At 41.8% G+C, this 72089-nt stretch overlaps 1 protein-coding gene and 1 pseudogene across 1 annotated transcript; both read left to right on the top strand.

The window, feature by feature from the left end:
* The first annotated feature begins 12034 nt into the window (after window positions 1-12034).
* Window positions 12035-19022, top strand: LOC120060697 (uncharacterized protein At5g50100, chloroplastic-like). Its single transcript, XM_039010097.1, has 4 exons — window positions 12035-12369; window positions 12768-12928; window positions 13114-13302; window positions 18426-19022. Exons 2-4 carry the CDS (start codon window positions 12803-12805, stop codon window positions 18615-18617), a joined length of 507 nt encoding a protein of 168 aa, XP_038866025.1. The 5' UTR covers window positions 12035-12369; window positions 12768-12802; the 3' UTR covers window positions 18618-19022.
* A 12893-nt stretch (window positions 19023-31915) lies between these two features.
* LOC120061561 lies at window positions 31916-66042 on the top strand (annotated as a pseudogene).
* The last annotated feature ends 6047 nt before the right edge of the window (window positions 66043-72089 follow it).

Here is a 72089-nt window from a genome sequence, read left to right as displayed (position 1 = left end):
TGGAAATGTATTTTTGGGATTCAGTTAATTTGCATGGCAAAGAGGGACTTTGCAATTAATTGCAATTCATCGTATCACTCTTCATAACATTCTGGAGTATATGCGAATTGCCATCATACAAACTGAGACAGCAGACTTTGTGAAAATTAATATTTGTGTCATTCTCAAAACTTTTGGTCACGACTGTATATTTAAAACCAAATACTTTTAGACTTTTACTCAAGTAAAATTTTACTGGGTGACTTTTACTTGAGTCATTTTCTATGAAGGTGTCTTTACTTTTAATGCCGATTGGGTACTTTTTCCACCACTGCTCTTCACATCTGTGTACTTTTGGGGGGACTTTCAGGCTAGTAGTCCACAGCATCAGTTTTACGTTAAGGATAATTGGTTAATCTTTAGTGGGCCTCAACTCATAGGCCTAGCATCAGCATGTCGCACACTAGGCAAATCAAATTAGTCAGGCATCTACGTCTAGTTGCTTCGTCTCGTGCCATCTTTTCCCATTTATATCCAATCAGCGCGGCTGTTCATCACAGTTTTAATCTCTGCCCTAAGCTACTTGCTACTTCCTATTTTCCAACATATACTCTCAGCCTCAAAGCCGGTTCCCTCTGACGCCTCCGCGACATCGTCTTCTTTCTCCATGGTTCCGTCAATGGCGAGTTCACAACTCCTATCACTATTTCCTTCACGTGATTTAGGGTTTCTGATCTGGTCTTTTCATCTTAATCATTATTCTCACACCTAAGCATTCTAAATCGGGTTCCTGCGGTATTATCATGATAGCTCGCACTTACACTTAATCCTTTCTCTTGCTTTGTGTTTATTTATTCACTGTCGACCCTGCTCTGCACATCATTCTCTTTTCATCCCTCCTATTCAACCCTCCTCTGTTTCACTTCTCTCCTTTCTCAAGTAATATAAAAAGGTGCTATCTTCCCCTCTATGGTACGTACACTGGTATTTTGTTCAAAACTGGAGCCGTAACCACCGCAGCTACATTAGGTATAATTCCACCATCCCTCTCCAGCAGCTAGGTGGATGGTTATGCTCTGCTGCGTCTCGCATGTTAGGTCCAATCTACTTGACATTTTCTCAGCAATGGCTCCTTACCATCGCTATCAATAGCTACTTTAGTTGGGGAGTTTCCAATGGCTTTTGGGTCAGACACCCCCTATCGCTCGTTTATCGCATGCACAACTGGGTTAGAAGCAGCAAACGCCTCATATTTTATAAATCGCATTACATCATTTGTGGTAGGGTTCTACGTACCGTCATGCATAGCATTTCTTCTAAACAAATCAGTGTGACAATGCGAGGCACTCAGCAGGTCAGCATTGGGCTTAGACTTGGGAAGCTGCCCATATCTTTCTGCATTTTTGTGTGCACTGTTGGGCCTGATGCTCGGTTAGTGTTTCATGTTAATCATGCATATCTCTTACGGCATGCATGGCTGGGTAGACGCACATGCAAACGTCTCGTTCCTACCAAACACATTACACGATTTTCATCTTGCGCTAAGCGAACTTGCATTAATAAACATTCCATATGATGCTTTCCATTACAGCACAATTTAACTTTTGTTCTGTTCTTCGCATGCATCTCTTTACATCTATTTATCTTTAGATGCAACCATTGCTCCACCATGTCCCTTCTCCCTGGTGAGTAACTGATAATTTAAAAAAATGGGGGGGGGGGGGGGGGGGGGGGGGGGTTTAATGCCAGCTGCCCAGCATAGGGCAACCTGTCATAAGCATATGGCTCTGAAAAGCATTCCTCGGAGACGAGGCCTACCACCAAGCTATTCAATAAAATTCCATATTGTATTCTGTCTGTCATTCAGTTAAACATGTATTTGATTGAATAGCCATAACTATGAAATACACACATACACAGTATACATTTACCTCCTGTGTACATGGCAGCCAGCATGATTGAGGACACCCATGCAATCTCACTGTAGAAGATGTTGAAGTACTTCTGAATTTCCTTGAATTAGATGGTGAGCGATTTGGGGAAGGCATATGAGAACCTGATGGCGTATAAGGAACCACAGCCCAGCCTCAATCTGGTGGGGTGAACCCCAGGTTAGTGCTGGCCGCATGGTTAATTAGTGACTGGGCTGTGGAAACAGGATATCGTTGTCTAAAATTACCAGTTGTGACTTGGCTCAAAAGAACATTGCAAGTGACTGGAATAATAGATTGCTGTCACAGGGATTTATACATTCAACAAAAACAGAGAAAATATACACTCCTCCCTTCTTTTATATTATTATGCATTCGTCACTATCATCATGCAACAATCTAATTCATATATACACTATAAATACAAAAGTATATGGACAATCCTTCAAATTAGTGGATTCTGTTATTTCAGCCACATCTGTTGCTGACCGTATGTAGTGGTCTCGGTGTAGCTGGTGCAGAGGAGTCAGGCGCAGGACAGCAGAGATGAGTAACACAAGTAACTTTACTCAAATATTCCAATAACATGTCGTAATACCGAGCCAACAATAACGGACCGAACATACATAAAACAATCACGCACAAAAACCATGGGGAAAACAGAGGGTTAAATAATGAACATGTAATTGGGGAATTGAAACCAGGTGTGTAAAACAAAGACAAAACAAATGGAAAATGAAAAGTGGATCGGCGATGGCTAGAAGGCCGGTGACGTCGACTGCCGAATGCCGCCCGAACAAGGAGAGGGACCGACTTCGGCGGAAGTCGTGACACCGTATATAAAATCAGGCACACAGCCATGCAATGTCTAGGAGTAACAATGAGTGTTGCAACTGTTTGCCCTCGATTGCAACAACAAACTGCCTCTGGAAGCAACGTCAGCAAAATAACTGTTCGTCTGGAGCTTGGCAATCAGGCCAAAGAGTTCAATCTTGGTTTCATCAGACCAGAGAATCTTGATTTTTATGATCTGAGAGTCTTTAGGTGCCTTTGGCAAACTCCAAGCGGGCTGTCATGTGCCTTTTACTGAGGAGTGGCTTCCGTCTGCTCACTCTATCATAAAGGCCTGATTGGTGGAGTGCTGCAGAAATGGTTGTCCTTCTGGAAGGTTCTCCGATCTCCACAGAGGAACTCTAGCGCTCTGTCAGAGTGACCATCGGATTCTTGGTCACCTCCCTGACCAAGGCACTTCTTTCCCGATTGCTCAGTTTGGCCAGGCGGCCACCTCGAAGAAGGGTCTTGGTGGTTCCAAATTTCTTTCATTTAAGAATGATGGAGGCCACTGTTTTCTTGGGGACCTCCAATGCTGCTCTGACATGCACTGTCAACTATGGGACCTTATATAGACAGGTGTGTGCCTTTCCAAATCATGTCCAATCAATTGAATTTACCACAGTTGGACTCCAATTAAAAAGTAGAATCATCTCAAGGATGATCCGATGGAAACAGGATGCACCTGAGCTCAATTTCGAGTCTCATAGCATAGGGTCTTAATACTTATGCAAATAAGGTATTTCTGTTTTTTATTTATTATTATTTTATTTATTTTTTAATACATTTGCAAACATTTCTTTATGGGATATTGTGTGTAGATTGATGAAGATTTGTTTTTATTTCATACATTTTTTAATAAGGCTGTAACGTAACAAAATGTGTAAAAAGTGAAGGGGTATGAATACTTTCCGAATGCGCTATAAGGAGGACCAAACCTGCCATAATTATAAATAAATGCAAACATAAATAGATAAATGAATAAATACATCCACACTTAAACAAATAAATGAGAAAGGACATACTAAAATGCTGACCAGAAGTATATTTTTAATTTCTGTATTTATTCCTCAAATAGGATAATGAGGGGTGTCAATCAAACGTCTGTGGATAGTAACACACCATTGCTTGATCAATGTCACAGTGCGTTGCTCGATTGCACTTGCCTGTCACTGATGGTCCAAAAACAAAACAATCAAACTACACACACTTGAGAGACTTAGCTACAGTAGCCCAGTTCTCCTGGCAAGTCTGCATTAACACTGAACAAAAATATAAAATGTAACATGCCATAAATTCAAAGATTTTACCTAGTTGCAGGTGGAAACTGGAACACGCTGTTATACATGTCAATCCAGAGCATCCCAAACATACTCAAAGGGTGACATGTCTGGTGAGTAAGCAGGCCGTGGAAGAACTGGGACATTTTCAGCTTCCAGGAACTGTGAACAGATCCTTGTGACATGGGGCTGTGCATTATCATCTTGAAACATGAAGTGATGCCAGTGGATGAATGGCACGAAAATGGGCCTCAGGATCTTTACATTTACATTTAAGTCATTTAGCAGACGCTCTTATCCAGAGCGACTTACAAATTGGTGCATTCACCTTATGATATCCAAATCCATATCTTTCACGGTATCTCTGGGCATTCAAATTGCTATCCATAAAATGCAACTGCGTTCATTGTCCGTAGCTTATGCCTGCCTATACCACAACCCCACCCCCACCATGGGGCACACTGTTCACAATGTTGACATCAGCAAACCGCTCTCCCACACGACGCCATACACATTGTCTGCTATCTCCCCGCTATAGTTGAAACCGATATTAATCCGTGAAGAGTACACTTCTCCAGCGTGCCAGTGGCCATCAAAGGTGAGCATTTGCCCACTAAGTCAGTTACCACACCAAACTGCAGTCAGGTGAAGACTCTGTTGAAAACGACAAGCACGCAAATGAGTTTCCCTGAGATGGTTTATGAAAGTTTGTGCAGAAATTCTTCAGTTGTGTAAACCCACAGTTTCATCAGCTGTCCAGGTGGCTGGTCTCAGATGATCCCACAGGCGAAGAAGCCAGATGTGGAGGTACTGGGCTGGTGTGGTCTGCGGTTCTGTGGCCAGATGGACTGCCAAATTCTCTAAAACAACGTTTGAGTATGCTTATGGTAGAGAAATTAACATTCACTTCTCTGGCAACAGCTCTGGTGGACATTCCTGCAGTCAGCATGCCAATTGCATCCTCCCTCTACTTGAGAAATCTGTGGTATTGTAGTGTGTGGCCTTTTATTGTCCCCAGTACAAGGTGCACCTTTGTAATGATCATGCGGTTTAATCAGCTTCTTGATATGTCTCACCTGTCAGGTGGAAGAATTATGTTGGCAAAGGAGAAATGCTCAATAACAGGGAAGTAAACAAATTTGTGCACAAAATTTGAGAAATAAGCTTTTTGTGCGTATGGAAAATGTTGAGTATCTTTTATTTCAGCTCATGAAACATGGGACCAACACTTTACATGTTGCGTTTATATTTTTGGTCAGTATACTTATTTATCTAATTACATGTGAATTTATTCTTGTACTGTATGTATATTTATGTGTGCATTTATTTATTCATTTATTTCTAATTATGGCAGGTTTGATCCTCCATAGTCACTAGTTACCACAGCCACAACGTCAAAATTGGCTATAAGGTAAAAGTTAATATTTAAGGTTATCAGTGTGGTTAGGCTTAAGGTTAGGTTTAAAATTAGATGTTAAGAACATTTATTCTGGCTGTGGTAACTAGTAATGACCCTACTTTTGAGCGTTTGTTGTTGTCTGAATGAGGGAATGCTGTAAAACGAGAGGAGTCTAGACATTGTTCTGATGAGATGTTAATGATGCTGCCAAACATACCCTCGTAAAACTGACCATCCTACCGATCCTCGACTTCGGTGATGTCATCTATAAAATAGCTTCCAACTCTCTACTCAACAAACTGGATGCAGTCTATCACAGTGCCATCTGTTTTGTCACCAAAGCCCCATACACTACCCACCATTGCGACCTGTACGCTCTCGTTGGTTGGCCCTCGCTTCATACTCGTCGCCAAACCCACTGGCTACAGGTTATCTACAAGTCTCTGCTAGGTAAAGCCCCGCCTTATCTCAGCTCACTGGTCACCATAGCAGCACCCACTCGTGGCACGCGCTCCAGCAGGTATATCTCACTGGTCACCCCCAAAGCCAATTCCTTCTTTGGTCGTCTTTCCTTCAGTTCTCTGCTGCCAATGACTGGAACGAACTGCAAAAATCTCTGAAGCTGGAAACACTTATCTCCCTCACTAGCTTTAAGCACCAGCTGTCAGAGCAGCTCACAGATTACTGCACCTGTACATAGCCTATCTATAATTTAGCCCAAACAACTACCTCTTCCCCTACTGTATTTATTTATTTTGCTCCTTAGCACCCCATTATTTCTATTTCTACTTTGCACATTCTTCCACTGCAAATCTACCATTCCAGTGTTTTACTTGCTATATTGTATTTACCTCGCCACCATGGCCTTTCTTTTGCCCTTACCTCCCTTATCTCACATCATTTGCTCACATTGTATATAGACTTATTTTTCTACTGTATTATTGACTGTATGTTTTGTTTATGTCACGTTCCTGACCTGTTTTCTGTTGTTTTGTATGTGTTTAGTTGGTCAGGGCGTGAGTTGGGGTGGGTATTCTATGTTGTGTGTCTAGTTCGTCTGTTTCTGTGTTCAGCCTAATATGGTTCTCAATCAGAGACAGCTGTCAATCGTTGTCCCTGATTGAGAATCATATAAAGGTGGCTTGTTTTGTGTTGGGGATTGTGGGTGGTTGTTTCCTGTCTCTGTGTTTATGTTCTGCACCAGATAGGACTGTCTCGGCTTTCACGTTTGTTGTTTTGTAATGTTTGTTAATGTTCATCGTTTATTGTTTAATTAAACATGTTGAACACTAACTGCGCTGCATTTTGGTCCTCTCCTTCATCCCAGGAAGAAAGCCGTAACAGAACCACCCACCAAACCCGGATCAAGCAGCGGGTTAACGGGCAACAGCGACAGCAGCAGTGGGTCAAGGAGGAATGGACATGGGAGGAGATTCTGGACGGAGAAGGACCCTGGGCAGAGCCAGAGGAGTGTCGCCGCCCCAAAGCGGAGCTGGAGGCATCTAAAGCGGAGAGGCGGCATTATGAGGCGCTAGCAAGGCAGAGCGGCTGGAAGCCCGAGAGGCTCACCCAAAAATTTCTTGGGGGGGGGGCTAAAGGGTAGTGTGGCGAAGTCAGGTAGGAGACCTGCGCCAACTTCCCGGGCTTACCGTGGAGAGCGAGAGTACGGGCAGACACCGTGTTACGCAGTAGAGCGCATGGTGTCTCCTGTACGTGTTCATAGCCCGGTGCGGGTTATTCCACCTCCCCGCACTAGCCGGGCTAGATTGAGCATTGAGCCAAGTGCCATGAAGCCGGCTCTACATATCTGGCCTCCAGTACGTCTCCTCGGGCCGGTGTACATGGCACCAGCCTTACGAATGGTGTCCCCGGTTCGCCTACACAGCCCAGTGCGGGTTATTCCACCTCCCCGCATTGGACGGGCTACGGGGAGCATTCAACCAGGTAAGGTTGGGCAGGCTCGGTGCTCAAGGGAGCCAGTACGCCTGCACGGTCCGGTATATCCGGCGCCACCTTCCCGCCCCAGCCCAGTACCTCCAGTTCCAGCACCCCGCACTCGCCTTATGGTGCGTGGCCCCAGCCCAGTACCACCAGTGCCTACACCACGCACCAGGCTTCCAGTGCGTCTCCAGAGCCCTGTTCCTCCTCCACGCACTCTCCCTGTGGTGCGTGTCTCCAGCCCAGTACCTCCAGTTCCGGTACCACGCAACAGGCCTATAGTGCGCATCGAGAGTCCAGTGTGCCCTGTTCCTGCTCCCCGCACTAGCCTTGAGGTGCGTGTCTCCAGTCCGGTACCATCAGTTCCGGCACCACGCACCAGGCCTACTGTGCGCCTCAGCAGGTCAGAGTCGGCCGTCTGCCCAACGCCGCCTGCACTGCTCGTTTGTCCAGCGCCGTCTGAGCTGCCTGCCTGCCCAGCGCCGTATGAACTGCCTGCACTGCTCGTCTGCTCAACGCCGCCTGCACTGCTCGTCTGTCCAGCGCCGTCTGAGCTGCCTGCCTGCCCAGCGCCGTCTGAACTGCCTGCGCTGCTCGTCTGCTCAACGCCGCCTGCACTGCTCGTCTGTCCAGCGCCGTCTGAGCTGCCTGCCTGCCCAGCGCCGTCTGAGCCACCCGTCTGCCCAGCGCCGTCTGAGCCACCCGTCTGCCCAGCGCCGTCTGAGCCATCCGTCTGCCCAGCGCCGTCTGAGCCATCCGTCTGCCCAGCGCCGTCTGAGCCATCCGTCTGCCCAGCGCCGTCTGAGCCATCTGTCTGCCACGAGCCATTAGAGTCGCCCGTCTGCCACGAGCCATTAGAGTCGCCCGTCTGCCACGAGCCATTAGAGCCGCCCGTCTGCCACGAGCCATTAGAGCCGCCCGTCTGCCACGAGCCATTAGAGCCGCCCGTCTGTCCCGAGCCATTAGAGCCGTCCGTCAGTCAGGAGCCGCTAGAGCCGTCCGTCAGTCAGGAGCCGCCAGAGCCGCCAGCCAGTCAGGAGCCGCCAGAGCCGCCAGCCAGTCAGGAGCCGCCAGAGCCGCCAGCCAGTCAGGAGCCGCCAGAGACGCCAGCCAGTCAGGAGCCGCCAGAGACGCCAGCCAGTCAGGAGCCGCCAGAGACGCCAGCCAGTCAGGAGCCGCCAGAGACGCCAGCCAGTCAGGAGCCGCCAGAGACGCCAGCCAGTCAGGAGCCGCCAGAGACGCCAGCCAGTCAGGAGCCGCCAGAGACGCCAGCCAGTCAGGAGCCGCCAGAGACGCCAGCCAGTCAGGAGCTGCCAGAGACGCCAGCCAGTCAGGAGCTGCCAGAGCCGCCAGACAGTCATGAGCCGCCAGACAGTCATGAGCCGCCAGACAGTCATGAGCTGCCCTACAGTCATGAGCTGCCCTCCAGTCATGAGCTGCCCTCCAGTCATGAGCTGCCCTCCAGTCATGAGCTGCCCTCCAGTCATGAGCTGCCCTCCAGTCATGAGCTGCCCTCCAGTCATGAGCTGCCACCCAGTCATGAGCTGCCACCCAGTCCGGAGCTGCCACTCTCAGTCCGGAGCTGCCACTCTCAGTCCGGAGCTGCCACTCAGTCCGGAGCTGCCACTCAGTCCGGAGCTGCCACTCAGTCCGGAGCTGCCACTCAGTCCGGAGCTGCCACTCAGTCCGGAGCTGCCATTCAGTCCGGAGCTGCCATTTGTCCGGAGCGATTTCTCTGTCCTGAGCTACCTCTCTGTCCTGAGCTACCTCTCTGTCCTGAGCTACCTCTCTGTCCTGAGTTGTCTCCTCTATTTAGGAGGGGCCTTGGTGAAGGTTCCTGGACCATGGTCGGGGGCGAGGGTCGCCACTCAAAGGACGCTAAGGAGGGGGACAAAGACAGTGGTGGAGTGGTGTCCTCGTCCACCGCCGGAGCCGCCACCGCGGACAGATGCCCACCCAGACCCTCCCCTTGAGTTTTAGGGGTGCGCCCGGAGTTCGCACCTTGAGGGGGGGGTTCTGTCACGTTCCTGACCTGTTTTCTGTTGTTTTGTATGTGTTTAGTTGGTCAGGGCGTGAGTTGGGGTGGGTATTCTATGTTGTGTGTCTAGTTCGTCTGTTTCTGTGTTCAGCCTAATATGGTTCTCAATCAGAGACAGCTGTCAATCGTTGTCCCTGATTGAGAATCATATAAAGGTGGCTTGTTTTGTGTTGGGGATTGTGGGTGGTTGTTTCCTGTCTCTGTGTTTATGTTCTGCACCAGATAGGACTGTCTCGGCTTTCACGTTTGTTGTTTTGTAATGTTTGTTAATGTTCATCGTTTATTGTTTAATTAAACATGTTGAACACTAACTGCGCTGCATTTTGGTCCTCTCCTTCATCCCAGGAAGAAAGCCGTAACAGTTTATTCCATGTGTAACTCTGTGTTGTTGTATGTGTCGAATTGCTATGCTTTATCTTGGCCAGGTCACAGTTGCAAATGAGAACTTGTTCTCAACTAACCTGGTTAAATAAAGGTGAAATTTAAAAAAATGAGACGTTGAGTTTTATAATAAATACCGCTTTGATGTCATACAAGCAAACCACACACCTGAGTCCAAATGTGCACTTCACATTTCCATATTTGAAAACTCAGGTAATTTACAGTATCAACGTTCATGATCACTATGTTTGATGCACAGTTAGAAGGATGACATGCGTTATACCCTGGGTTGTCCTGAACCGAATTAGCCTGTTTGTCCTATAGTGAAGAACATTAGCTGACAAACACGCAATCGAAAGCACTCATGATTCCATTATATGGACAACAAAATTACAATCTGTTTTTCTGAAGTGTAAGATCATATTTTATCATTTAGATAGCCATGTTGGCAACAGTATAAGCTTTCAAATGATACCACCTGACCCAGATTGTGATTTATAATGGAACGTTTTTGGATTACTTAATTAAGTGATAATGCCAGAGAAGCCGGTGTTTCGAGGATATATTGGAATGGGTGTTGCAAACCGTGTCAATATATCCTGCAAACACCGGCTTCGGAGAAATTATCACTTTTATACAACAAGTTACCAACATATTCAAATAATGATTGAAATATTTTCATTAACGTTATGTTGATGAATTTATTCATACTATTTCATCCTTCCACAAGTCTAGGGTTGCTACCCAAGCCATCTGGTTGTTCGTTCTATCGGTTTGGTTGCCAGAGACGCGACCCAGTTGCTAAGTCTTTTTGTTCTGTATCTATGGACCAGTCCTTTGTTCTAAATGTTCCTATCCCTTGCTTGCTAGAATAACCACGCCAGAATAACAGCAAAGTATCTGCATTTGCATTTGTTTTAAGCTGTTTTCTAGTGACATTTATTTAGATACATCCATAACAATGAGCTAAAAATGCGCGACTTCGCCTGGCATAGAAAATGTGCTCACTCGTCAGGACACTGTTGTTTAGAGGAGCTAGCCAACAACACAGCTAACACAATCACTTCAAATTGAAGCTGGAAAGACCGCAAACTAGCTGCACTTCGTTTCGTTATTTCTTTGTATATATCCATTTCGACTGGCTGAGAAACGCTGCCTGCCTGTCTGTCTGTCTCGTCCCGACTCCCGACACGTTCATTACTATGGGACAGCTGGAGATCATTTTAATATTGAAACAATGTTGCAAATGTCGGCGAGACAGACATCAAGGTTTATATAAATCTCCGCTGTTGAAAACTAAATGTTGGTCTAAAAGAAATGTGAGATAATGTCTAGATGCTTTTTATAGTGGAGATCAAGTTTATAAATTGCCTGGCTGGGCTAATGAGACAGTGGATTGCGAAGTCAGATGGAACAGTGTAAATAGGCATTTTAATGTCATAGATTTAGCCAGTGGTACTTGTGGAATAGACACCGACTTGAATGCAGTTTTAACCAGTCAGCATTCAGGATTAGACCCACCCGTTGTATAAACAACAACAATGCTTATTGTGTGATAGTGGGGACGCAGGGCTGTGTTCCAAACAAAAAACTACAAGTGTGCTTGCTTCAGTTCCTCAACCGCAAAGCTAGGTGAGCTATAAAAAAAAACACCTGATTGTTGAAGGCTTTTTCCTTGTCAGAAAAGTGCATGGAAATTACTTAGGAACTGTGCACAGTTTTGAGATGTGTGTGGCCACTTGGAGACAACAGACCTCTCACTCAAACCCTTGTTATCGTTTTTCTTATGTTGCACCTATCCCAAAATGTCAATGAATATTCTTATTATGTTACTGATTGTACAACGTAGACTTGGTTATTGACAAATGCTGTGAAAGTTACAGTAAATGTAAAATGCATATTTTATCAATAGTGTAATGTTTGATTTCAGTCTTGTGTCAAGTGAACTGTCACACATTTGGTTAGATAATTTCCCCATAATGTCAGAAATGTTCCCTTTCAATATCCCATTACGACTGTAGCTACCAGCAGATTGGCTCGATGGCGAAAAAAGCAGATTTGTTGAATAACACAACTAGCCGGCAGACGTTTCAGGGGGTGTATCACCAGAGAGGAAGAGCATAGTTACTATTTGGTGTCACCGTTTTCTGTGTACATTGCTCGGGTATAAGACATTCCGTTAGCTGAGGTCAGGCCAATGACTATAGTAGACAATTGGCGTTCACTCAAGTCACGTCATTGGCCAACATCGGGACTACAGATCCCAGAATGACCTGCGACCACGTTTGTTATCGAACATGCTAAAATGTTGTTGTTAGCTAGTCGTTAGCTAGCAGCGGTCCAAATATACTTCCTTCGTTGTTATTTTATCTTAATTAGCTAAGAAACAATTACATGAGCCTACTCTTACCTGCCATGAAAAACGTTAGCTTCCCTATAGCAATGTGGAAACTAAGTACCATTAGCTAAACTATCAACAATGCTATCATTTTGAACTAGCTACAATGCAGTTGTGTAACGTTTGGATTTTAGTGTCTGCCAGTGTTATTGAGAATCACAGCTTGCCTGAATTGGACCATCTTCTGCCGTTTGGTAAGACCTGATCGCATACTTTGTGTAGTTAAGGTTTATTGTCTATTGACTTTGCTAGAATGACTAGCTAACCTGGTAGCCAGTCTAATTAAATCTCTACAGTTTGTTGTTAAGTGACATACTGTAGCTAGCTACGGTATCTATCTAGCAAAAGCAAATAACGTTAGCTAGCTAAACCACTCATATATTCTTTTTTTCACCTAGCCAGTAATCCAGTAATTACAAATATTTGTTTTTGTACATTTAGGGATAGGTTTTGGTCAATGTATTTGTTCTACAAACTCACTATGTTTGGAAACAGAAGTTGAAAAGTATGGTTTTAATTTAATTAAGCACAAGCAATAATCACAGCTATCATTAATACTTTATATTTCCTGATTTTATATTCCGGGGTCCAGACTGTTGCTTCAGTTAGTGCGGTGGCTGCCACAGAATGCTGTCTACTGTGAGGACATTGTTGGCTAGAATATCCAGTAGTGTGAGTTCAAGGTCTGTGATTGGTTTGACACGACCTCTCTGCAGCCATCGGACCTATTCAACGGACCCTGCTGCTGTCAGGGTAAGATAACTCATGTTGCATATCCTGGGCTCCAAAACAAGATTAATGTCGACAATATATTCAATGCATATGCTACAATAAGACAGCCAACAAGACTTTAGAAACATTTTGAGCTAATAGGTAGCTGGAGATCAACTGTCAATGAAATACAGAAACTGTTTTTCCTCCGTTCCACTCAATCACAGGTGCTATATGATGGAGAATGCCCCATATGTGTTAAAGAGATCCAATTCCTGCAGTATCTGCAGAGAAACCGACCAGGGAAAGTCGACTTTGTGGACATCTCCCTGCAATGCTTCAATGAAGAGAAGTATGGGGGAATCAGCTATGAGATGGCCATGGACGAGATGCACGTGATTGATGAGAATAACAAGGTAAACCGCTTGAGTTGGAACGACACTTCAAATATGCATGGCAAGAATAGCTATGTTGTCGGTCTTTTGTTTGCTGAACAAAAATATAAATGAAAGATACCTCAACAACAAAAAAAGGTAGGGACGTGGATCAGAAAACCAGGCAGTATCTGGTGTGACCACCATTTGTCTCATGCAGCACAACACATCTCCTTCACATAGAGTTGATCAGGCTGTTGATTGTGGCCTGTGGAATGTTGTTCCACTCCTCTTCAATAGCTGTGCAAAGTTGCTGGATATATTGGCGGGAACTGGAACACACTGTCAAACATGTCGATCCAGAGCATCTCAAACATGCTCAATGGGTGACATGTCTGGTGAGTATGCAGGCCATGGAAGAACTGGGACATTTTCAGCTTCCAGGAATTGTGTACAGATCCTTGTGACACGGGATCGTGCATTATCATGCTGAAACATGAGGTGATGGCAGTGAATGAATGGCACGACAATGGGCCTCAGGATCTTGTCACGGAAGCTCACTGCATTCAAATTGCCATCAATAAAATGCGATTGTGCTCGTTGTACTTAGCTTATACCTGCCCATATCAGAACCCCACCACCACCATGGGGCACTCTGTTCACAATGTTGACATTAGCAAACCGCTCGACCACACGACGCCATACACACTGTCTGCCATCTGCCGGATACAGTTGAAACTGGGATTCATCCATGAAGAGGACATTTCTCCAGAGTGCCAGTGGTCATCGAAGGTGATCATTTGTCCACTGAAGTCTGTTACGACGCCGAACTGCAGTCAGGTCAAAACCCTGGTGAGGACGACGAGTGCGCATATGAGCTTCCCTGAGACGGTTTCTGACAGTTTGTTCAGAAATTCTTTGGTTGAGCATAGGGCTGTTACAGTGACCGTGTTACAGTGACTGTATTACCGGCGGTCATGAGGGCAGTCAAATTCCACGTGACTGTTTAGTCACCGTTATTAGGCTTCTCCAAGCTCTGATGCTGCTGATGGTCATTAGTAGCATACCAAACTTGCTAACTGCCTGGTACTCAGCACTCTATTGTCCCTCTAATCACTCTGACATCAATGCATATATTATTTTGTATATGTGAAGACAAGATTAAATCAAAAATAGTCTGATGGGTGACAATATTAGCCTATCACTTGTGAATGATAACCAGCTTGTGTGTGACTTTTTCAAAGCATAGTCGCACACCTTATGTAGCTTAGCCTATAGGCCTATATGTTTTGATAAGGTTTGTATCACAACTAAAGTGGCCAAATAACTTCTTAAAATGAAGCACATTAATCCGCTTTGCAACAGGTGTAGCGCCTAGCTGGCATACATAGCTGGCGTTGCAAGTTTGGGGAAGATCATTTTCACCATAAAAAATGCACCTTTATAATAAAATCATTACGTACATAATCGCATTTGAGGTCACTTGAGATTGTTTTCTTGCTAATTGATTGCATTTAGGAACATTTGCTTGTATAGCCTACTGCCGTGTGCGGATTGCTGTGATTTATAATGTGAAGAAATAAACCATTAGGCTATCAACATTTTAGCTAAACTTTGCATAACTTTTAAAATATAATTTGTACACATTTTTATCCATTTTTATTACGTTTTTAAAAAATATATATTTTTAAACATTTTATTTAATACCTTTTAACATTTTTTATTAATATTTTTTGTTTGTTTACCTTTATTTAACCAGGCAAGTCAGTTAAGAACAAATTCTTATTTACAATGACGCACAAACCCGGACGATGCTGGGCCAATTGTGTGCCGCCCTATGGGACTCCCAATCACGGCCGGATGTGATACAGCCTGATCATTGCTCATTGCTTTTAAAAAGTTTTTTGATTCTAGTGGTTGTATTATTATTATTTTTTTTAATCTCTTCCCACAACTGTCCCAGACTATGCTTGGAATATTTATTTCTTGCACAGAATGGAATAGGCCAACTTTTGTATTATGGGGGATACTATGGGGGATATTCAGCCCAAGGGCACAACGGACACTGGCCGCAAAGACATGGATTATTTTAGGGTGCATTACGGTCACACAAAGGGGATGCCGCCAAGAAATTAAAGTGCTTGTTTAATTGTGAATGAGAGACTGATTAAGTGTGTGCAACCTGCGCAAAAAAAACTAAGCAGAGCTCATGCTTTTCATGCAGCTTTTTTCAAATCATCATTAGTCATATCATGCAGCCTTAGAATGTATTAAATATCAAAACATATAGCCTAACATTTGTATCACAACTAAAGTTGCATAAAAAACTCGAAATTAAGCATATAGGAGGACCTGTTTCTTTGTTAACCGCTCAACACAGAATAGCCGCATGTCCACACTCCCTCAAATCGTTTGGAGAAAGTCTTTCTATTTTATTCAGCTATGTTCAATTGTGTTCTTCATACTATATATATATTTTTTTTAAATAAAGCAAATCTTGTCTGCTAAATGAACTAGTTAGCCCACAGCCATATGGCATAGCCAGATCAGGGTTTAACATGAGGACAACTTAGAGTATGCTATTCTGTTCATCTGAAATAGACTACATTTTAGATCTGTCTAAAATAAATCATGGATTTATTGTGATGGTGTAGGCTAATTTCAATTTATTTATTAGACTTTTTAAAATGTAGATGTTCCAAAGGTCTGCATCAGTGGCTTGTAGGCTGTGTGTGGAAGCCAGGAGATGCTAAATGTGTTTGTTAATTAACTGTCAATTGCCATGAGAGCAGCAGTTATTTGCTTGACAATCACCGGCTGACAAAATTTCATGACCGCCACAGCCCTAGTTGTGCAAACCCAAAGTTTCATCAGCTGTCTGGGTGGCTGGTCTCAGACGATCAGACAGGTGAAGAAACCGGATGTGGAGGTCTGTGGTTGTGAGGCCGGTTGGACGTTCCGCCAAATTCTCTAAAACGATGTTGGAGGCGGCTTATGGTAAAGCAGTGGTTCCCAAACTTTTTATAGGCCCGTACCCCTTCAAACATTCAACCTCCAGCTGCGTACCCCCTCTAGCACCAGTCAGCACACTCTCAAATGTTGTTTTTTGCCATTATTGTAAGCCTACCACACCCACACTATACGATATATTTATTAAACATAAGGATGAGTGTGAGTTTTTGTCACTACCCGGCTCGTGGGAAGTGACAAAGAGCTCTTATAAACCAGGGCACAGACCAGGGCACAAATAAAAAATATCATAATAATCAATCATTTTGCTCTTTATTTAACCATCTTACATATAAAACCTTATTTGTTAATTGAAAATTGTGAATAACTCACCACAGGTTAATGAGAAGGGTGTGCTTGAAAGGATGCACATAACTCTGCAATGTTGGGTTGTATTGGAGAGAGTCTCAGTCACATAATTTTCCACACACAGTCTGTGCCTGTATTTCGTTTTCATGCTAGTGAGGGCCGAGAATCCACTCTCACATAGGTACGTGGTTGCAAAGGGCATCACTGTCTTAACAGCTCGATTTGCCGAGGCAGGATAGCGCAGCCCTATCCAGAAATCTGGCAGTGGCTTCAATTGAATTTAATTATTCACAGAACCGCTTGTTGCAATTTCGATGAGGCTCTCTTGTTCAGATATCGGTAAGTGGATTGGAGGCAGGGCATGAAAAGGGATAACAAATCCAGTTGTTTGTGTTATCCGTTTCGGGAAATTACCTGCGTAATTGCACACCCAACTCACTTAGGTGCTTCGCTATATCACATTTGACATGGTCAGTAAGCTTGAGTTCATTTGCGCACAAAAAATCATACTATGATGGAAAGACCTGTGTATTGTCCTTGTTAATGCAGAGAGAGAAAAGCTCCAACTTCTTAATCATAGCCTCAATTTCGTCCCGTACTTTGAATATATTTCCGGAAAATCCCTGTAATTCTAGATTCAGATCATTCAGGCGAGAAAAAACATCACCCAGATAGGCCAGTCTCTCGTCATCATGCGGTCAGTCAAGTGAAAATTATGGTCAGTAAAGAGAACTTTAAGCTCTTCTCTCAATTTAAAAAAAAGTGTCAATACTTTGCCCCTTGATAACCAGTGCACTTCTGTATGTGGTAAAAGCGTTACATGGTCGCTGCCCATATCATTGCGTAATGCAGAAAATACACGAGAGTTCAGGGGCCTTGCTTTAACAAAGTTAACCATTTTCACTGTAGCGTCCAAGATGTCTTTCAAGCTGTCAGGCATTCTTTGGCAGCAAGAGCCTCTCGGTGGATGCTGCAGTGTACCAAGTGGCGTCGGGAGCAACTGCTTGCACGCGCATTACCACTCCACTATGTCTTCCTTTCAAGGCTTTTGCTCCATCAGTACAGATACCAACATGAGCAGCAGCTACGTTTGGCTACATACGGACCGTTTGTGGATTTCCCGCGAGAGAGTAACGGTTAATGTGATTGGATGTTAATTATTTGACTAGGCTACCTGTATTTGACATTGTGTTGTTATTTCGCTGAACACTAGATGGTTTAATTTTATTTTTGGCATTGAAACGAGGCTACTCAGGCGAGGGGGGAAAAAACTCACCGAAATGTATAGCCCCGTTGGAAAATATAAATGGACTGTTTGAAAATGTAATTTTTTTTAAATATATATTTTAAAATGTGAATCATATTTTAATTTTGGGTACCCTTGATGGTTTTGGAATACCTGTGGTAGAGAAATTAACATTCAATTCTGTGGCAATAGCTCTGGTGACAATCCTGCAGTCAGCATGCCAATTGCATGCTCCCTCAACTTGAGACATCTGTGATATTGTGTTGTGTGAAAAAACTGCACATTAGTGGCCTTTTATTGTCCCCAGCACAAGGAGCACTTGTGTAATGATCATGCTGTTTAATCAGCTTGATATGCCACACCTGTTAGGTTGGCAAAGGAGAAATGCTTACTAATAGGGATGTAAACAAATTTGTGCACAAAATTTGAGAGCAACAAGCTTTTTGTCCGTATGGAAAATGTCTGGGATCTTTCATGAAACATGGGACCAACTCTTTATATGTTGCGTTCATATTTTTGTTCAGTTTAGTTAGTAACACCCACAGTATGTATCTCTTCTTTCACTAACTCTGCCACTTCCTCTCCTCTCACCTCCCTACAGGTTCACCGTGGAGTTCCAGCCTTTACAGTCATGTACAGTGCTGTTGGTTTAGGCTGGCTGGGCCGCTTCATGTCATGGCCTCTCGTTAGACCCGTCATGGACAAAGCCTATGCAATCTTTGCTAAAAACCGCCTGAAATGGACCGGACGGGAAGACTGTACTACAGGACGCTGTGTGAAGAAAGAACCTTGACAAGGGAGGTTAAAAACTAAAATTATAAAAACTAACCCGTAAACAGAGGAGACAGCACCTCATTGCAGGTGTGGCACCTCTTTACAGTCAATATAAACTCTATTTCTTCTTTATATCAGGTGCACTTGGGCACTGAGTTACACCACTGACTGAAACTTAGTAATAGAGCTTGCACTCCTTTTGCTGGAACACATGCAGGAAATGTACACTATATAAATGCCCTTCTAGCCTCATCTCTTTTTGCCATACAGACATTCTTTCCATCTGAAATCTTCAGGCATAACTACTTAAAGCTACCACTAGATGGCATCCTTATCTGAGACAAGGGTATTGAATAGGTCCCAGTACATTTAAATGTATTGTTTGCAAATCAGCCATGAATAAATAATTTGCTATGATCATCAACCATTTTCAAGTTGGCATGTTTTTTCATTAGGTTGTTTGACACAAATGATGAATAATACAGTTACAGAGATGGTATAATATTGTATGTTAGTAGTTTGTATATTTCTTATTCATTCACTATTCACTGTCATTCACTACCTAATGGTCATTCAAAAGTAAATATTGTTGAAAATCCTCCCAAAATGATGTTGAGGATCGTCCTGAGAAAATAACTCAAGATAAAGTTAACTTTGATGCCTCAACTTTATCTTTCTGATTTTCAGAGTGCTCAAGGAGTCTCTGTGCATCATGTGCCTGACAAAGGTTGAGATACTTAGTGATGTTCTATGTTGTTTACTAAACATGGACCCAGTATGTGACAAGGTTATTTTAGGTTGGTTGTAGGGTACATTGTGATATATATGAGTTGGGCTCTTGCCTATGCACTTGTTGACCTATATTGCTTTACAGATCAGGCTAATGCAAATTTACAGTGCATTCGGAAAGTATTCAGACCCCTTGACTTTTTCCTTATTTTGTTACGTTATAGTCTTATTCTAAAATTGATTAAATTGTTTTTTCCCTCATCAATCTACACACAATATCCCCAAATGACTAAGCAAAAACAGGTTTATAGAAGTAAAAAAAAAAACTGAAATATCACATTTACACAAGTATTCAGACCCTTTATTCAGTACTTTGCTGAAGCACCTTTGGCCGCGATTACAGCCTCAAGTCTTATTGGGCGTAACGCTACACGCTTGGCACACCTGTATTTGGGGAGTTTGTCCCATTCCTCTCTGCAGATCCTCTCAAGCTCTGTCAGGTTGGATGGGGAGCGTCGCTGCACAGCTATTTTCAGGTCTCTCCAGAGATGGTTCCCCAGATTTATGCCTCCACACAATCCTGTCTCGGAGCTCTAAGGACAATTCCTTCGACCTCATGGCTTGGTTTTTGCTCTGACATGCACTGTCAACTTTGGAACCTCATATAGCCAGGTGTGTGTGCCTTTCCTAATAATTTCCAATCAATTAAATTTGCCACAGGTGGATTCCAATCAAGTTGAAGAAATATCTCAAGGCTGATCAATGGATACAAGATGCACCTGAGCTCAGTTGTGAGTCTCATAGCTAAGGGTCTGAATACTTTCTGAATGCACTGTACATAGCAAATATTTGGAATGTAAATTTTAACAATGCTAGTGAAATAGGAACTATACACTGTACATTTTTCAGTCTGAGAAGCTCTGCATACTGTCAATATTATGTTAGTTCTGAGAGGCGTAACAAAACATCACTTGACACCCACATCTGTCTAAAATATGTACTGGCTAGAATGGAAGTTGTGACTTTCTCAACTCACTCTGAAATCCCTATCGCCCCTTCTCTTTATTTAGACATCTACTCCATGTACTTCACAGCCTGTAGTCAGTCAGTGGTAACAGCAGATGACCTTAAGCAGAGGGATCTGCGGTCTTAAAGAGGATTGGTCAGTCAGAGGGCTGCTATGCCCAATCCTCTGCTCAGACCAGCCAATAGTATACAGACCCTACAGGAAGGTAGGATGAGATTAAGTATCAAAACAGAAACAGTGTCGGTTCTTTTGAAGAGTTGCCCTGCAGGACATCTAATAAGAAACTGTTTCAGGATAGAGAGCAAAACATTAAAGGAAGAAAGCTGAGGATAACAGGAGAAGAGTTGCCCCAGGTAAATGTTTAATCTATACCTGCCTCATATTTATCAGAATCTACTGTATGTTGTCTCAAGGTTATAGTGAACATTGTCTAACCATGCAGTACCTGACTGGACAAATCTGTGCATTTGACCTTCCTTGGTGCAAGTTGACAGTATTTCTTGATGTTCAATGTACTATAGCAAATTGCTATTTTCAATTAAATTGTGCTCCTTTTTTATGCACCACAACTACATTGCATTTAGGAGGGACACGGCTACATATAGAGACACAGTCATAGCTTGTTTTCTGTTTTACCATAGAAATGAGGGCGCAATGAGGTAAAAACTATGCTCTCTGCTTCTCAGATTTCTGTCACGTTAAAGGGATACCTCCGCTAAGTTCTTTCCTGGGTTGACTCAGTAGGAAGTGTTTTATTAATACATGTCCCAGTATTCCCTCTCTTTTTAGATTGACATTGGTGTCATGTTACAGTTACGAGGGAAGAGTGGGACAGCATGTCTATTTTGTCAGAGGTGTTTATAAAATGTGACCAGGACCACACACACACACACACACAGTGTATCAAAATAACCCCCCTCCCCACTAGTTGTTATTGTGGCAGGTTAAGATATACCTCTCCTTGCCAGCTACAGTATTGTAGGGACATTGATATGCCATACTGATGAGGGCACATGGTTGCAGGACAGAATGTTTTTTGACCTCATGCCTCTGTTGTCATATAAGGTAAGACTATGTTGACCTAATTATTTGAATGGCAGATAGTTGTCTTCCAAATGTTGTGTTCTTTAGCTTGTTTACAAGTAAAGGCTCCACCTCAACACAGACATTTGACATTGTTTCCAGCTCAGATTGAGATGGATTTTGATCTGTTTAGAATAATCAGCCAGCCACTCTTGATTGTTTGTGGGAAACAGACCTGCTGGGCAGAAAATAGTTATATTTTGTAGTTTAGGTTGTCAAATATAGTTTATATAGTTTCAACTAAAAGGCAACTATTTTCTTTTGATATTCAAATACAGGTTGCAGAAAAACAAATAATATTTGAAGGTATTTGAACATATGGAAGTTATTTAAAAACAACAAATATTTATTTGAAGGCTGACAAATATTTGATGAAGAACCAAAAACTACAACAGTTGAATTAGTGTAAAAATATGATCATAAGAACATGGTTTGGAGGGCTCTTAGGTATTAATCTTAATATAGCGTATAGTCTAGAATTAAATACATGATGTAAATATATTTTCATAATGAGTGAGACATAAGATAATACAGTAACACTTGACACCAGCCATACTTGGTGTAATAGCATTCAAGTGATGTTCCAAAATATTTTTTCTCAAGGAATTGTTTTAATCTATGTACTACTACTCTACTACTACTACATTTTACATTTACATTTTAGTCATTTAGCAGACGCTCTTATCCAGAGCGACTTACAGTAGAGTGCATACATTTTATTACATTTTTACATACTGAGACAAGGATATCCCTACCGGCCAAACCCTCCCTAACCCGGACGACGCTATGCCAATTGTACTACTACTATACTGTATCAGATAAAGAAAGACAGACATCCCTTTTATTAAAGGTAGATCATTCAAGTGATGTTGAACATGTATAGTAACTTTGGAACTTTCCTGTTTCATAGGACTTTGGAAATGTCTTTATAATTGCATAATAATGGAGTTATTACATACATGGAATAAGGAACAGTCAAACTCTCAGCTCATTGCTAGGCAATTCAAATGCTATTACCAAAATATTAAAACAACATGCTAATAAACTGTTGCTCCAAAAATAATTACAGTTTTATTACAGGCACAATAACTTTTGAATGTTATGTCTTGTAGAGAATGCTAACTGTAACAATATGGCTATTAAGTGTCGAAAGGAAACTCAATATCCCAAAACTGCTTTTCTTGAATCAAATACAAGGTAGGTTGAAAATCATGTTAGTTTGTATGCTGAGTAAACTATCCCTTTAAATATGGTGTTTGAAACAAGAACAGTTATCTGTACAAAATATATTCGGGAGAATGGACATGTACAAAATGTTCAGATAGAAATGTATTGTGTAGATCAAATTATTTTTTTTCAGAAATTTTGGTGATTTAGCTTTTATTTATTTTATTGTTTAAAGAACTGAAAGAGATAGAATGGATTTGTTCAATGACAGACATGAATTTGTTTGAAATCTATCACTTGATGGTTGCAAAACGCCATCTGCCTCACTCTCAGAGAAATATGTAGTACTGCTAGGAGGTTTTACACAGTCAAATGTGACAAATAACTATTTTTTTAAATAAAGAACTGTACAAATAATACATTTTTGACATCAATATTTTTTAAATACAAAAATTAATCAATGCAGTAATGTGAGATCTGTATGTAAAATATTTACATTGACATTTTAGTCATTTAGCAGATGCTCTTATCAAGAGCAAGTTACAGTCAGTGCATTAATCTTAAAATAGTTAGGTGAGACAATCACATATCAAAGTCAAATGTACATGATACGAACATTCCATTTCAGCCAAACAGTGGATATATAACGTTTTGCAACAAAACTCATTTTAATATATCTAAAATCTATAAATTAAGAATCTTTAAGAATCTGAGAACAGTAATATTTTACACACACAAAAAATACTGAAGTATAGATTTGTGTAACGAAACTCTTCAAATATATCTGTCAGATTGGAATAGTATAGGATATTGTGTCCTCTATTCATTATATTTCTATCTTCAACATGCAGTTCCACATACAGCCCTGCCATTAGTTGAAGGCCGACAATCCAATAGTTTCAGAAAAGCAATCACTTCCTGAGATCTGTATTCAAATCATTTTAAAAAGTAGTTGCTTTCTGAGATCTGTATTCAAATAGTTTACAGAAGTAGCTACTCTCTGAGATCTGTATTCAAATAGTTTACAGAAGTAGCTACTCTCCGAGATCTGTATTCAAATCATTAAAAAAAATAGTTGCTTTCTGAGATCTGTATTCAAATAGTTTACAGAAGTAGTACTTTTTTGGGATCTGTTATTCAAATAGTTGTAGTCACCTCAAAAGTAACTATTTGTTCCCCTGGGAAAATAGTTTCTTTCCAGAAAGCATAGTTAAAACTAGAGTTATCCCAGTTTTGGTGGGAGCACCTACTTACCTCTCCCTCTTGTATTTTACAGGGACCAAATGATTCTGATATCTAAGCCTAAGCCAATACAGGCCCAGCTCCTAGCCCACCGTTGGTTGTCTTTGTCCCCAGCCGGCTACATCCAAGCTAAAGATGGGTCGGTTCCTCAACATAAACCTGTGTGTGAGTCACCTGGGAGGGAGGACGTTAAGACTGTTCTGCAAGCTCAGGTACCTCATAACCATCCTTAGAACCTTCCCTCACCTGGCCAAGACACCCCTAGCCTTGGACTTCCATAGCTGCTCCTTGCCTTCCTCTCCCCTGCCTCCCAGCTTTGCCAGGAAAGGAGCCCCTAAGAGCTTGAGGTTCAAACACATGAGCTTGACCGCTGAGTACCTCGTTGGGGGTGGTACCAGAGGGATGAGATACTCCCAGGCGGCCCGTGTCTACTCAACCTCTAGTAGGGATGTGTTGAAGGCTGAGGCCCCCATCGGGGTCCTTCAGGAGGACAGCCTTCAGGAGGACAGCCAGACACCCTTTCAGTTGAGCATGCTTTGTCTGGGTGATTCGTTTAATCGCCTCTCCAGACACATCAATATTTACTTCAAGAGAAAGGATGTGACCCAGCTGTCCTCTGTTGCTAGGAATGTGGGGTTTGTCGTCACAACTCAGGAGAATCTGGGCAGCAGGCCACAGAGGCGTAGTCAAAGTAACAGGGTAGCCAGGGAGAGAAGAGCATCGGAGGACAGTGAGACAACAACACAGCAGCCTTTGGAAAATGAAAACGATCTTGAGACGTCAGACAGCCAGACAGAGACAAGCTCCGCCCCCCAGCGATATGGTGGACTGCAGTTATTTCACATCAGTTCCATTGCCACCAGGTTTGGAGAAAGTTACAGTTATGTTGCTCATCACATAAACTCATCACATGAACACCTAAAGTCAGTGTTCACCAAAGGTTTGGCACAAGACGTCCTAGGTTCAACTCTGGAAGAAACTCTGGAGGATCTGGCTTCAAGCAGAGTGTCGACCAGGAGGATGAGGAGGAGGAAAACAATAAAAATCAGTTACATTGAAAGTGTAAAGGAAACTGAAGCGGCTCATTTAAAGACTAGTGCAGCTGTAGCTCAGACCACAGCCATTCAGAAACCAGCCATTGAAAGTGCTGATATCTCCAACAACTGGGAGGGAGAGGCAGAGGGCTACCTTCACTTTGCCCAGCACGTCAACAGATACTTTGGAGCCAAAACGGTTACAGACGAAACTGAACTACCACCACCTCAAACAGAACATCTGGTTGTGGACCACATGCCAAACAGCAGGACGTATCAACAGCAGTGTTCTAAATCTTCTACCTCCAGACATGAACAATCACCCACAGGGCTAAAGCAGGAAGATCCACCCATCCGTCCCAAATCCCTTTTCCACATCAGTAACATCACAACCAGTTTCGGTGAGAACTATGCATACATGGCTAATTACGTCAACAGCTATTTCAAAGGCAGCTATGATGCCGTGGAGGAGGAGGAGTTAGAAAGGGGTCCCATCGAGGAACGCAGGGGAGAATGGGAGATGGAGTATGGATCCGTCAGGGTCCCGAAACCACAGCCTGCTGTATCCTTAATGGAGTGCCTTCTCAATCCCAGTAGTGCCATCCCCAGCCTCCTGGGGGGGTATCTGGGGGGCTCATGGGCTCAGAGCAACCAGGCCCAGCCTGCCTCTATGCTCAGTGAGGCCACACTTAGAAGAATGGTGAGTCACCTTCAACACAACCAGGAAATGCAAATTATCTGTGTGCTTGCTTCTGCTTTTAGATGAACCAGATACTGAAATATTGATATTACCACATTTTACCTGATTGAATTTAAAACTAACAGAGATCATATCCTCCTTTAGCTCTCAATGTGATCATTCCTTCCTCAGGTGATGGGCAGGAGACAAGCAGAGGAGATGACCCGTGCTTTGGTGTTCAGTCTACAACAGGCCTTCTCTCCTGAGGCCATCACCGAAGTTGTCGATGAGCTCAACACACACCTCATCCGACACCCAGGATGCAAAGCAGTGGTCTGGCAGGTTTGTACCTCAGTGAATATCTTTACAAGACCAGGTACTTTAAGAGTTTGCATAGGGTTTTGACGGTAATTGATAACCATGTAACTTACAGTTATGGATGAAGAAAAAATAAAATAACCAGTAAACCCATTTAAATAAGTCTACATTCATTTTTTATTCATTTTTATTAAAGTTTATCTATATGAAATCAAAGTTATCTAATAGCGGGAGTGTTTAGTAATGATTATAAGCAATAGTTTTGCTAACTTTGTCTACATCTCCTCCTCTTTCCAACTGTCGTTTGATGCTCTTTTATACAATTCACGTTTTCATTGCTTGCTAGTAAATAAATAAATCGGTCTTCTTTTAAAACCTGTTGGATGTGTCTGACTATTCATCATTAGACTGTGGACAGGCTGATCATTAGGCTGTGGAGAGACTGATCATTAGGCTGTGGAGAGGCTGATCATTAGGCTGTGGAGAGGCTGATCATTAGGCTGTGGAGAGACTGATCATTAGGCTGTGGAGAGACTGATCATTAGGCTGTGGAGAGACTGATCATTAGGCTGTGGAGAGGCTGCTCATTAAGCTGTGGAGAGGCTGATCATTAGGCTGTGGAGAGGCTGATCATTAGGCTGTGGAGAGGCTGATCATTAGGCTGTGGAGAGGCTGATCATTAGGCTGTGGAGAGACTGATCATTAGGCTGTGGAGAGACTGATCATTAGGCTGTGGAGAGACTGATCATTAGGCTGTGGAGAGGCTGATCATTAGGCTGTGGAGAGACTGATCATTAGGCTGTGGACAGGCTCATCATTAGGCTGTGGACAGGCTGATCATTAGGCTGTGGACAGGCTGATCATTAGGCTGTGGACAGGCTCATCATTAGGCTGTGGACAGGCTCATCATTAGACTGTGGACAGGCTCATCATTAGGCTGTGGACAGGCTCATCATTAGGCTGTGGAGAGGCTCATCATTAGGCTGTGGAGAGACTGATCATTAGGCTGTGGAGAGGCTCATCATTAGGCTGTGGACAGGCTCATCATTAGGCTGTGGACAGGCTGATCATTAGGCTATGGACAGGCTGATCATTAAGCAGTGGACAGACTGATCATTAGGCTATGGACAGGCTGATCATTAGGCTATGGACAGACTGATCTTTAGGCTATGGACAGGCTGATCATTAGGCTATGGACAGACTGATCATTAGGCTATGGACAGGCTGATCATTAGGCTATGGACAGACTGATCATTAGGCTATGGACAGACTGATCATTAGGCTATGGACAGGCTGATCATTAGGCTATGGACAGACTGATCATTAGGCTATGGACAGGCTGATCATTAGGCTATGGACAGACTGATCTTTAGGCTATGGACAGGCTGATCGTTAGGCTATGGACAGGCTGATCTTTAGGCTATGGACAGGCTGATCATTAGGCTATGGACAGGCTGATCATTAGGCTATGGACAGGCTGATCTTTAGGCTATGGACAGACTGATCTTTAGGCTATGGACAGGCTGATCTTTAGGCTATGGACGGGCTGATAATTAGGCTATGGACAGGCTGATAATTAGGCTATGGACAGGCTGATCTTTAGGCTATGGACAGGCTGATCTTTAGGCAATGGACAGGCTGATCTTTAGGCTATGGACGGGCTGATAATTAGGCTATGGACAGGCTGATAATTAGGCTATGGACAGGCTGATAATTAGGCTATGGACAGGCTGATCTTTAGGCTATGGACAGGCTGATCTTTAGGCTATGGACAGGCTGATCATTAAGCATTAGGGCATTAATGATCAGCCTGTCCATAGCCTAAAGATCAGCCTGTCCATAGCCTAAAGATCAGCCTGTCCATAGCCTAAAGATCAGCCTGTCCATAGCCTAATTATCAGCCTGTCCATAGCCTAAAGATCAGCCTGTCCATAGCCTAAAGATCAGCCTGTCCATAGCCTAAAGATCAGCCTGTCCATAGCCTAATTATCAGCCTGTCCATAGCCTAATTATCAGCCCGTCCATAGCCTAAAGATCAGCCTGTGGAGAGGTTGCCTGCATGTTCTTCTATTTTCTAATGGTTGTCAATTTCATCTTCATATCCTATATCACAGATGCCTCTATCTCCCCCTTAAAACTTTCCTCGTCAATTTATATTATAGACTACATTGATTAAGTATCATCCTATAATGTAGACAACTTTTTTTTAAATTCTACAGAACTCATTTTGAATCCTTTTTTTAATACGTTTTTGGGAAAGGACAATTGTTATTTGCTTATGTGTCTGAGTGAGATGCTGTCCGTTGATTGATGGATTCTTTTAGGTCGGTGGGTTGGTGTGCGTGTATGAGTTCACAAATTCTTTATGTCCATTCAGAAATTTTCCTAAAATAGGCCTTCATCTCTTTAATCAGAAAAGAAACTGTCTTGTTGCAGTGAAGAATAACAACAGGTGCCAGTTTTGCGTTTCCTTTCTTATGAAATGTGGTGCAACTGAATGAAACGTAGCCAAGCTCCTTTCATGATTCATCAAACTGTATAGGATGCGTAGCCTATATCTTAATATTTTCAATAGCATATTATTTTTCCAGTAGTATATGATTTTTCGCTCATTACTGTGTCCTCTCTAGCCACTTTGAACAACATTTTGCCACAGAGAATGACCGCACCAGCATTGGTGACGTAATACCAATTGTTCGGAAAAGTGGATGGAAAAACGCATCAGACTTGGTGTGAATGGCTTAGTGCGTCAAAATCGGAATCTGGATTATTTTTCTCAGAATTCCTCTCCAATCTGACATTGTATACTAGACTAATATTTAGACCTAATAATAACTTGAATACTAATAATGAAATGCTACTGATAATAACATAGTGTAATGGTAATAGTGAAGTTGCAGAGACAATCCATGTCCCCCCCCCTCAATACCCAGAGAACCATAATCCAAGAAGATTATAGATGATGATGCCTATGTTGTGATTTTTTTCATCAGTCATGTACTACTTCAATCATCTCCAATTAAATAATATGTCTTTCATTCCAGGAGAAAGCTGCTGTTCAGCTCTTAAGACAACGGCGCAGCCATAGAGAAGACCAGGAACTTCAGTGTGTCATTAGGGAAACCTTGGCTCTGATTGGCTATGTGGATCCAGTCAAAGGTCGTGGAATCCGAGTGCTCTCAATCGATGGTGGTGGAACAAGGTACTGATCCTTCTCCCCATGGTTAAACTACTGAAGTATTACAATCAACTGTAACTGTTATAAAGGCATACAAGCACTTTTTATTAAATGGTAGTTAAAACATTTTTCTCTTGAATCACTTTTCTGTTTTCTCCCCTGTCTCTTTGCAGAGGGGTGGTGCCACTGCAGGTCCTCAAGCAGCTGGAAGCGGAAACAGGCAAGCAGGTTCACCAGCTGTTTGACTACATCTGTGGAGTGAGCACAGGTAAGAAAAACCCTGACTCACCTACACATCTAGGACTCCCAAACAACACCTGAGCTTGAATCATTTAACCATTGTCATGCAACTGATTTGTCTTTTCCTGTCTGTTTGTCCTTCTTTTGTGTGGCAGGGGCAGTGTTGGCCTTCATGCTTGGCCTGGCCCGTTTCTCTCTAGAGGAGTGTGCAGATATGTACCGTCGTTTTGGCTCGGATGTGTTCCGTCAGAACCCCTTGGTGGGCACAGTGAAGATGGGCTGGAGTCACTCCTACTACAGCACCGAGACCTGGGAGATGATACTGAGGTATGGCAGTTTTTACTGTTCAGTCAACCATGCTTGAATCATAATGAAGAATTCCTGAATTCTTAAAATGTCAAACCATGGTTCTGCTCTCATCTGTGTACTGTTTGTATTTCATTGGACCTTCTACAGAGAGAAGATGGGCGACCAAGTTCTGATTAAAACAGCCAGGGATGAGTTGAGCCCCAAGGTAATGTCACTATTCACTCTGCCCTTTTATGTGTTACCCATTCTTACATTTATATGGTGAAAATTGACCATGGTGTTTTTGTAAATGGTTGTTCAGGTGTCAGCGGTGAGCGCCGTGGTGAACTGGGGGACCAGTCCCAAGGCCTTTATCTTCAGGAACTACAACCACAGCCCAGGCCGTCTCAGCCGCTACGCAGGGGGGTCTGGGTACCAGATGTGGCAGGCGGTGAGAGCGTCGTCCGCCGCCCCGGGATACTTCCAGGAATTCCCCTTACACAGTGACATCCATCAGGTAAGACTTTATTGGCTTCTTCTCCCTGTTTCTGATAGCCTATGTTGACTGAGACTGTGGTTTAATAGAGGTGAAATCAGCTATAAAAGCACTGCACAGATCAAGCTAATGCCCGTACGCTTTCTGTTGTTTGAGAGGGGTGTGGAATTCAGGACCCTTGATAGGAAAGATATGTGCAAAACTGTAATGTTTTTTAATTCAGAGTGAGATGCCCCATGTACAATGAAATTCATTGCATTGTGTACCAACAAATCCTGAATCAAAATGTCTGTCCCTTTGTAGGATGGTGGCCTCATTCTAAACAACCCTTGTGCCCTCGCCGTCCACGAGAGCCGTCTCCTGTGGCCCAACCAGCCTTACCAGTGTGTCCTGTCGCTCGGCACCGGTCGCTATGACAATGCTAAGCGGAGCCCGGGCACCTCCACCAGCCTGCGTGCCAAGATCAACCACCTGATTTGCAGTGCCACCGACACAGAGGGGGTCCACACCCTCCTGGACGACTTGCTGGCCCCAGACGTCTACTTCAGGTTCAACCCCATGCTGAGTGCCGAGGTATCCCTGGATGAGAGCAGCGTCAGGGCCATGGAGCAGCTGCAGGCTGACACCCAGGTCTACCTGGACAGGAACAAGCCCAAGATGGCCAGGCTGTGTAAGGTGCTGGGGCAGGAGCGCACTGCGCTGAGCCACACCAAGGACTGGGTCAGTGAGAGAGCCTGGGAGATGCAGCAGAGCTGGGTTTGAGGGTCCTAGGTCACAGGTTAGGTTTTATTACTCAGTGCCTGTAGTTTTATACCCTGTTTTTATTTTTAAAACGTTGGAGCAAACTCTTCCTTCCTCCCAAATGCACACATACACCTTTCTGTTTAAATGACTGTGTAAGTTCGTGTTTCTATATATGAACACCAAAATGAAGAAATACATAGTTGGAGCTCTGTTACTCCATGCAAAGGGCTCTGTCTGTCATGCATTTATGTATGCAAAATCAAAACTGCATAGTAATTTATATATATTCAGTACTGTATATGTATTGGTATGAATGAGGATGCACTCCTTTATGGAGTAAGATTTACTGTGAATCAAATGGCTGGAATATTGTTAAGTGTATTTGCACTTCCAGACCTGGGTTCTAACACTATTTAGGGTATTTCAATTACTTTTAAAGACATGTGGAAGTAAGTATTTCATTTTTTGGAAAAACAAATTTAAGACAAGTAGTTGAATATTAAAATTTATTTGGAAATACACTTGGAAAGTATTTGAAAATACTCAAATACACTCCCATTCATTTAACTGAGGTATTTGAAAATACTTTCAAGCAGAAGGCTATTTATATGGAATCATTTGAAAAATAATTCCAGTAGAAGTAGTTGATTCCGGCCACGTTATTTGAAAATACTCAAATACACAGAAAATAAGTATTTAAATCACATGTATTTGAACCCAGGTCTAGCACTGACCGTATATTGAAGATGTTTGCACTGAGGGAATTCGTGTAGCTGCTAGTGATATGTGTTATCTCATATTATTATAACATTTTTGTAAATGTTAAATCTATTTATATATTATTTAAAACACATTATTATTGAAAAATGATATGCTGTGTTTTGTAAGATGCCTCAGCCTCTTAAAAGCTCTGAAGTGTACAGCAAACTTGTCCCTCGCATAATTGTGAAATATCTGCCCTCATGATGTGCTCAGCTGAGGCCTTTACATTCAAGTAATAACATATCTATCTTCTCAGACCCAGTAATTCCCCACCCAGACTTGGATTGGAGTTGGTGATGTAACAATTGAGCAATTAAAAAGCAGCTTGTCATGTGTGGTATTGACTTTGTACTGCTGGAGTTTGAGAGGTTAATGGCAGCCTGCCTGCGTCTAGAGGCTGTACTCTCCCTGGTCAGTCAGTATAAAGGACACACTTTGTTACAGAGAGAATGAGTGTGTATGTGCCAGCCAGAGAGAAGACACAAGTTCAGTAACCCCCAGCCTTTCACTCAACAAAAGCACAGATAACAAAATAAATGTAATTACTTTAGACATCAAATCATCTTCGATCTATGCCATATGATAGTCCTCTTCCCCATTTTGACTGATTGCTGTATTAAGAAATTACATGTTATGAAGACATTTTGGCTCTTTTCAGCTGATGGTGACAGCTGATCTGTCACTATGGATGGAGATGACGTTATGTTTGTTGTATCCACATTACACAAAGGACATCAGATGGTGCCCAGTTGACAAGTCGTGGGACCAGAACAGAGTTTGACCTGATTTTAACCTCTGAAGTCCTCATGAAATATTGACACGTGTCCTGCATGTTGTTGGAAAGAATGCCAGTTTTTCCTGATAACACACACACATTAGACCAGAGAAGATCAGAGTCCACTGAGAAACCGATGGAGGATAAGGGCTGTTCAATGTAAGAACTAAATCTGTCTAAAGGAAAGAGATGACAGGAAATACCGCAGGTAACTTTGTTTTATTTCCTTGAATTTCATCTGATTATTTTGAATGCAAGAAATCTTGATGAAACCTGTAAAATGTTCCGCTGCTCATTGGTAACTAACTAATGTAATACCCTATTTTGAAGAATGTGGACCATGCCTTAATGAGCTCAGTACAACACTATTGTTTAGGCTTTTGTTGTACCTTGTAAAGAAACAATTTATAGCTTGAAGAAAAAGTCATGTTTTTCTCATGGAATGTCTTTACTTGACCAGTAGATACATGAAAGGCTATTGGCATAAGTCCTACATGGACATGATGTATAGATCTTATTCTCTGATGAACACACCATGACAACTGTTTGTATCTGACTGAGACCTCTTATAGTCATAGGCAGGGTCAAGCTTTAAATGATCTCATCCACTTTGGAGAAGAGGGTGGGTCCATCTTCCACTGAATCAGCACTTTTGTATCAGACAAACGGAGTGAATACTGTATTTAGTTTAGTTCCCACAATTCTCCGTGTAGGTCTAAGCTGTTGGCGTGCTGTCAGAGTTTTGCCAATGGTCTTTTTCTCAAGGGAGCTGTACTCCTCATTTGCAGAGATATTTGCTTTTGATTTGAAGATTTGTACTTCAAATGAAAACATTACATGCTCTTTATAATTTATACTTAAACCGATTTTCATGGCACTTGGAATGGTCCAATATTCAGCCAGACCTCAACCTCCAGTTATGTAAATGTGCAGTGCTGAGAGTCATTGATACTGGCAGTTAAAAGCAGTAATTGATTATGCATTTAATACGGCAATGAAGAGATACAGTAATTTGTAATATAACATCAGTTAATGATTTCTAAGCACTGTTACAGAGTCCAAATGAGAATGATGAGAAGAATAGAGCGGTCCCTCTTAAGTGGAATTTTTCTCCTCCCAACCCCTACTTCCTGCTGATGACGCTGTGTATTGAGTGATGGGTTGTCTCTGTCTCCATTCCTGAACAGGCAGCTTGTGTAGAGATGGAGAAATCCTCCCACATGTCATCTGCTCCTAGCCAAGCCCTTGCCACACATGCCAAAGGGGACCCACAGGACATAGAGGCCTTGTTGTTCTCACGGAGCTGTGCGTCTCTCGAGCCTTTCACACCGTGCAATCTGGTGCATGGCACTGGTCAGACTGAAACCCTGCTCAAGTCAAATACGAAGAAAAAATCCATGCCAAGAGCCAAGTAGCTGAACATTTTTCACTTTTGTTTCCTTTTTGAGGGTCCTCAACTTCTGTTCAATCACAATGATGTGGTGGGAAAGACGAGCACGAGGCTGAGCCATACTCAAGTTCTGTTCTCATCCCTGTGACATTGTTATATCTCTGTCACTGCGAAAACCTCAATGGTTTATGTCAAGGTCATCGTCAGAGCTGATTGTGATCTGTAACTCCAAGCCCCCTTAGCAAAAGATCATTTAAAACCCTTTAGCGTCTTTTGCACAAACAAGCAGCTATAATTTATTGGTTTTCATGTCACCCTTGCCATTTGTGATTGTCCATTCTAGCATAGAGTGCAGTATGTTGTATATTCATGCTTTAGTGCTGTGTCTGGATTCCTTGGCACCTACACAGATCAGAACTATGTGGAGAGGCTTGAGATGGCTTTTGTTTCCCATAAAGACAGAGGCCTCTTCAAGGGTCCTGTGCTGTTTCTAGAAAAGAAAGCATTTAGTTTGCCTGAAGGGTCCTCGGCTGAATGGCTTTGACCTTTCCCCTTTTTGAGGATGTCAGTCTGAATTTTTTATCTTGCTTGGGTGTACTGTATCAGAGTGGTCCAGAATGGGAGTAGAAAATGCTGGTTAGCTACATATTGGAAGGAGAAAATAGTGGGAAGATGGCCGGAGTGCAAACAAGTGTTTATCGCACAAAAGGAAGTTTGTTTGTCTGCATGTTTAGACACCATAAAATCACATTCAACACAGTTCACAATCAGACAAAACAGACACAGCTTGTTTTTTCTTAAATGTAAAATAGTTTTCAGCAGCCAACAGTAAAGCCCACATCACTGACGTGATCAAAAACAATAAGCATGCAAACTATGTGCATACTATGGGCTGGTTGGTGAGTTACAGAGTATTTCGGTGTAAATACTAATAAGCCCATAAAAAGCGTGCGGAACTGCAATGGAGATAAAGCATTGTTGTTTACACAGCTTTGAGGTGAGTACAAAATATGATGTCTGGCTTCCCTCATAATTTCCTCCACATAGGCATCATCATATTGAGTCAGCATACAAGGTTGTGACCACAGACCATAGACGGGTTAGCTGGCAACGTCATGAAAACTATGCACGCGCTTCAGTGGGGCAGAAGTGTGTGTGCTGTGATTCTAGATGGCCAGATAGCTAGCAACAATGACAAGAAGTAAGTGACTCATTTCAGCTAGTTTTATTTTTGTTCTTGATACCGTGCCATGTTTTGACTGATGTCATGTCTATGCTAATACATGAGAGAGAGAGAGACAGAGAGAGAGAAGCAGAGAGAGATGCAGAGAGAGAGAGAGATAGGCAGGGACAGAGAGATGGGTGGTGAGGGAGGTGTAGGGAGCTCATTCTTGAGATGGGTGGGCAGAATGGCCATGGCACAGACAGAAGTCTGTCCACTATGCTCTGTCTCTCCAGAATCCTGCTGTTCGATTGACCAAGAAAATGGAATTGACTGATTGAGCGCCAAGGATTTTATCCGTTTACTGCACTAACTGGACATTGGAATTGTGGAGAAACTCAATGCATTGGAAAGTCTTGTAGATGATTGGGAAGAGGGAACCCTGATGCGATTTCACTTGAAGGATTGTACTTGTGAAAGGTAACGCAGATGTAATGAGCTAACGAGAGGAGGAAAAGTTTTGATAATGGTTGTTGATGAGTTGATCAATGAATCTGATCAATGATCTGTTTTGCTACGCTTTATGTTGTGTATATTTAGAAATGAACAGTAAAATAGTAGTGACATTACATGATAACAACGTGCGTATTTCTTTGGGATTCAAATAAATCTATACAGCAACTAACAAGAGCTTTATAATGTAGTCCTGTGGAGGCTGGTTTTTCAGAATGGCTTGAGACTGGAGTTGAGTCCTGGCCATGTGTTAGTAGGTGGATCTATTGTGCAACAAAGAGACTCTCAGAGAATGTGCCAGTGCTGACTGTTGAGTGGGACAGAAATGAAATATTGCTGTTTGGAAACTAAATATTATTTCATTTTATTTGGTTGTTTTGTGCTGGAAAATATTGTCTTAGAAAACAATTGGTCCTATAAATTTCACAATATTTTATTTTATTTCATGAAACTGTTGAAATGCTTAATCGGTCACTTATAAAACAGTTTATAGATAAGGGCATCTAGCAGTTCAACAGGATCTCTGGAGGCCATTCACTGTAGAGATGAGGACACTGGTCAGATCAACTCTATTACTGCTGTTATGGCAACGGCTGACTGCCATCGATGTCCCACTGGAAAGTAAGTCAACACAACCTATTGTGGCCCTGCTAGATGGTGATATACAATAACAGTGTACAGTGCTGTATATTTAAGCAATAACGCACGAGGGGGTGTGGTATATGGCCACTGTCAATTAGAAACTGGGTGATTTGAGCCCTGAATGATGATTGGCTGAAAGCCGTGGTACTGTATATCAGACCGTATACCACGGGTATGACAAAAAATGACTATTTACTGTTTTAATTATGTTGGTATCTAGTTTATAATAGTAATAAGGCACCTCAGGGGTTTGTGGTATGTGGCCAATATACCATGGCTAAGGGCTGTGTCCAGGCACTCTGCGTTGCGTCGTGCTAAGAACAGCCCTTAGAAGTGGTTTGTTGTCCATATACAGTGCATTCGGAAAGTATTCAGACCCCTTGAATTTTTTCACATTTTATTACGTTACAGCCTTATTCTAAAATGTATTACATAAAAAAAGTCCTCATCAATCTACACACAATACCCCAAAATGACAACGCGAAAACAGGTTTTTAGATTTTTTTAGCAAACCTTATTTACATAAATATTCAGACTTGAAATTGAGCTCCGGTGCATCCAGTTTCCATTGACCATCGTTGAGATTGTCATGGAAATTCTACACAGGGACACTCAAAGTCAATCTTAAATGAATCATTGTTTATTAACAGCATGCTGGAGAGGTCAGAGTCAAACTTAGATGCATTAAGTACCGGTCTGAAGTGAGCTCCACCGGGGTAGTCCCGTTAGTTCTCTTATACTGTATACTGTTTACACAGACAAGTTATATTTGCATGATTTACCTTATTCATCATTCATAAATAATGAATCATTAACGTCTGGTTCATGCATGTGACAGACCAATACCTCACGAGGCTTCTTCTCTCCAAGCTGAGACCTTGAAACTGAGATATCCTTTTCGTTCTCAAAACAAGGTCCTGGGCATTCTGCCAAATTGCTCACTGATAGTGAGGATTCCTCCCAGGCACGCTCAATCAGTCACTTGCATGAACACAGAAATTGGTTATTAGAAAAGCACAAACATAGAATGTCCACCTGTGGTAAATTAAATTGATTGGACATGATTTGGAAAGGCACACACCTGTCCCATAGTTGACAGTGCATGTCAGAGCAAAAACAAAGCCATGAGGTCGAAGGAATTGTCCTTAGGGCTCAAAGACAGGATTGTGTCGAGGCACAGATCTGGGGAAAGGTACCAAACATTTATGCGGCATTGGAGGTCCCTAAGAAAACAGTGGCCTCCATCATTCTTAAATGAAAGAAATTTGGAGCCACCAAGACCCGTCTTAGAGGTGGCCGCCTGGCCAAACTGAGCAATCGGGAAAGAAGGGCCTTGGCCAGGGAGGTGACCAAGAACCCGATGGTCACTCTGACAGAGCTCCAGAAATCCTTTATGGAGATGGGAGAACCTTCCAGATGGGCAACCATCTCTGCAGCACTCCACCAATCAGGCCTTTATGATAGAGCGGACAGACGGAAGCCACTCCTCAGTAAAATGCGCATGACAGCCCGCTTGGAATTTGCCAAAGGCACCTAAAGGACTCTCAGACCATGAGAAACAAGATGCTCTCGTCTGTTAAAACCAAGATTGAACTCTTTGGCCTGATTGCCAAGCGTCACGTCTGGAGGAAACCTGGCGCCATCCCTACTGTGAAGCATGGTGGTGGCAACATCATGCTGTGGGAATGTTTTTCAGCGGCAGGGACAGGGAGACTAGTCAGGATCGAGGGAAAGATGAACAGAGCAAAGTACAGAGAGATCCTTGATGAAAACCTGCTCCAGAGCGCTCAGGAACTCAGACTGGGGCGAAGGTTCACCTTCCAACAGGACAACGACTCTAAGCACACAGCCAAGACAACGCATGAATGGCTTCGGGACAAGTCTCTGAATGTCCTTGAGTGGCCCAGCCAGAGCCCGGACTTGAACCCGATCGAGCATCTCTGGAGAGACCTGAAAATAGCTGTGCAGCGACACTCCCCATCCAACCTGACAGAGTTTGATAAGATCTGTAGAGAAAAATGGGAGAAACTCCCCCAAAACAGGTGTGCCAAGCTTGTAGCATCATACCCAAGAAGACTCAAGGCTGTAATCGTTGCCAAAGGTGCTTCAACAAAGTACTGAGTAATGGGTCTAAATACTTATGTAAATGTGAAATTTTTACTTTTTTTAATGAATTTGCAAATATTTCTAAAAACCTGTTTTTGTTTTGTCATTATTGGTATTGTGTGTAGATGGATAAGGAAAAAACAATTGAATCCATTTTAAAATAAGGTTGTAACGTAACAAAATCAAAAAAGTCAAGGGGGTCTGAATACTTTCCGATTGCACTGTACCAAACCACCTCATGCCTTATTGCTTAAATACAGTATCTCAATTAATGTACATTCCTAATCAGGTCTTTAATTTTGACTTGTCCACCTACAGTCAGACAGCCCCCCACCATTATAAAACAGTCGTTGAAGGAACATGTCGTGGATCCCAGAGACAACATGGTTGTGGAGTGTGAAGCCAAAGGCACCCCCCACCCAATGTAAGAACTGACACATCCAAAACACTTTCTTTATAGGTCAAAACCATGTACAATTTGTGAGCAGCTGTAGCAGAACACTTTTAATTACCTGATCCAAAAGACTTGCCTTTATCCCTAAGTTTCTCATGGAGGCGTAATGGGAAGTACTTCAACGTGGCAAAGGACCCTCAGGCCTCAATGAGGAGACGTTCGGGGACACTGGACATCTATGCCTGGACTGACCCAGGGGCCTATGAAGGGGAGTACCAGTGTGTTGCCACCAACGAGTATGGCACTGCATACTTAAACAAGATCAACCTACACATCTCTAGTAAGCTGCCCTCCATTCAGGCTTTTGAATCCATTGTCACAGAGTACATTAGAAAAGCCAGTGCCTCAAACCGTTATAATGCTAAACGTTTGTGGCAGAACCAAGCAAAGCCTAAAGGGACAAATCACTCAAGTCCAATTCTGTCAGCCGTTTTCAGACCTCAAAAATAGTTCTAACGGATAAGTCCATGTCCCAGCAAGATTCTGCTCCCTGTGTTAAATGTATGTTACATCATCCTCTTAACCCAATATTTAAAAAAATCCCCATGTCAGAGGCCACTCTGTGGCCCAGAGAGGTGTTGGAGCCAGTAACAGTAAGTGTTGGTCTCCCTCTGGTCCTGGACTGCAGCCCTCCTTCAGGCCCTCCCAAACCTGAGATCTACTGGATGGGCAAGTGTGAGTAGGCCTACCTCCTTTTCTCAACTCAGTAGTACATTGTGTCTAGGATTTTTGTTTATTTAACTAGGCAAGTCAGTTAATAACAAATTCTTATTTACAATGACGGCCTAGGAACAGTGGGTTAACTGCCTTGTTCAGAGGCAGAACAACACATTTTTACCATGTCAGCTCGGGGATTCAATCTAGCAACCTTTCGGTTACTGGCCCAACACTCTAACCACTAGGCTACCTGCCACCCCAGGAATGAAATGTTATATTTTATAACTAATGACAACCACCTGTCTCTCTTTCTGAACTGATGAGCTTCTTTCTTTAAACTTATTTTTGTATTCTGATACTTATCCCAAACATATTGACTCAAGATGACCTTACCAGGAAATGCATACATAACTTAATATTCAATTTCAGGTTCATCTGGTAGACCCCCAGTCATGCTGCGTATGAAACAGGACCGTAGAGTGTCTATGGGGGTGAATGGAGATCTCTACTTCTCTCATGTCTATGTCAATGACTCTGCCACCGACTACTGCTGCAATGCACACTTCCCCTACAAAAATATTATCCAGCAGAAGATGCCTATTACCGTCAGAGTCCTTACAAGTTAGTATTGGTTATTGCATAACATGCATCAACAGTATGTGACACAAGGGTCCCACCATTTTATTTACTACCATGTACTAACTTACCTACCTCATTAAACAGTTGCTCCTCCCCATTTGGCTCACTGCTATATGATTTAAGTTGTATTGTTCCGCATACTTACAGATTCCACATTGTTTATTTCAGACTATCACCTAAAATTATTTACCGTTCTCCTCTGATCTAACTGCTCTGCTTTTTGTTGTTAATTTAAAAATATATATATATACAATCAGAAATGAACAATCTCCTCATCTTAACACAATATAACATTCTAGAGCATTCTTCTATAACATTGACATGTCTTGAAATAGAGATCAGACAGTGTTGTGGAGTGAAAATAGCAAAAACATTGCATTTGCTCCCAGTGTGATCCTAATAGTCAATCCACAGCAGTAGTCCCTGCTGTCATGATATTTGACAGTGGGAAAAGTCTTCACTCCTGGATAATTAAATCATCAGGTGTGTTCCCTCCTCAGCACGCATGGTGTCTGAGGCCGCCCCCACCTTCTTGTCTCCGGCCGGAAGGTCCAGCTCCCAGACTGTCCTGCAGGGGGAGGAGCTGCTCTTCGAGTGCATCACTGCTGGAGTGTGAGTGATCCTCTCAATCACAAACATGAATGTTCATCGAGTGTTTATCAAATGTTACCATTGGGGTTAGTCATTGCATTACTATTACCCAGTGTACTGTATGTGAATGTAGTGTCAGGTTTCAAATTAAACTAGATGGTCATTTTACATGAAGTAAAATTGTGTTTCTTGCTTTGGCTCTTTAAAAGTATTTTTGTGGTATTGGAAAAAGTGTTCTGATTTCAGATTTAAATAGCAGAGAAGTGGACAAAGATTTCATACTCTCTAACTTTTTGACTAAATGGTTTGGAAAGTGGTCAAAGTAGCTGATTTTGTGTCAGAAAGTTACCTTGTTTACAGTGAATAGAATAGAATGTTTGAAGTCATGATGTCACAATGAGCCCTTTAGAATGTTGAGGAAATCCAATGAAAGTGTATGGAGGACAAAAAAAGACAAAACGTTTTATAGTTTAAAAATTATAAAAGATATCAAAAAGTTGTATGGAAGCAAACTATTCCAAACCTGTCTACACATTTGAAAGTGAATGGCGTTTCTAGCTTAAATGGTTTAAGAGGAGTAGCATTCCAAAGAATAATAATAAAAGTCTGAAATAATTTGGACAATATTTAGTGTGTCTGCTTTCACAAGCCACAATAATAAATCGCTTCATGAAATTTGTAGCTTCGCCACTATGTATGTTTTTTTGCTCAGGCTGTTAACTTTTATAAGAACCCTCGAAAATCACCCTGAATTGACCTATTTCTTTTTACCATATTTGACCATAGTCCAACCCCTGTCATCACATGGACCAAAGATGGAGATGAACTGGACACAACCAACATTAAGGTGAAGAACTACAACAAGTTGTTGCAGATCCCCAAGGCCTCGTTTGAGGACGCTGGTGAATACACCTGCACAGCTACTAACAAGATTGGATACCTGGAACACACCATCGCTGTCCAGATCAAAGGTCAGACAACATCTTCATACCTACAGTGCCCTCCACTATTGGCGCTCTTGGTATGAGCAAAATGGGCTGTGAAAAAAAATGTCTTTGTTGTTTATCCTCTTGGATAATGTTCACAAAAATCAACATTTTAATTTAAGTAAAATTATTGAAAAAAATTAATGTGAAATAAATATTTTTCTCCGAATCATGTGTGCCAGAATTATTGGCACCCCTAGAAATTCTTATGAGTAAAATCGGACAAAAGTATATTCCCATTCATATTTTCCGTTTTTATGTTCACCTGAGTGATTAGGAACACTTAAGTGGTAAGCCATGACTTCCTGTTTCACTCGGGTATAAATATGTGGTAACCAGTGGTAATTTTAGCATGTAAATCTTGGTGGGGCAAAATAAATAATAAAGTGGGATGTATGCCAGCAAAGCCACAACACAACACTAAACAATACATTAATAGCACTATAACGGTGACAAACAGTGCCCACAAACTGTTAGGGCCTACATAAAGCTGTCCCAACATCTTACCACTGCTACACCTGGCTATCAGCAGAGCCTTGTCTGGCAGCGAAACAGTTCATTCAGCTTCATTTACTGCCTTTTAAAAAAACATAGCTGATATGGCTGACTTGTTTAAACAAATGTGGTTTCTAATGACCATTGAGATTTACAAACTATGGCATAAGGGGATGACAAGCGGATAAGAGGCAATCGGTAATTTCGATTAAGACATTAATGAGCGAGCTAGGACGGACGTAGTCAATATAACTATTTGTTTAGCACTTTTGAAATGTACAGTGACAGAATTCAGAACATGGACTGTTCTTATAGTATTCTCCCTGTTCACCAAGTCAGAACCGTAGGATAAATTAAGGGGAAATATAAGTAGACAATGAAAGCTCTTACAAAATTAAATGATTACATTACCAGCTGTCAGAGCAGCTCACAGATCACTGCACCTGTACATAGCTCATCTGTAAATAGCCCATCCAATCTACCTCATCCCCATACTGTATTTATTTATTTATCTTGCTCCTTTGCACCCCAGTATCTCTACTTGCACATTCATCTTCTGCACATTCTACCATTCCAGTGTTTAATTGCTATATTGTAATGACTTTGCCACCACGGCCTATTTATTGCCTTACCTCTCTTATCCTACCTCATTTGCACATGCTGTATATAGATTTTTCTACTGTATTATTGATTGTATGTTTGTTTGTTCCATGTGTAACTCTGTGCTGTTGTATGTGTCGAACTGCTTTGCTTTATCTTGGCCAGGTTGCAGTTGCAAATGAGAACTTGTTCTCAGCCAGCCTACCTGGTTAAATAAAGGTGAAAAATAAATAAATAAACATTCCTCTAAAACAGGTTATAGACCAAATTATGTGCACCACCAAGTCAGAACATTAGGCTAAATTAAGAGGGGTAAATAGACTAAATTATTAGGGTGCGGCACATGGGCTACTAACATCTTACTACACAACATACACTTAGTATTACTTTCATAGCTACAGTATACATATCTCCCTGGCATATTACATAATTTATGCAGCAGCATACAAGACATTTTCTTACTTGTTGTGCTGTGCTCACTTAACCAGGTAGTGGCACGGCGGTCCTTCATGGGCAAATTTAGTCATCAAAGTCTGGCATTCTCTGGATTTATGGTGCTTTCAAGACAACTGGGAACTCTGAAAAAAACAAGGTAAAATGACAGTTCAAAACGTATTTCGCAGTCGGAGCTCGTTTTTTTCCGGAATTACTCGTTGTCTTGAACTCACTGAAGTCAAGTTTTCGCAGTTCCGAGTTAACAGTTGTTTTGAGTGTGGCACAAATCATGCTTCATTGACACCATGGCCAATGTTGAATGTTTATAATTTTAAACTTGGAAAAGAGACTCTTAATCCCAGATTTGGGACCACACAACCACTCCACTGAATAGCAGGCTAGTGATTGCTTTGCAATGCTTGCAGTTAGCCACTGTCACTGATTCCTTCCAAACCACTCATTGTTGAATTTGCGATTTCCAACTTGTTGTGTAATGTTTATGTCCAATGGCCGATGAGCACCGATACCTTTTATCTATAATTTATCTTCATAATTTCTCTTCATATGACAAGGATTAAAAAGGATTTGCCAGTAGATTGTTGACTTGATTCATGATGATGACTGCTAGCTAAAATTTTGAAAGTATGATGTTGACATGATCAGTCCAATCAAAGCTACTGTAGATATAACATGATTTGATGTCATTTTATCTGTGGCCAATGACCTTGAGCCTTGTTGGATGGTCACTTCTAATGTAACTCTATGGCAGCACCAAAGGGGCTTGAATTTTTGAGGTCTACCCTAAGACTTGGCGGTGACTTACTGTCCCCACGAGTGACAGAACACTGAGCTAATCATGGTGCAACTAGAGAACATTACCAACCCCTACGCTTCGTATTTTCCGCTGGCTGCCCCACCCCCACAGAAAGCACTGAGCTAGGCTGAAACACCTGCATTTTGGAAGCCAAAAAGATCATCAAGGACAACAACCACCCGAGCAACTGCCTGTTCACCCCACTACTATACAGAAGGCGAGGTCAGTACAGGTGCATCAAAGCAGGGACCGGGAGACTGAAAAACAGCTTCTATCTCAAGGCCATCAGACTGCTAAACAGCCATCACTAACTCAGAGAGGCTGCTGCCTACATAGACTCACTAGTCACTTTAATGCCACTTTAAGAATGTTTCATATCTTACATTACTCATCTCATATGTACATACTGCATCTTATACCATCTATTGCATCTTGCCTATGACGCTCGGCCATCACTCATCCATATACAGTATATGTACATATTCTTATTCCATCCCTTTAGATTTTTGTGTATTAGGTATTTGTTGGGGAATTGTTAGATTACTTGTTAGATATTATGGCACTGTCGGAACTAGAAGCACAAGCATTTCGCTATACTCACATTACCATCTGCTAACCATGTGTATGTGACCAATAAAATTTTATTTTATTTGATATTAATGACATACGTGACACATATTTATTTTATTGCTAAAATTGTGGGGCTCTGCCCCACCTGCCCTGAATGACGGGTTGCCACTGGAGGTGACACACAGGCCAAGTTCCCATAGTCATCCATCATTATGGGAAAGACCCGAAAATACATTAATGATGTGCGACAAAAGGTTGTTGACCTGCACAAATCAGAAAATTGCTATAAGAAAATAGCTCAACGGTCGAAAATGCCCATTTCTACTATCAGGGCAATAATTAAGAAGTTTAAAGCAACTGGAGATGTTAACAATTGGCCTGGAAGAGGATGTGTGCCTATATTAACCCCACGCACAGTGAGGAGGATGGTTTGAGTGTCCAAAAAATCTCCAAGAACCACAGCTGGAGAATTGAATACGTTAGTTGGGTCTTGGTCAGAAAGTCTCCAAGATTACGATCAGACACCACCTACATAATCGCAAGTTGTTTGGGAGGGTTGCCATAAAAAAGCCTTTGCTGTCGTCAAACAACAAGCTCAAGCGCCTACAGTTTGCCAAACGTTAGTGGAACTTTCAATGGGACCGTATCCCTATGGTCAGATGAGACCAAAATATAGCTTTTGGAAACAAACACCAGAGGTGGGTTTGGCGTAGACAGAAAGATAGCAATGCAGAAAAGTACCTCATCCCCACTGTGATCTTTGATGTTGTGGGGCTGTTTTTCTTCCAAAGGCCCTGGGCAACTTGTTAGGATACATTGTATCATGTACTCCATCAAGTACCAGCAGATATTAAATCAAAGCCTGACTGTCTCTGCTAGGAAGCTGAAACTGGGCTGTGGTTGGATCTTCCAGCAGGACAATGATCCAAAGCACACCTCAAAATCAATACAAAAATGGTTCACTGACCACAGAATCAAGGTTTTGCCATGGCCATCCCAGTCCCCTGACCTAAACCCCATAGAAAACCTGTGGGATGAGCTGAAGAGGAGAGTCCACAAGCGTGGACCTCGGAATCTGAAGGATCTGGAGAGATTCTGTATGGAGGAATGGTCTCAGATCCCTTGCCATGTGTTCTCCAGCCTCATTAAGCATTATAGGAGAAGACTCAGAGCTGTTATCTTGGCAAAGAGAGGTTGCACAAAGTATTGAATGAAGAGGTGCCATTAATTATGGTACACTTATATTTGAGAAATATATTTTTTTGATGATAAGAATAAACATTTTCTTTCAATTATTTTACTTCAATTAAAGTTTAGATATTTGTGAATATTTTGAATGAAAGACCAAGAGCATGAACAATGAAGAAAAAAAAATCACAGCCAGTTTTGCTCAAGCAAGGGTGCCGATATTAGTGGAGGACACTGTATTCTCCATCACACCAACACACAGATACAGGGATATTTTTACGATATTAACTGTCACATTCCTGACCTTATTTCCCTTGTTTTGTCTTTATTTATTATGGTCAGGGCGTGAGTTGGGGTGGGCAGTCTATGTTATTTGTTTCTATGTTTAGGTTTGTTCGTTTGGCCTAATATGGTTCTCAATCAGAGGCAGGTGTTTGTCATTGTCTCTGATTGGGAACCATATTAAGGTAGGCTGTTTTCACTGTTTGTTTGTGGGTGATTGTTGCCGTGTCTGTGTTTGTTCGCCACACGGTACTGTTTTCGTTCACATTGTTTTGTATTTTGTCAAGTGTTTTTTTGTCTTCGTTGCTATAATTAAAATATGTATTCAAACCACGCTTCGCTTTGGTCCGATCCTTGCTCCTCCTCAGACGAGGAGGAAGACGAGCGTTACATTAACTCTCCCATTGATCTTTCACATAATCTTTACATTTCACTTGTCACGATCATCTTGTGAAGAGAGAGAGGACCAAAACGCAGCATGTGAAAAATAAGACATCTTCTTTTTATTTTGAAGAAGGAAAAAACGAAACAAAACACTTACAAACTAACAAAACAACAAACGACCGTGAAGCTACAAAACGAAAGTGCACACACAAGCTACTAACGTTTAGACATAGACAATTCCCCACAAACAGCTAAAGCCTATGGTTGCCTTAAATATGGCTCCCAATCAGAGACAACAATAACCAGCTGTCTCTAATTGAGACCCAATTCAGGCAACCATAGACTTTCCTAGATACCTACACTCAACGATAGACACAGCTAGACTTCTATACTAAACATAAACCCAACTACTCTAATAAACCCCCTAAACCTTACAACCACCCTAGACACTACAAAAAACACATACATTCCCCATGTCACACCCTGACCTAACTAAAATAATTAAGAAAACAAAGAATACTAAGGCCAGGGCGTGACATCACTAGGCAGGCCCAGTCTTATTCAGCCAAAGCAATGTAGCAAAAAAAATATTTGCAACGTGTTATGGAAACGGCAGATATAGGAGACATTTTATAAAGATCTAAAACAGTTCAGTTCAATAGGGATGGATTTTTCTTTTGTCAAACTTTCTTTAGTGCGACAAATGATGATGGAAACTGTGTTTTTTGAAAAAATGGTTGCCGAATCATTTTGAAGATACGCGTGGCACGTGATGTCTCTGCCGAGTCCCCAACAACCAGATGTTCCGGTTTTCAGTGGAAAGGGAAAGAGATCATGTGACGCGACATCTTCTTTCGGACGTTAACATGGCGACACTCCATCTTAACTCCTCCTCTACTTTTACTGGATTGGTTGAATAGTGCAGAGGAGAACCTCTGCCGACAGTTTTTTATTCTTCTTGTCAAGACCAGTATGTAAGGGATGTAGTTTCAGGCATTTCTTTTGTGCCTGCTATGTTAGGTTAGTTAAATGGAAAAGCACCCAAGGCAGCAATTGACACATCGATTTTCTATGCAAACTTTCTAAATATTGACAAAAAAATCACTGGACAAGTTAATGGAAACATAGCTACTGTTTGATTTACAATGGGAGGAAATAGCTCATTTGGTAACACTTTCTATGAACCACTCATATAGCAAATATTCACTGATGTAGCTTAGATTTTTTTTCTTTTCTAAAATGCTGACCTGAGCTGTGTATTTAACAGCGGCTCCATTCTGGTTGGAGAAACCCGGTAACCTGGTTCTGGCCCCAGAGGAGAATGCACGTTTCGTGTGCCGCTCTGATGGCATCCCTCGGCCCAGTATCCGCTGGTTTATCAACGGAGATTCAATCGAAGGTAAACACAGCCACCTACCCTAAGAATCCAAGTGCACTGTTGCAAATGACTGCAGGAGATTACACTCAATTGCTCAATTACACGTTTTATGTATAAAATCCTCTGTTTTTGTCACTTAACTGAAAAGACTGTATAGTAAAGTAACAAACTGTTCTATAACTGCAAGGACACAGTATTTTACTTACTTACTGTACTATATGCTTGTTCCAGATGCCACTCTGGTCCCAAACAGGCAGGTGTCAGGTGATACAATTACCTTCCACTCAGTCACTGTGGCGAACACTGGTGTTTACCAATGCAATGCCTCCAACCAGTATGGCTACCTGACCTGTTTGCCAATGCCTACATCAGTGTACTGCGTAAGATACCATATTCATTTGCAGAAAATAACCATAATCCTCTGTTTATTGAAATACGTGTAAACGTTAACAGAAATTACAGTAGATCATCATGGAAGCATTGGTACGGTCATGTGTTCTGTTTCTGTAGATGCAACACCACGTATCCTCAGGCCCAGGACTGCCCTGGTGAAGGTCATTGAGGGCAGCCGCGCCTGGCTAGACTGCCGCTATTTTGGCTCGCCCGTGCCCGATCTGCGCTGGTGAGAACATGTTTATGATGCTCTTCTCTCAGGTGTGTGTGTGCATGCATGTGTGTAACTGCCTACCTCTTTTTGCACAGGTCTTAGTATGGACTTGGAAATCTAGAGGGAAATCGCTTTAAAGTACACAGCAACGGGACCCTGCAGATCAGAGGCACCCATATGGACGACCAGGGGACATACCTGTGTATTGTCAGCAACGTCGCCGGACGAGACGAAAACCAGGTCAAATTAGAGGTCAAAGGTGAATACCCAATAATAGCCTAACTGTAACGCTTTTTCACGTGGTTCAATCTACACTGTACATTGCAGGTGTTCTCATGATCCGTATCCTCTGTTTCTCCAGAGTCCACCAAAATCCTCAAACGGCCAGATAATATGAGAGTCCTCTGGGGGACTGATGTCCGGTTGGAGTGTAAGGCCGAACATGACTCCACAGTCACCGTCACCACCACCTGGATGAAGAACAAACAGTCCCTCATCATAGGCTGGAGGTGGGCCTGAATATGACTACTCGTCCTTGTAACCATTGAAACCATAGGGTTTCTGTTGCCACCCTAACGTCCTAGTTATGGTTATAGCTAACTTCAAACTAACAGAGTTATCGTCTATATATGAGTATAACTAAAGGCTAAATGGTGAATTGTTCAACTGAATTTGTCAAGATGACTTCCTAATGTCATCAGCATTGTGTCCTGTTAATTATCCACAGGCTGTCACTGGATGATTCAACTCTGGTCATCACAAACGTCAACAGACGAGACAAAGGCAACTATACCTGCATCATCAAGACTGAGATAGACAAGACCACTGTCTCCGCCGGCCTGGTGGTGATGGGTAGGACTCTAACGTGACGCTTAGTAAACATACAGTGCTTTCAGAAACGATTCATATCCCTTGACTTATTCCACGTTTTGTTGTTTTACAGCCTGATTTCAAAATGTATTGCATTAAATACAAATCTCACTCAAATATACACACAATGCCCTATAATGGCAAAGTGAAACATGTTTTTAGAAATGTTTGCAAATGTATTGAAAATGAAATAGAGAAATATGTCATTTACATAAGTATTCACACCTCTGAGTCAATACATGTTAGACTCACCATTGGCAGCGATTTAAAGCTGTGAGTCTGTCTGGGTAAGTCTCTAAGAGCTTTGCACACCTGGATTGAACAGAATTCTTAAAGCTCTGTCAAGTTGTTTGTTGATCATTGCAAGACAGCCATCTTGCCATACATTTTCAAGACGATTTAAGTCAAAACTGTAACTATGTCACTCAGGAACATTCAATGTCGTCTTGGTAAGCAACTCCAGTGTAGATTTGGCCTTGTGTTTTAGGTTATTGTCCTGCTGAAAGGTGAATTAATCTCCCAGTGTCTGGTGGAAAGCAGGCTGAACTAGGTTTGCCTCTAGGATTTTGACTATGCCTAGCTCCATTCTGTAAAAGTTTTTTATCCTGAAAAACTCCCCAGTCTTTATTAATTAAAAGCATACCAATAACCTGATGCAGCCGCCACTATGCTCAAAAATATGGAGAGTGATACTCAGTAATTTGTTGTATTGGATTAGACTCAAACAAAACACTTTGTAGTATTCATTTGTGACTTGCTGCAAACAAGATGCATGTTTTGGAACATTTTTATTCTGTAAAGGCTTCCTTCTTTTCACTCTGTCAATTAGGTTAGTATTGTGGAGTAACTACAATGTTGTTGATCCATCCTCAGTTTCCTCCTATCACAGCCATTAAACTCTGCAACTGTTTTAAAGTCACCGTTTGCCTCATGGTGAAATCCCTGAGAGGTTTCCTTCCTCTCAAAATCAAATCAAATCCAATTTTATTGGTCGCATACACGTGTTTAGCAGATGTTATCGCGGGTGTAGCGAAATGCTTGTGCTTCTAGTTCCGACAGTGCAGCAATATCTAACGAGTAATATCTAACAATTTCACAACATATACCCAATACACACAAATCTAAGTAAAGGAATGGAATTAAGAATATATAAATATATGGATATTACATGTTATGGAATGTTAATTAATGTTAATTACATTGTATTGTGTGATAGTAGTAGATAGACAGCATGTGGATGCTGTATATATTTGGATTTTGCCACAACAGTTTCCTTCCCTTCCTCCCAGATCGTCCAGACCCTCCTACAAACTTGAAGTTGTCGGACTCCTTCGAGCGCAGTGTTAGGCTTTCCTGGACCCCTGGAGAAAGCAATCACAGCCCTATCAAAAGTAACAACTCTGCCTTACACTCTACACCTCAGGAGCAGAACACCCAGAGTAAACATAGTCCTGATGTCATGCCACATGTGCACCAGAGTTTCTTTGAAATGGTCAGAGTTAACCAAAATCAACTGAAGTAATCAGTGTTTCTTTCTGGGCTTTTCCTCCAGAATACCTGGTGTAGTATGATGATGACGTCTGGTTCCCTTACAACTGGAGAAACCTTTCCACATACCCTGGAAACCTCAACTCTGTCATTCTGCAACTGTGACCATTCATTATCTATGAGTTTAGGGTCATTGCTATCAATGATATTGGAATGAGTAAACCCAGCCGCTCGTCCCCCAACTTCCAGACTGGTGGAGCGCGTGAGTATTTCATGCTTGATGCGTACAATGATGTGTTATGAATAAGGGATATCTATTGTCTTCAATAATTGTATTGAACAGGAATACAGCTGACAACAATTATCTTTCATATTCAAACCATTGGACAAAGAGCTTTCAAAATCATTTGTATACTTGCTATGCTTCTCAGCCCCAGACACCATCCCTAAAAACATCAAAGGAGTGGGCACATGGAGAAACAACATGGAGATCAGCTGGGAGGTGATACATTCAAATATACACTACCGTTCAAAAGTTTGGGGTCACTTAGAAATGTCCTTGTTTTTGAAAGAAAAGCTAATTTTTTGTCCATTAAAATAACATCAAATTGATCAGAAATACAGTGTAGACATTGTTAATGTTGTAAATGACTATTGTAGCTGGAAACGGCTGAATTTTAATTGAATATCTACATAGACGTACAGAGGCCCATTATCAGCAACCATCACTTCTGTGTTCCAATGGCATTTCTCGCATGGAGTAGCCTTCATTTCTCAGAACAAGAATAGACTGACGAGTTTCAGAAGAAAGTCCTTTGTTTCTGGCCATTTTGAGCCTGTAATCGAACCCACATATGCTGATGCTCCAGATACTCAACTAGTCTAAAGAAGGCCAGTTTTATTGCTTCTTTAATCAGAACAACAGTTTTCAGCTGTGCTAACATAATTGCAAACGGGTTTTCTAATGATCAATTAGCCTTTTAAAATGATAAACTTGGATTAGCTAACACAACGTGCCATTGGAACGCAGAAGTGATGGTAGCTGATAATGGGCCTCTGTACGTCTATGTAGATATTCCATTAAAAATCAGACGTTTCCAGCTACAATAGTCATTTACAACATTAACAATGTCTACACTGTATTTATGATCAATTTTATGTTATTTTAATGGACAAAAAAATTGCTTTTCATTCAAAAACAAGGACATTTCTAAGTGACCCCAAACTTTTGAACGGTAGTGTATTTATATAAAAAAATTGAAGTCAATGTTTATTCAATGAAGAATAACAACTTCTATTCTGTACAATTGAACTTCCTTGTCTGGTATGGGGAAAAGGCACTGAACAACAGAGAGTGGAATGGGCCCCACCTAAAGTACTTGGTGTGGTGGAAACGGATGGATTCAAGGGAGGAGTGGAAAAACGCTACCACTTGGTGGTGTAAATACTATATCTACGACACAGACATTTTCACACCATACGAGATAAAGGTCCAAGCTGTCAATGACTTTGGGCTGGGCCCAGAGTCCCCTGTCATCATAGGCTACTCTGGAGAAGACCGTGAGTATCACCACACAATCCCTTCCTGCAGACACACAGAGACCCTTTTTATACCCATTTACGGGTAAATATAGACCATCCCTACTTGACACCTGGCAGTCAGCCACACCATAGTGAATTGCAACTTCCTCTTGGTGTCTCCCAGGTCCCACTGCTGCCCCTGTCAAACTGCGTGTGTCCAGGATAGAGGCCACCAAGGTCACCGTGCACTGGGACCCTGTGGCTCGCAGCAGCATCATGGGTGAACTGAAGGAATACAAGGTCAGACTACTGGGAATAAGAGGCTTGTTTAGTTTCAGGTTTTCAATTCCAAGTGTAACAAACTGTTATGAGATCCAGGCTACGTTTGGTATACATTAGGAAAGCAGTGGATGGAAAGCTCTTCACACATCGGCTGAATGAATTAACAAATGAGGGACTGAGGAACTGAACGAGGGAACAAACATACAAATGAACGCATGTGCTGTGTCCCTCTATCCCAGGTGTACTTCTGGCGAGACAGTAGCCAGCTGAGGTGGCTGAGTGTGAGCAGGGCCATGAAGTCTAAAGCCTTTCCAGCCAGCGGGCTGCGTCTCTCTGGTGTCCTGCCAGGACTCATCCCTTACAGCAACTACAAAATGTACATAGTGGTGGCCAACAACCGATACGAGGGACATCCCAGTAACACCATAGAGTTCTCCACTCCAGAGGGAAGTAAGGAAAAACATTGTGATGCTGTATTAGATGTGCCACTTTTTCTGTCAGCTCTTTTCCTAATCATGTATTTTCCTTTGTTTATTCTCAGACTTGACCTTTGATCTATGTCACTCGCCTGTTCTCTTCCATACTACAGTGATAGAATGGCACTGGAGGAAATAGTGGTTGTTTTACGGGCTCCTGACCAATTGTGTTATTTTGAGTATTATTTTGACTGAAAATTACAGCTATCACTAACCTTAATTTGGACTTCAATGAGTCAGAGGCAAAATACATATTGATTATCCCGGACCAAGCCCAAAACCCGAACAATCGAAGGACGCTTATAAGAAATCCTGCTATGCCCTCCGACAAACTATCAAACAGACAAACCATCTATACAGGACCAAGATTGAAACCTACAACACCGGCTCTGATGCTTGTCGGATGTGGCAAGGCTTGCAAACTATGATGGATTACAAAGGGAAACACAGTCGCGAGCTGTCCAGTGACACAAGCCTACCAGATGAGCTAAATACCTTCTATGCTCGCTTTGAGACTAGCAACACTGAACCATGAGAGCACCAGCTGTTCCGGACGACTGTGTGATCATGCTCTCAGTAGCCGATGTGAGGGTCCTTTAAAAAGGTTAACATTCACAAGGCTGCAGGGCCAGACGGATTGCCAGGACAGGTACTCTGAGCATGGGCTGACACCTGGCAAGTGTCTTCACTGAAATGTTCGACCTCTTCCTGACTCAGTCTGTAATACCTACATGTTTCAAGCAGACCACCATAGTCTCTGTGCCCAAGAACACCAAGGTAACCTGTCTAAATGACTATCGCCCCATAGCACTCACGTCTGTAGCCATGAAATTCTTTGAAAGGCTGGTCATGGCTTACATCAACACTGTCATCCCAGACACTCTGGACCCACTCCAATTCGCATACCGCCCCAATAGATCCACAGATGACGCAATCTCTTTTGCACTCCACACTGCCCTTTCCCACATGGACAAAAGGAACACATATGTGAGAATGCTGTTCATTGACTACAGTTCAGCGTTCTACACAATTGTGCCCTCCAAGCTCATCACTAAGCTAAGGACCCTGCAATTAAACACCTCCCTCTGCAACTGGATCCTGGACTTCCTGACGGGCCACCCCTAGGTAGTGAGGGTAGGCAACAACACATTCACCACACTGACCCTCAGTAAGAGGGCCCCTAATGGGTGAGTGCTTAGTCCCCTCCTGTACTCCCTGTTCACCCATGACTGCGTGGCCACACATGACTCCAACACCATCATTAAGTTTGCAGATGACACAACGGGGGTAGGCCTGATCAGGGCCCGAGCACGCCCCCATACACATCGACAGGGCTGTAGTGGAGCAGATTGAAAGCTTCATGTATCTGTGTCCACATCACTAAGGAATGATCATGATCCACAGACACCAACACATTTGTGAAGAGGGAACGACAATGCCTCTTGCCCCTCAGGAGGCTGAAAAGATTTGGCATGGGCCCTCAGATCCTCAAAGTTCTACAGCTGCACCATTGAGAGCATCTTGACTGGCTGCATCCGACCGCAAGGCGCTACAGATGGCAGTGTGTACGGCCCAGTACATCACTTGGGCCGAGCTCCCTACTACCCAGGACCTCTATACCAGGCAGTGTCAGAGTAAGGCCCTAAAATTGTCAAAGACTTCAGCCACTCAAGTCATAGACTGTTCTCTGCTACCGCACGACAAACGGTACAAATGTACCAAGTTTGGAACCAACAGGACCCTTAACAGCTTCTACCCCTAAGCCATGAGACTGATTAACACTAGAACCATCATAGGGCAACGGCCACTGATGTTTGATTTTGTACATTTAAAAAATCTGCAAAAAAAAAGCTTTGTCCTGCTCCTTCCCTGACTTTTCCTAAATGTTTGTATTTTACACTACTCATTTGTCAGCGTTCTGAAATCACAAACAGAAAAGTATTGAGACTTTTTACCTGTTTTTTCACACCTATTCCCAACATAACCCTCCAAGACAATGTGCTGTAGGACGTTGGTACCAAGCCAGGTGCTAATGCGTCTCTCTCGCCTCTCTGAATTAATGACAAATGGGTGAATGGACGATAATTGTGCACCGTACTTTACAATTGAATTTAAATAAGGCCTGACTGAATGACGAGGGTGAAAAGGATGATTTCATGTGAAAGGCAATAGTGTAATTATGAGTTTGTTATGCCTGATTATCAGCAGCACATAATTTGACCATGTGCCTTGCGGTTTGATACCATTCTCTTTTACATTTTACTTTGTTAAAAGAAGCTGTTAACGGATGGGTTATTTACTGTAACTCTATTACTAACCTAATTTATTATAAGGGAAATGAAAACATGCTATGTGTTTATTTAAATATTATGTTGTCAATGGATGAATGGGCAATAGAAACCAGATACAAACTGATAATGGTGCATGTGACTTCAATGAACTGAATGATGAGGAGGGTGAAGAGGGTGATTGAATTTGATTGATCTGAATGATGAGGGTGAATAGGATGATTGAATTTAGAACAATAGTGTAATGATATTGAAGAATTGTGGGCGTTGTGGATGGTCTAATTATTTCATTATGAAAGACTGGAAAATTGTATATAATTTCCCCTCAGAGAGTGAAATCAGACACTGAGTACAATATACAATGTTTGTAGTTCACAATGGCAAGCCGAACGAAACGAATGGACGCATGCCCTGACAGCATTGCAAATGCTGCAGAATGTACTGTAAGTGAGTTGGAGTCAGATGAGGGATCAGCTATTCAGTTTGAAATCGACGTTGCTAATGAAGTCTTCATCTGATTCTAATGTTGACTTCGAGCCTCCGCCTCCGATGCCTGAGCCTCCCCGCAGAAAAAACAGAAGAGAGCCAACTGAGACCCTGATCCCAACCGCCACCCTGAGACAGGAGGAGTCTGGGAGGGATGGCATGGTTTGAGTAGAAAAGAGTGATGAGTTTATGTGACATGCAGATGTTGCAGCACATCAGAGATTGTACTGTTGCGCATGCACACAGAAAAATAAACAGTACGTGGCGTGGGACATGTCTATGGATGAACTCAAAGCATGTATTGCACTCTTAATTGCATACGGCGGCAAGACCATGGATGTGGAGTCATTTTTGGTCTGATAGGTAGGGAGTGGACTTTTTCCGAGAGACCATGCCATGCAACCGCTTCAGAAAGACACTGTGGCAGGTGCACACGAAACAAGGCTCATGAAAGCTGCGTGCAATGCAACCGATTTGTTTGTGGGGCTTGCTCACACAAAGCCCCGAAGCTGTGTCCTGACTGTGGACCCCAAGCATAAAGAGAAGAAGAGATTGATTCATGCGTAAAGGCACGGGTATAAGGGAACAATACAGTGTCCGATACAATCAACAAATGACTGTTTTTATTTCTTGTCATGAATATATTTGTACATTTATTTTTTATGCAATTAATCCTTTACAATTGTTTATGCACTGGTGCTTTTGTTTAGGAATACGGCAAATAATTTCACCTGTGACCTGGCTGGTTATATTAATTTGATCTTTTTCGTTTCTACTTTGTCAAAAGAATCTGTAACTGGACTTTATTAATTACTATAACTCTATTACTAAACTAATCTACAAATAAAGTTGATCAAATGGAGTACTTTGCTATGTTTTTATCATAAGGAAAACAAAAATAGGATATAGTCCTACAAAACATATCCTTAACTCTATCTAAACAAATAACTTTTGTTGTTATTTTTTAAATTGATATATTTCTTCATGCAATTAATCCTTTACAATAGTTTATGTACTATTTATCAAGCGTTGGTGCTTATGTTTGCGCACCTTGATATGCATATGCTTTTAATAACTTCTTAGGGATAGGGGGCAGCATTTTCACGTTTGGATGAAAAGCGTGCCCAGAGTAAACTCCCTGCTACCCAGGCCCAGTTGCTAATATATGCATATTATTAGTAGATTTGGATAGAAAACACTCTGAAGTTTCTAAAACTGTTTGAATCATGTCTCTGACTATAACATAACTTATTTGGCTGTCAAAACCCCGAGGACAAACCATTCAGATTTTTTATTTTTTTGAGGTCACTCTCTTTTCAATGGGTTTTCATTGGGAATCCTTCCTGCAGTTCCTATCGCTTCCACTGGATGTCAACAGTCTTTAGAAATTGGTTGAGGTTTTTCCTTTGAGAAATGAAGAAGTAGCCATGTTCAGAATGAGGCTCGAGTGAAGTGTAGTGTACTGCTTTCTGGCGCGTGACCAGAAAGCATGCTACACATTGTTTTCCTCCGGTATTGAACACAGATCATCCCGTCTTCAATTTTATCGATTATTTACTTTAAAAAATACCTAAAGTTGTATTACAGTAGTTTGAAAAAGTAGTTTGAAATGTTTGGACAAAGCTTACAGGTAACTTTTGTAGTCATGTTGAGCGAGTTGGAACCGGTGTTTTTCTGGATCAAACGCGCCAAATAAATGGACATTTTGGATATATATAGACGGAATTAATCGAACAAAAGGACCATTTGTGATGTTTATGGGACATATTGGAGTGCCAACAGAAGAAGCTCGTCAAAGGTAAGGGATGAATTATATCTTTATTTCTGCATTTTGTGTCGCGCCGGGAAGGTTGAAATATGATGGTCTGTGATTGTTTGCTGGGGTGCTATCCTCAGATAATAGCATTGTTTGCTTTCGCCGTAAAGCATTTTTGAAATCTGACACATTGGCTGGATTCACAACAAGTGTAGCTTTAATTTGGTATATTGAATGTGTGATTTCATGAAAGTTACATTTTTATAGTAATTTATTTGAATTTGGCACTTGGCATTTTCACTGGATGTTGGCCAGGTGGGACGCTACCGTCCCACATATCCCAGATTAAGAGACGCCCGGGAACGTTCTCTAGAGGGTACTTATAGGCTGAAAGGACAGGTGTTTATAGTGTTAATATTTAGTCCGGTAGCTATTGGTAAACTCTTTATCTATCTGCATTGACTCTTTTTACACTAAATCTTTTGACACATCACATACACTGCTGTTACTGTTTATTATCTATCCTGTTGCCTAGTCACATCACATACACTGCTGTTACTGTTTATTATCTATCCTGTTGCCTAGTCACATCACATACACTGCTGTTACTGTTTATTATCTATCCTGTTGCCTAGTCACATCACATACACTGCTGTTACTGTTTATTATTTATCCTGTTGCCTAGTCACATCACATACACTGCTGTTACTGTTTATTATCTATCCTGTTGCCTAGTCACATCACATACACTGCTGTTACTGTTTATTATCTATCCTGTTGCCTAGTCACATCACATACACTGCTGTTACTGTTTATTATCTATCCTGTTGCCTAGTCACATCACATACACTGCTGTTACTGTTTATTATCTATCCTGTTGCCTAGTCACATCACATACACTGCTGTTACTGTTTATTATCTATCCTGTTGCCTAGTCACATCACATACACTGCTGTTACTGTTTATTATCTATCCTGTTGCCTAGTCACATCACATACACTGCTGTTACTGTTTATTATCTATGCTGTTCCCTAGTCACATCACATACACTGCTGTTACTGTTTATTATTTATCCTGTTGCCTAGTCACATCACATACACTGTTGTTACTGTTTATTATCTATCCTGTTGCCTAGTCACATCACATACACTGCTGTTACTGTTTATTATCTATGCTGTTCCCTAGTCACATCACATACACTGCTGTTACTGTTTATTATCTATGCTGTTCCCTAGTCACATCACATACACTGCTGTTACTGTTTATTATCTATGCTGTTGCCTAGTCACATCACATACACTGCTGTTACTGTTTATTATCTATGCTGTTCCCTAGTCACATCACATACACTGCTGTTACTGTTTATTATCTATGCTGTTCCCTAGTCGCATCACATACACTGTTGTTACTGTTTATTATCTATGCTGTTGCCTAGTCACATCACATACACTGCTGTTACTGTTTATTATCTATCCTGTTGCCTAGTCACATCACATACACTGCTGTTACTGTTTATTATCTATGCTGTTGCCTAGTCACATCACATACACTGTTGTTACTGTTTATTATTTATCCTGTTGCCTAGTCACATCACATACACTGTTGTTACTGTTTATTATCTATCCTGTTGCCTAGTCACATCACATACACTGTTGTTACTGTTTATTATCTATGCTGTTCCCTAGTCACTTTATAGGTATACAGTGCATTCGGGAAGTATTCAGACCTCATCCCTTTTTTCCACATGTTGTTACGTTACAGCCTTATTCTAAAATGGATTAAATACACATTTGTCCTGATCAATCTATACACAATACCCCATAATGACAAAATTAAAACAGATTTTTAGATTTTTTTGCAAATGTATAAAAAAACTAAAACAGATACCTTATTTACATAAGTATTCAGACCCTTTGCTATGAGACTCGAAATTGAGCTCAGGTGCATCCTGTTCTCGTTGATCATCCTTGAGATGTTTCTACGGCTTGATTGGAGTCCACCTGTGGTAAATTCAATTGATTGGATATGATTTGGTAACGCACACACCTGTCTATATAAGGTCCCACAGTTGACAGTGCATGTTTATTTTACCTTTATTTAACTGGCCCAACACTCTAACCACTAGGCACCTGCCGCCCCAAGAGCAAAAACTAAGCCATGAGGTCGGAGGAATTGTAAAGCTCCGAGACAGGATTGTGTCGAGGCACAGATATGAGGAAGGGTACCAAAAAAAGTATGCAGCATTGAAGGTTCCCAAGAAGACAGTGGCCTCCATCATTCTGAAATGGAAGAAGTTTGGACCACCAAGACTCTTCCTAGAGCTGGCCGCCCGGCCAAACTGAGAAATCGGGGGAGAAGGGCCTTGGTTAGGGAGGTGACCAAGCATCCAATGGCCACTCAAACAGTGCTCCAGAGTTCCTCTGTGGAGACGGGTGGCCCTTCCAGAAGGACAACCATCTCTGCAGCACTCCACCAATCAGGCCTTTATGGTAGAGTGGCCAGACGGAAGCCACTCCTCATTAAAAAGCAAATGACAGCCCAAAGGACTCTCAGACCATGAGAAACAAGATTCTCTGGTCTGATGAAACCAAGATTGAACTCTTTGGCCTGAATGTCAAGCATCACATCTGGAGGAAACCTTGCACCATCACTACGGTGAAGCACGGTGGTGGCAGCATCATGCTGTTGGGATGTTTTTCAGCAGCAGGGACTGTGATACTGGTCAGGATTGAGGGAAAGATGAACGGAGCAAAGTACAGAGAGATCCTTGATGAAAACCTGCTCCAGAGTGCTCAGGACCTCAGACTGGGGCGAAGGTTCACCTTCCAACAGGACAATGATCCTAAGCACACAGTCAAGACAATGCAGGAGTGGCTTCGGGACAAGTCTCAATGTCCTTGAGTGGCCTAGCCAGAGCCCGGACTTGAACCCGATCGAACATCTCTGGAGAGACCTGAAAATGGCTGTGCAGCGACGCTCCCCATCCAATCCAGACAGAGCTTGAGAGGATCTGCAGAGAAGAATGGGAGAAACTCCCCAAATACAGGTGTGCCAAGCTTGTAGCGTCATACCCAAGAAGACTCGAGGCTGTAATCGCTGCAAAGGTGCTTCAATAAAGTACTGAGTAAAGGATCTGAATACTTAAGTAAATTATATTTGTTTTTTATATATTTTTTAATTTCCCAAAATTGGATAAAAACCCGTTTTTGCTCTGTCATTATGGGGTATTGTGTGTAGATTGATGACGGAAAAAACAATTTAATCAATTTTAGAATAAGGCTGTAACATAACAAAATGTGGAGAAAGTCAAGGGGTCTGAATACTTTCCGAATACACTGTATGTACATACAGTATCTTCCTCAATTACCCTGTATCCCTGCAAATTGACTCTGTACTGTTACCCATTGTGTATATAGCAAAGTTATTGTTACTCATTGTGTATTTCTTCCTTGTGTTATAATGTTTTTATTATATCTCTTTTTTTCTCTCTACGTTGTTATGAAGGGCCCGTAAGTAAGCATTTCACTGTTAGTCTACACCTGTTTAGAAAGCATGTGACAAATAAAATTAAACGTAATTGTATTTGTCTCTAATACCCTCTGCTCCAAGATTCTTCAGAATCCAGCAGAGACATTTGGACACTATCTGGGTGGACTGGGACACTCCTGCAGAGCCCAATGGCATCATCGCCGGATACATACTGAAATATCAGACAGGTAGGAAGACTTACTCATCGTCAGTCAGGTGAACAAAGTGGGTACAGTAGGTAAAACGGGTCTCTAAATCAAGTTCTCTTGGCTCCCTGGTGTGCTCTCCCTCCACAGTGAACGCAACCCGGGAGGAGGAATTGCGTGTTGAGGAATTTGTGCGCCGATATGATCGCTACACCCGCTATAGATTCACCATAGCAGCACAGACTAGACTCGGGGTAGGAGAGTGGTACACAGAGGAATCACCCCATTATACAACTGAAGGTAAAACACCACAGGTCAACCACAACACACAATTACAAGGCATTAAACATTCACACACCTACAGATTTTATTATGACAATTAATCGTGTGTGTGTGTTTACATACAGCTAATGCACGGGAGCAGGTGGACCTCTCCACTCAGGGCTGGGTCATTGGTGTGATGTGTGCTGTGGCCCTCTTCGTGCTCATCCTGCTGGTCGTCTGCTTTATCAAGAGGAGCCGAGGGGGGAAATACCGAGGTACTGTAGCAATACTATAGTCCACAAGACTTCTCCATTAGAGGACCAACATTCTTAGATGGAGAGACAGATCCAACAGACCTAATACTATAGTTAATTTACTAGCATAAAGCTTGTGCTAAATTAGCTAATGGATAGGATATATTTACCCTAAGTATGCAGTGCTTATATTATATTTGGTCAGAGTAACAAGACAGAGCTTTTTATTTTCAGTACGGGACAAGAAAGAAGTGACATTGGAGCCGGTGGATGATAAAGATCAGGAGGGATCATTTGACTATCGGTAGGCAATATAAAAGAACTGGATGAAAATCAACTGAGAACCTTGACTTGAGATAAGTATGAATAGTGCTAATGCAGGATTTGTGTAGGTCAAAGTCAACCACGTACATCATGTATAATCATTTTGTGAGGTAGTGCTGATCGTGTCAGTTTCCCTTCAAGCCAACTATGGTATCTAAAACCTTCCACATGAACAGTAATCTACAGTCATATGAAAATGTATTCGGGTCTTTCTATAAATAAATGGGCCAATGTGTGACATCATGGTCAACATTTTGAAATGGTTTGATATACATTTAAACATGATTTTCTTGCACCTTCACATGTATAATTACAGTAATAAGAGTCTAGATGGGCACAATGAGACCATAACTCCTAGAAACAACAAAACATCTACATGTCATTCAAAATATCACATGAAACATGGACACTGCATGTTTCTGTGTCCTGCCTAGTGGCCAGGTCTGTTTGTGCTTTAGTCAACTTCTCTATCATTTAAAGCCATGCTAAACATTCCAGAAAATGAAAAAGATCAACAGCATTTCTATATTTTTTAATACAATAAGTGTTCTGTCAACAAAATAATTGACTATAATAATAACCAATAATCATTCAAATTATTGGCGAAATCATTAGAATTAGTAAACTCTTTACGGTAGGTGTGTGTGTGAACGTGTTTAACTATTCAAGAATAGTAAACAAACAAAAATTTGACCTTGTTAATCCCCGTGAGGTCAAATGCTATTTCTATGGTGTTTAGGGTTAAGGTTAGAATTAGTTTCAGGGTTAGAATTACGTAAAGGGTTCGGGTTAGGAGCTAGGGTTAGGTTTAGGGTTAGGGTTAGGTTTTTGGGTTAAGGTTAGGGTTAGGTTTAGGGTTAGGTTTTTGGGATAAGGTTAGGGTTAGGTTTAGGGGTTAGGGAATATTGTGTCCCCCCACAAGGTTAGCTGTACAAGACAGTGTGTGTAGGTGTGTGTGTATGTGGGTGTGGGTGAAAACTAGACATCACATTCTTGCTTCCTCTGTCCTTGTTTCCTCCACTCCTTGCCTCTCCTTGAAAGTGCATTGGAGGAAACAGGGGGAGAATCTCAATTGCATTTCCTTCATTCCTCATGTCCTCTCTCCCCGCCTCATTAAAACCCATTAGATAAGAAGGTGAGAGACGAGGGAACTCTGACGTTCTTGTCCAATGGGTTTTGAGAAGGAGATGAGGAGAGAGGATGCAACAAATCAAGGAAATGTAATTGAGATTCTCCCAAGGATAGAGGAAACAAGCATTCGACAGTTATTAATTTTTTTTGACAGTGCCAGACTGACTGAGCTACCATAATACCCATGGCTTGTCCAGAAATAACCCCTAGCCCCTACTGCCCAGAGTCTAGACACATGTGGAGATCTGAGAGGGATTGATGGAGACATGGTGAGAGCCCCACCTTACCCTTTGATAGGCTTGGAGGAATTTTGGCGGTATTGCTTACACCTGTCCAATCCTCTCAGATCTCCACAAGTGTCTAGGGGTAGAGGCTAGGGGTAGTTTCTGGAAAGGACGCCACAACCCTTCGGGTGGATGATGGATCTACAGCACGACACTTGAAGCATTGGTTGGATGTTTAATTCCATTGCTATACACACAGGCTGTACACACCCACGGCACCCTATCAGGCTGATCAGACAGGTGTGGGTAGCTAGAGACCTGCTGTAAACAGTGAAAGGATATATTTACATGCCTACTATTCACACGCTTGCTTCATTTCAGCTAGTTAGATGTGCAACCACTGACTAACTATAGCTAGGGCATATCTCTAGTCTAGCAATAGGTACTGTTTTGGTTGTTTTGCATCATTTAAGATTACCAATGGTTAGCTAGGTAGCTAGGATATATCAGTCAGCTAACCATTTACAGTAACAGCAGTTCATAAGTTAATACACACTAAATCTTATGCAGAAATGAAGAAATCTTACTTTATCTTGGCACTGTGGCACGGTATGGGCAGCTATTAATAAATCAATTAATAGAATGGAGTTAGAAGGGTGACCTCTTAGGACAGGAAGTGTTGGCTCCGCACTTGACCTTTCATATTTAACCCCACACACATTTGAACATCAAAATATCAAGTTGTTTTTTTGTTTTATATGCAAATATTTGTTGTAAATACTTTTTTTACGAATAAACAGGCAGTTTTCACGTTCCCAATTTCTCTGTATTATCTAGGAAAACAAACTAACAAAACGTACATGGAAAATGTACATTGTTCACGAAGTAGGCTAAAAACATAGACATCAAATGTTCTGTAAATCCTACAGTTAATTCCCGCACTTTGGCTGTTGTTAAATCACGTGCAGTTTCACACAAGCTCTTATCACTTGACAGTCATTCAGAAAATTCCTGAATCAGCTGATGTTGCGTGATAATGTCCCCATGTAACTAAACAGCTAGACATCAAACGGGCATCAAACAACTATTATGAGTACTTATTGAAGAACCTTAATGACAGTATAAATGTTTGTTTTATTCATCATATTAAAGTTTGTATTTGTATTTATTTTGCTGTCAAGACAGCAGCTACTATTCCTGGGGTCCAGCAGAATTAAGGCAGTTTATACAATACAGTCACAGATTTCACAACCCACTGTGTGCCCTCAGGCCCCTACTCCACCACTACCACATATCTACAGTACTAAATCCATGTTTGTGTATAGTGCGTATGTTATTGACCCCTTTCTGTTTGAAACATTGTATTTTGCAATCACATACATTATTTTGAATATGTGTGCCGATGAAAACTGTTTTCACACCACAACATATGGAGATATGAAATGTTAAGATGTACAGTACACTTCCGAGATCTCCATACTAAAAAAAAAAAACAATGTCCAGGAATTTCACAGGATCAAGGTCAATGTGTAATTCAATTGTTAAATGCTTAGTATACGATAAACCAACAAACCGTATCATAAATATAAGGAAAGAAGGGTATTGTTTTATGTCACACGATTTTAACCAAATCTGTGAAGACCCCAAACACAAATAAAACGGTTTAAACATAGGTTTTGATTCAAATCATGAATTATATAGAATGTATCTATGTTCCCCCTTATATCTTCATTTATCCACATGAAAATAAAAATCATGAATGTCTTTGTAACAGCTCCAAACAGTTGTACACTGCAAGAGTTGCTCACTGGTACTCTAGTTTATAGAAAGACCCATCCATACTGTAATATGGTGTGGTAATAATACTCAACAGGGAAACAAATCATTCAATTTCCTAACAATATTGTACCATTCAGTGTTGTCGTTATTTCAGAACAATGTATTTTTCCTGATAACTCCCCAATCCTTAGAATTGATCTCTCTATTCTGACTACTAATGTTTTCACATTCTTCCTTTGGACTACTGAAGGTCTCTGGAAAGGTATGATAATATGAACACTAACGCAAGTCTACACCATGTACACCATTTCTACTGTATTATTTTACTTATATATTGACTGTATTTTATATTTATAACCAATAAATTGGAACTAAAATAAACGTTTAGGTAGTCTGCATTTCAACATGCTATCGCTGTTGAAACAAGTTAATGGTTTAAGTGACTTGATTAAAATATCCTAAAATCGCTGATAATTCATTGAAATGTTCTTCAACAATGTAGCTCTCTACACAAATTAAAAACAATATTTGTGAACGTTTCAGGATAAGCTGTGTCACCACCATTCCCTACTCTGCCCAACGGTAAGTATTACAACCAGTCAGTCTGTTTTAATGTCTAGAACTGTATGGTGAAAGCTGGGAGCCATAACACAGCCTCTAATATTTTCACTTTTCTTCCAGGGAGGATGAGACTAAAGTCAGGAGGGGTCAGGCGACAGTCGACACCATGATGAAATGGACGGAGAGTGACGACAGTCTGGTGGAGTACGGTGATGGACGGGAGATTGAGTTCAACGAGGACGGCTCCTTCATTGGCCAGTACACTGGACACAAGAAGAGGGATGACAGAGACCCAGAGTTTAGGGAGAGTAAGAGCCAGGAGGCCCTCTCCCCCATGAGCCCCATCTACTCATTTGCATAAGGAAACAGGACTTACAATGGGTGCTGTGGTGACCTGTCATTCAGGGCAGGTGGGGCAGAGCCTGTTTTGCATGTTATTTTGGCATTAATACGTGTCACATTAGTTTGCAAACAAAGTAAAATAAAACAAATTTGAGTTAATAAAGCTGCATACAAACATGGTCTCTTTTTTGCCTTCTTGAGTAAGGCAGCTCCAAAATGCAGGTGTTTCAGCCTAGCTCAGTGCTTTCTGTGGTGGTGGGGCAGCCAGCGGAAAATACGAAGCTTAGGGGTTGGTAATGTTCTCTAGTTGCGCAGTGATTGGCTCAGTGTTCTGTCACTCATTGGGACACTACGTCACAGCAAAATCTACAGGGAGAGCTCGAAAATTCAAGCCCCTTTGGTGCTGCCATAGAGTTACATTAGAAGTGGCCATCCAAGAAGACTCAAGGTCATTGGCCACAGTTAAAATGATGTCAATTCATGTTATATCTACAGTAGCCTTGATTGAACTGATCATGTCAAAATCTTAGCTAGCAAGCTGGTAGTCATCATCATCATCAATCAAGCCTAGAATCTACTGGCAAATCATTTTCAATCCTTGTCATATGAAGAGAATCACTAGCCTGCTATTCAGTGGAGTGGATGTGTGGTCTAGGTCTGGGTTTAAGGGTCTCTTTTCCCAGCTTAAAAGGATAAACATTCAGCATTGGTCATGCTGTCAATCCAGCATGACTTCTGCTGCTTTAAAAACAACTGGAAACTCGGAACTGGGAAATCTCAGACTTCAGTGAGTTCAAGACAACTGGAAACTTTGAAGAAAATAGCTCAGACTGGGAAAATACGTTTTCAACGATCATGCAATTCGGATTTCGAAGTCGGGAACTCGGACCTCTTTCTAGAGCTCCAACCTGAAGATCAGTAACATCAGCATTCGCCCTTGTTTTTTTCTGAGTTCCCAGTTGTCTTGAAAGCACCATATATTCAGAGAATGCCAGATTTTGATGACAAAATTTGCCCACGAAGGACCCCGCTGCACCACCTTCCTGTTCAAGTGACCACAGCACAACAAGGTGAGTCCAGAAATGTATTGTATGTTACTGCATAAATTATGTAATATGCCAGGAAGATATGTACAGTGCATTCAGAAAGTATTCAGACCCCTTGACTTTTTCCACATTTTTACGTTGCAGTCTCATTCTAAAATTGATTAAATATATTTTTCCCTCATCAATCTACACACAATACCCCATAATGAAAAACCAAAAAACAGTTGAGAAAATTTTGCAAATGTATATTAAAAAATATATATCACATTTGCATAAGTATTCGACCCTTTACTCAGTACTTTGTTGAAGCACCTTGGCAGCGATTACAGCCTTGAGTCTGCTTGGGTATGACGCTACAAGCTTGGAATACCTGTATTTGAGGAGTTTCTCCCATTCCTCTCTGCAGATCCTCTCAAGCTCTTTCAGGTTGGATGGGGAGCGTCGCTGCACAGCTATTTTCAGGTCACTCCAGAGATGTTCGATCGGGTTCAAGTCCGGGCTCTGGCTGGGCCACTCAAGGACATTCAGAGACTTGTCCCGAAGCCACTCCTGAGTTGTCTTGGCTGTGTGCTTAGGGTCATTGTCCTGTTGGAAGGTGAACCTTCGCCCCAGTCTGATGTCCTAAGCACTCTGGAGCAGATTTTCATCAAGGATCTCTTTATACTTTGCTCCGTTTATCTTTCCCTTGATCCTGACTAGTCTCCCAGTCCCTGCCGCTGAAAAACATTCCCACAGCATGATGCTGCCACCACCGTGCTTCACCATAGGGATGGTGCCAGTTTTCCTCGACGTGATGCTTGGCAATCAGGCCATAGAGTTCAATCTTGGTTTCATCAGACCAGAGAATCTTGTTTCTCATGGTCTGAGAGCCTTTCGGTGCATTTTGGCAAACTCCAAGCGAGCTGTCATGTGCCTTTTACTGAGGAGTGGCTTCCGTCTGGCCACTATACCATAAAGACCTGATTGGTGGAGTGCTGCAGAGATGGTTGTCCTTCTGGAAGGTTCTCCCATCTCCACAGAGGAACTCTGGAGCTCTGTCAGATTGACCATCAGGTTCTTGGTCACCTACCTGACCAAGGCCCTTCTCCCCCGATTGCTTAGTTTGGCCGGGCAGCGAGCTCTAGAAAAAGTCTTGGTGGTTCCAAACTTGGAGTCAACTGTGTTCTTGGGGACTTTCAATGCAGCATAAATTTTTGCATACCCTTCCCCCAGATCTGTGCCTGATACAATCCTGTCTTGGAGCTCTATGGACAATTCTTTCGACCTCAAGGCTTAGTTTTTGCTCTGACATGCACTGTTAACTGTGGGACCTTATGTAGACAGGTGTGTGCCCTTCCAAATCATGTCCAATCAATTTAATTTACCACAGGTGGAAATAAATCAAGTTGTAGAAACATCTCAAGGATGATCAATGGAAACAGGATGCACCTGAGCTCAATTTCGAGTCTCACAGCAAAGGGTCTGTATACTTGGGTAAATAAGGTATTTATTTTTTATACATTTGCTAAAATTTCTAAAAACAGTTTCACTTTGTCATTATGGGGTGTATAGATTAATGAGTATTTTATTTTATTTAATCCACTTTAGAATAAGGCTGTAACGTAACAAAATGTGGAATAAGTCAAGGGGTCTGAATACTTTCCAAATACACTGTATACTGTAGCTAAGAAAGCAATATTAAGTGTATGTTGTGTAGTAAGCTGTTAGTAGCCCATGTGCCTCTAACCCTAATAATTTAGTCGCATTTCCCCTCATAATTTAGCCTACTGTTCTGACTTGTTGGTGCACATGTAGCCTATTTTAGAGAAATGTAAGAGCTTTCATTGTCTGCTTATATGCCCCTTTCATTTATCCTATGGTTCTGATTTGGTGTACAGGGAGAATACTGTAAGAACAGTCCATGTTCTGAATTCTGTCACTGTACATTTCAAAAGTGCTGAACAAATAGTTATATTGACTACGTCCGTCCTAGCTCGCTCATTAATGTCTTAATTACGGATTGCCTCTTATACGCTCGTCGTCCCTTTATGCTATATTTTGTACATCTCAATTGTCAGTAGAAACCACATTTGTTAAGCAAGTCAGCCATATCAGCTATGTTTTTTTTAAAGGCAGTAAATTAGGCTAAATAAACTGTTTTACTGCCAAACAAGGCTCCGCTGATAGCCAGGTTTAACAGTGGTAAGGTGTTGGGACTGCTGTTGGGACTCTGCTGTTGGGACAGCTTTATGTGGGCACCGTTTGTCACCATTATAGTCCAATTAATGTATTGTTTAGTGTTGTGGCTTTGCTGGCATGCATCTAAAAAAAATTGAGGGAGTTTGCCACTGAATGGGTGCAATGCTCAACTAGCGCCTCTATAAACAGTTGTATACGAGACTGACTGAGTCCTGAATGCCCACTGCCCACTAATTGGGGGACACAGGTGTTCCCAAGCAAATCCACCATATTTTCTTAATTCCAGGCACACAAGATGATGTGATTGGAGCCTGATTGTGTTCCTCTATTCTCATGCTCTGCATTGACACTGGGTTGGTACAGCATTTTAACAAGAAAATTAAGGTTACAGCCTGTGGTATTTATGAAGTTGTGTAAAGTACATGTTTTTCAAGTGGGTGTGTAAGTGTGTGCGTACGTGCATACATGTTGATGTGGGTGTGGAAGTGTGTGCGTACGTGCATACATGTTGATGTGGAAGTGGAAGTGTGTGCGTACGTGCATACATGTTGATGTGGGTGTGGAAGTGTGTGCGTACGTGCATACATGTTGATGTGGAAGTGTGTGCGTACGTGCATACATTTTGATGTGGGAGTGGAAGTGTGTGCGTATGTGCATACATGTTGATGTGGGTGTGGAAGTGTGTGCGTACGTGCATACATGTTGATGTGGGTGTGTAATATTTCTACTATTGGAGAGATATTGACTGGATGGAGGAATACACTGATACGTTTATCATGTTGATAAAAGCAGTGACAACTGGTAGAGGAACTATTTATATGATGACAGTGGTAGAAAAACCTTAATGAATGATTCTTTGCTAAATCAATGGTTTAGGCCTGGTAGGATTGATAAGTAGATTTGATCTCTTTATCTCTACCTGATGGCAGTAAATCATAGTACCATCTTCAGGGCACTGTACCCTTGACTTGTTTGTCTGTTGCTTTGTCTCAACATTGATCTGTGAATCTTAGCTGATGTAATTGGTATGATGACACATTGGCATTGTATACATACCTTTCAGGACTGTGGGCTGCTTCAACATTCTTCAGAGATTGGCATATTTAATCTTTAGCTTTTAAAATGTCTAAAACACAGACCTAAACACACCCCTAATTGATGTCTCTGGGACCATACTGTACCTACCTTATTTCCCCTTGTGCACCTTTATTGTATAATTGTTATGTTGATCTATGGTTTATAGAATATGGGTTTTAAATGCTATGAACAAGGCTAATTTTTGCACTTTGTACACTAGCATGACAAGCAAAATAAGAATGATGTTTTGCTTACTAGAACTACAATGTGCATTCTTATGGCATCCAGTCATTTCTGTCTTTTCTGCTAATCATTAACGTACCTTGTGATTTTTGACAATATTAACCGATAGAGATGTACTTTGTACTTATGGTCCTCTAATGAATACACAAATGGATTAAAACACTGTTCTAATGTGCTCTGTTATCAGGCTGTCAGGATTTAAACGTTTCAAATTAACATTTTCAAACATAAGATTTTTTTATTGTTGTACCATAATGATATCACACTGTCATAATCATAATATTCCGACCATGAAAGTTACTGTAAAGACAGGTAATGCTTAAGTCAGCAGCATATTTCCATCATAGTAAGTGTGTACAGTACAGTATCATAATTTTCTCAATTAAATGGTGCACACAACATACTGTAATAAACCTCCCAGTCAGGGATTATTGAGTTGCAATGTTGTCAGTACATGAGCATGTCTGGAGAGTCTGCTGTCTGTGGAGTCTTCTGTGTATGGAGTCTACTGTGTGTGACTGTTTGCTTGACCTTTAGAGACAGGAAGCTGACTGACATTCAAGATCACTTACAACCATTCACACATGATCAACCTGGATGTCAGTCCGCTTCTGCTTTAGCCAATTTTTTGTTGTTGACATGCCAAACATGTATGGCAAATTTGCTACTATACTGAACAAAAATATAAATGCAACATGCAACAATTTCAACGATTTTACTGAGTAACAGTTCATATAAGGAAATCAGTCAATTGACATAAATTAATTAGGCCCTAATCTATGGATTTCACATGACTGGGCAGGGGCGCCAGGCCCACCCACTGGGGAGCCAGGCCCACCCACTGGGGAGCCAGGACCACCCACTGGGGAGCCAGGACCACCCACTGGGGAGCCAGGCCCCCACAACATTTTAGAGAACTAAGCTTTTTGTGCATATGGAAACTTTCTGGGATCTTTTATTTCAGCACATGAAACATGGGACCAACACTTTACATGTTGCGTTTTATATTTTTGTTCAGTATAGATTTGAATAAATAAAATGTAAACGTAAGCAATGTTGCTGGCCTTTTCTAATCTCCGGAGTGATTGGGCTATATTAAATAGACTACAACCACTTTATTCATGTAGCAACACGTATGATGCCGTGACAACATAATCAGACCTCTATGAACTAAATAAACAAATTGTTACATAAAGATTAGAGAAATTTACAAGTGCCGGGATATTAAAGGGAATGAAAAACCAGTGAAAACTCACTTCTTTATGGCTGAGATAAGGCCTCTGTTACAGCCCTGAATCACAGGGCAGCTTGAGCTCTTGCTCCCATTAACAAACTACTCAGAACTTACAGTATTCTCCCCCTCCCTATGTTTTGCATTGGCTGTATTGTTCTGTGTTATGTGATCTCAATTAGTAAAACCAAGGGCCAACCTTCCCAGTTTCAACAAAAGAAGCAAAGGTAATCTTATCTTAAAACCAATCAATACTAGCATTTTTATGACAGTTTATCTTGTCGTGTCTCTCATGCAATGGCCTGGAGCTTGCATAATGTTTGTTCTACTAAGATTTTGGG

The sequence above is a fragment of the Salvelinus namaycush genome, chromosome 16 (assembly GCF_016432855.1).
Source record: "Salvelinus namaycush isolate Seneca chromosome 16, SaNama_1.0, whole genome shotgun sequence".
In the NCBI taxonomy this organism is placed as follows: domain Eukaryota; kingdom Metazoa; phylum Chordata; class Actinopteri; order Salmoniformes; family Salmonidae; genus Salvelinus; species Salvelinus namaycush.
The sequence above is the reverse complement of the archived record's forward strand: the minus strand, read 5'-3'. Positions and strand labels throughout refer to the sequence as shown.

Bases quoted from the DNA above. Each gene is read 5' to 3' on its own strand.
- LOC120060697 (XM_039010097.1), top strand. From the start codon at position 12,803: ATGCTGTCTACTGTGAGGACATTGTTGGCTAGAATATCCAGTAGTGTG. The intron at 12,929-13,113 runs GTAAGATAACTC...ACTCAATCACAG, and splicing joins CGGACCCTGCTGCTGTCAGG to GTGCTATATGATGGAGAATG. The intron at 13,303-18,425 runs GTAAACCGCTTG...ACCTCCCTACAG, and splicing joins TGATTGATGAGAATAACAAG to GTTCACCGTGGAGTTCCAGC.